The sequence below is a fragment of the Cavia porcellus genome, unplaced genomic scaffold (genome assembly GCF_034190915.1).
Source record: "Cavia porcellus strain 051 isolate PalLab524CR breed Dunkin Hartley unplaced genomic scaffold, mCavPor4.1 scaffold_34, whole genome shotgun sequence".
Taxonomy (NCBI): domain Eukaryota; kingdom Metazoa; phylum Chordata; class Mammalia; order Rodentia; family Caviidae; genus Cavia; species Cavia porcellus.
The window spans coordinates 30,721,521-30,793,609 of record NW_026947517.1 but is presented as its reverse complement, the minus strand read 5'-3'; the positions used below and the strand labels follow the sequence as shown (position 1 = coordinate 30,793,609).

At 42.6% G+C, this 72,089-nt stretch overlaps 1 protein-coding gene across 1 annotated transcript; it reads right to left on the bottom strand.

Moving 5' to 3' along the window:
- Nucleotides 1-12,394: 12,394 nt before the first annotated feature.
- On the bottom strand, nt 12,395-17,542 carry LOC134474634 (uncharacterized). Its single transcript, XM_063243148.1, is given in 5 exon segments — nt 12,395-12,531; nt 12,655-12,889; nt 13,985-14,422; nt 15,509-17,057; nt 17,166-17,542. Coding segments are annotated over 5 exon segments (2,736 nt in total).
- Nucleotides 17,543-72,089: the final 54,547 nt, after the last annotated feature.

Genomic DNA, 72,089 nt, shown 5'->3' with positions numbered 1-72,089 from the left:
CTGTAGAAGTGAAGTGCTCATGTTGGTTGCCCTATGTGTGGCCTTCTGCATTGGGCAATGAATGCAGGACAGGAGATCTTCAAATAAATCTGGTGAAACACAAAATACTGAAATAAATCAGCCTAAATACTGTGTAATCCTTCCCTTTGAGAAAATATATGGATAATGTACGAAGTTTCAAAAGACAAAATGTCTATTGGGTCATGGTTTTACCAATGAAATGGTCACTTCACATAACATTTTGAATTTTGCTTTCACACTTGCTCCTGTACCGGGCCTGAGTAAAGCAGAACGCAGAGTAAGCCTGTTCAATAGATGTGCATTCCATAAGTGGTTTTAAAACCAGTGAAACCCTTTGGACTTAGTGTTTGTATTTTATTGGTTGATTTATTTTTCAAATTGTTTGTTTTACTCTTTTTAACTGTGAGTCAGGGAAGCCCTCACTCACAGTGATTTAGACCTCTCCAAAAGCTCTGAAAGTATTCATGTAACAGCTATTACATGTTATAAGTTTCTCCTATTAAAACGTGAAAGACTAACAGACTCTGCCACTTTTCATCTAAATTCAGTGTTGGGCTAAATTCAGTGATGGACTTTTTACAAGTCCTTTGAAATGTGTCCTCCTCTAGCCACTGGTCATGCTGGAATTTACTTTCTTGTGAAGACAGGATTTGAGCAAATTGACACAAGTACAGTTTGCCACTACTCTGCACACCTGGTTAAGTATCGAGTTCCCTAAATGGTGTGTGTTTTATTTTGATCTCTGCTCACACTTTGCTCATCCAGTTAGAACCACAGGGCTCCAGGCCATAGCGTTCCAGGCCTAAACAAGAAAATATCCATTCCGTTTTGGGAGTTCATTCGTCTCTCATAATTACTTTTTCCACAAATGTGTGCTTAAGGAGAGGCCCTGTCCAAATGTGGAGTGGCCCATTTTCATTCACTCACTTTCAGACTTTCTAAGATTTTCAGTTACTAGTGGTTTGCTCAGACTTGCCATTGTCAAGGGACAGTGCACTTCACTTGAAGTTGTGCAGTATTACTTTATGTGTCTCTATGGAAATTCCACCAATGGGAAACTCTTGCTGTAGTCATCTCCAAGTATTGCTGCATAAGAAAATATAACTAACAAAGAATGTGGTTTCAAGCAGAATGAGGAAAGGAGGGATTATCTTTATTTCAGTGCAGGTGGACCTTTCAAAGAAACAGTAATTCCTATCAAATAGGAGGTAAAATCTTTTGTAAAGAGACATGGACATGAAACGCTGAACTTTATGTCACTTTTTTAAAAATGCCAAGGGCACTTGAGAAATTCTTGGCTCTTGAATCGTACCTTTTTTTAAATTTCTCTTAGGTAAGACACTCCAGCTTCTTCAAACCATGGTACTGTTCCTTCCATGTAACAACCCAAAGGAAAAACAAATTAAATTAAAACAAAACCCATGAAATAACATTTGAGAGCACACAATTGCTCAGCAGGCCCATGTAAACACTATTCAAGAAGCTAGAGGTACAGAAGCCTCAACCTTCATCCCATGGCCTGAAGTTTTGTGTCTATCATGGTCCCTCAATTCCCTGGCATGTCCACATTAACTCATGAATCTTTATTCATTTCCTTTTGAAATGCACAGGATCCAATATATTTGAACCCTGTTCACCTGGGCAGTAATCATCCAAGGAAACACCAGAGGAAGGGCAGCCACCCCCTTGCCTGGGGCCTTGGAGCTTATCACAATAGAAATGGACACCTGAACAAGGGGAGCCAAAACAAAGAGAGGCATATTCCTAAAGCCTGAAGCACAGAAGCTACCTATAGACCAGTAGTGGGATTTCACAAATTATGTAAGAATCTCTTTGCACATGCTTGGCATGGTCGCTCGTGCCTATAATCCCAGCCATCTGGGGGCTGAGGTGGATGGATCCTTGGGAGTTCCACTCCATCTTGGGCTACGAATTTATCTCAAGGCCTCTTTCAACAACCACATAAGATGTTGTTTCCAAAAAGAGGACAACAGAAAACTAGACACACTTGGTCCAGGTCCCTGGGTTCACTACACGAGTTGTGGAGTCTAAATATTCCATGCCATGAGAAAATACCTGGGATTTTTAGGGAAAGGGGCATTTGCATCCCGTTTCGAAGGGTTTCCCTTTCACCATGTTACATTTGAATTCTTGTAAGACCTGCGTGTGATAAGCTATCTAGTATAATGTGGGATTAGGTATTGAGCTAGTACCTCATATTTAGTGTTCAGGGTTATGCTGGAATGGCTGTGGACCTCCTTGAAATAGTGACTGCAGACATGTGAACCCTGAGGAAGCTGGATAGTTGAAGCAGTCACTCCAAATATTCATGCACTGCAAGGATTCACTTTCATTTTGGGACTCATCTTCTGGTTGCTGGCTTTTAGTGCTAACTGATACTACCATGGTGGCAGTAATCCAGCAGAGATTGCATGTATGGTTTGCAGGTTTGCTTCCCAAGCCACCAGAAACTCAGCAGAACCCACATCATTGTGGCATTTTCTTTCCTCCACTGAAACATTTGGCTTTCTAAGTTTGAAAATTGAATAGACTGGGGTAGTCAAGTATGGACCCCATGTACCACAAACAGAGCTAAAGACAGAGCCAATTACTTCCCTCCACTTGTCAAAATATGTCAAATTTGCTTGATCACCACAACTTCAAAGAAAATTTGGGGGCAACTTAGAGAGGTGAATCAAATACTGCATGATTGGAATGGCTGTGGTTGTATGAGGTGGAGAGCTGCAGAGTTGGGCTGAAACTGTTCACAGAAATCCACAGGCTTGTGGTTGTCAGGCAACCACGCTGGGCTGAGATTGGCTGAACATCACTGTGAGGTGGATTTTAGGCTCTAGGTGTAAAAATTTAAAAGACTGGTGTAGTCAAGTTTGGAACCCATAGACCTCAGACATACCAAAAGGTTTTCCAATTACTTCCCTCCACTTCTCAAAATATGTCAAATTTTGTTGATCACTACAACTATAAAAAAATTTCTGAGGCAACATAGAGAGACTAATCAAATACTGCATGATTGGAATTGCTGTGGTTGTATGAGGTGGAAAGCTGCAGATTTGGGCTGAAACAGTTCACAGAAATCCACAAGCTTGTGGTTGCCAGACAACCACAATGGGCTGTGATTGGCTGAGAACCATTGTGAGCTGGACTTTAGGCTCTAGGATACAAATGTTCAGTAGGAGACCTGAGTCACAATGCTGGGCGTTTCCATGGAGACCTCAGTGGCACAGAGGACGTTGTAGGGCAAGATTTAAATAGGATGAATATTCTTTGCCTGGTATGCCACAATATTCTCTCTGAGGTCTTCACTGCTCAGAATTTGTGGATGGAAATGCTTGCCAATCTACACATGGATGTACTTTCAATGGGATATGAAATAATCCAGGGCCTGGCAGATGATCTCTGACATGTCCTATCATTGAGCATACCCTTTTCCCTTGTCATGTCTGTCATTTGCCTGAGTCCTGTTCCCTAAGCTATTCAGTCAAGACTTGCTGGCATCATTCACCTGCAGTATAAGAGCTTTCTGTGAAATTTCTCAGCAGATATCCTCTGCAAGCACATAGCTTTGAATATGAGAGACAGTGGTTGAAGTTGAATTTCAAGGGCAGATATTTGAAAACAATGAAACAAGCCCCAAATAAGATCTTTACATGTTTCCCAGATGAATATGTCTGGAAATATTGGGGAAGATGGAGATCAAGACTGAGAAGAGTCCACACCCATTTCAACCTACAAAAACCAGGGAAAAACATGGGAAAGCAAGAGAGCTGGTTAATCTGATGTAAAAATCTTTGATGATGAAAGGAAAAGTATATTCTCATGATGATTTAATCAGGCTGTAGAAGTGAAGTTCTCATGTTGGTTGTCCTATGTGTGGCCTTCTGCATTGGGCAGTGGGTGCAGGACAGGAGATCTTCAAATAAATCTGGTGGAACACAAAATACTGAAAAAAAGTCATCCTAAATCCTGTGTATTCCTTCCCTTTGAGAACATATATGGAGAATGTACAAAGTTTCAAAAGAGAAAATGTCTATTGGGTCATGGTTTCACCAATGAATTGGTCACTTCACATAACATTTTGAATTTTGCTTTCACACTTGCTCATGTACCGGGCCTGAGTAAAGCAGAATGCAGAGTAAGCCTGTTCAATAGATGTGCATTCCATAAGTGGTTTTAAAACCAGTGAAACCCTTTGGACTTAGTGTTTGTATTTTATTGGTTGATTTATTTTTCAAATTGTTTGTTTTACTCTTTTAAACTGTGAGTCAGGGAAGCCCTCACTCATAGTGATTTAGACCTCTCCAAAAGCTCTGAAAGTATTCATGTAACAGCTATTACATGTAATAAGTTTCTCCTATTAAAACGTCAAAGACTAACAGACTCTGCCATTTTTCATCTAAATTCAGTGTTGGGCTAAATTCAGTGATAGACTTTTTACAAGTCCTTTGAAATGTGTCCTCCTCTAGTCACTGGTCGTGCTGGAATCTACTTTCTTGTGAAGACAGGATTTGAGCAAATTGACACAAGTACAGTTTGCCACTACTCTGCACACCTGGATAAGTATCGAGTTCCCTAAATGGTGTGTGTTTTATGTTGATCTCTGCTCACACTTTGCTCATCCAGTTAGAACCACAGGGCTCCAGGCCATAGCGTTCCAGGTCTAAACAAGAAAATTTCCATTCCGTTTTGGTAGTTCATTCATCTCTCATAATTACTTTTTAGACAAATGTGTGCTTAAGGAGAGGCCCTGTCCAAATGTGGAGAGGCCCATTTTCATTCACTCACTTTCAGACTTTCTAAAATTTTCAGTTACTAGAGGTTTGTCCAGACTTGCCATTGCCAAGGGACAGTGCACTTCACTTGAAGTTGTGCAGTATTACTTCATGTGTCTCCATGGAAATTCCAATAATGGGAAACTCTTGCTGTAGTCATCTCCAAGTGTTGCTGCGTAAGAAAATATAACTAACAAAGAATGTGGTTTCAAGCAGAATGAGGTAAGGAGGGATTATCTTAATTTCAGTGTAGGTTGACCTTTCAAAGAAACAGTAATTCCTATCAAATAGGAGGTAAAATCTTTTGTAAAGAGACATGGACATGACACGCTCAGCTTTATGTCACGTTTTTAAAAATGCCAAGGGCACTTGAGAAATTCTTGGCTGCTGAATCATACCTTTTTTCAACTTTCTCTTAGGTAAGACACTCCAGCTTCTTCAAACCATGGTACTGTTCCTTCCATGTAACAAACCAAAGTAAAAAACAAATTAAATTAAAACAAAACCCATGAAATAACATTTGAGAGCACACAATTGCTCAGCAGGCCCATGTAAACACTATTCAAGAAGCTAGAGGTACAGAAGCCTCAACCTTCAGCCCATGGCCTGAAGTTTTGTCTCTATCATGGCCCCTCAATTCTCTGGCATGTCCACATTAACTCATGAATCTTTACTCATTTCCTTTTCAAATGCACAGGATCCAATATATTTGAACCCTGTTCACCTGGGCAGTAATCATCCAAGGACACACCAGAGGAAGGGCAGCCACCCCTTTGCCTGGGGCCTTGGAGCTTATCACAATAGAAATGGACACCTGAACAAGGGGAGCCAAAACAAAGAGAGGCATATTCCTAAAGCCTGAAGCACAGAAGCTACCTATAGACCAGTAGTGGGATTTCACAAATTATGTAAGAATCTCTGTGCACATGCTTAGCATGGTTGCTCATGCCTATAATCCCAGCCATCTGGGGGCTGAGGTGGATGGATCCTTGGGAGTTCCACTCCATCATGGGCTACGAATTTATCTCAAGGCCACTTTCAACAACTACATAAGATGTTGTTTCCAAAAAGAGGACAACAGAAAACTAGACACACTTGGTCCAGGTCCCTGGCTTAACTACACGAGTTGTGGAGTCTAAATATTCCATGCCATGAGAAAATACCTGGGATTTTTAGGGAAAGGGGCATTTGCATCCCGTTTCGAAGGGTTTCCCTTTCACCATGTTACATTTGAATTTGGAAGACCTGCTGGTGATAAGCTATCTAGTATAATGTTGGATTAGGTATTGAGCTAGTTCCTCATATTTAGTGTTCAGGGTTATGCTGGAATGGCTGCGGACCTCCTTGAAATAGCGATTGCAAACATGTGAACCCCGAGGAAGCTGGATAGTTGAAGCAGGCACTCCAAATATTCATGCACTGCAAGGATTCACTTTCATTTTGGGACTCATCTTCTGGTTGCTTGCTTTTAGTGCTAACTGATACTACCATGGTGGCAGTAATCCAGCAGAGATTGCATGTATGGTTTGCAGGTTTGCTTCCCAAGCCACCAGAAACTCAGCAGAACCCACATCATTGTGGCATTTTCTTTCCTCCCCTGAAACATTTGGCTTTCTAAGTTTGAAAATTGAATAGACTGGGGTAGTCAAGTTTGGACACCATGTACCACAAACAGAGCTAAAGACAGAGCCAATTACTTCCCTCCACTTGTCAAAATATGTCAAATTTGCTTGATCACCACAACTTCAAATAAAATTCGGGAGCAACTTAGAGAGGTGAATCAAATACTGCATGATTGGAATGGCTGTGGTTGTATGAGGTGGAGAGCTGCAGAGTTGGGCTGAAACTGTTCACAGAAATCCACAGGCTTGTGGTTGTCAGGCAACCACGCTGGGCTGAGATTGGCTGAACTACACTGTGAGGTGGATTTTAGGCTCTAGGTGTAAAAATTTAAAAGACTGGTGTAGTCAAGTTTGGAACTCATAGACCTCAGACATACCAAAAGGTTTTCCAATTACTTCCCTCCACTTCTCAAAATATGTCAAATTTTGTTGATCACTACAACTATAAAAAAATTTCTGAGGCAACATAGAGAGGCTAATCAAATACTGCATGATTGGAATTGCTGTGGTTGTATGAGGTGGAAAGCTGCAGATTTGGGCTGAAACAGTTCACAGAAATCCACAAGCTTGTGGTTGCCAGACAACCACACTGGGCTGTGATTGGCTGAGCACCATTGTGAGCTGGACTTTCGGCTCTAGGATACAAATGTTCAGTAGGAGACCTGAGTCACAATGCTGGGCGTTTCCATGGTGACCTCAGTGGCACAGAGGACCTTGTAGGGCAAGATTTAAATAGGAGGAATATTCTTGGCCTGGTATGCCACAATATTCTCTCTGAAGGCTTCACTGCTCAGAATTTGTGGATGGAAATGCTTGCCAATCTACACATGAATGTACTTTCAATGGGATATGAAATACTCCAGGGCCTGGCAGATGATCTCTGACATGTCCTATCATTGAGCATACCCTTTTCCCTTGTCATGTGTGTCATTTGGCTGAGTCCTGTTCCCTAAGCTATTCAGTCAAGACTTGCTGGCATCATTCACCTGCAGTATAAGAGCTTTCTGTGAAATTTATCAGCAGAAATCCTCTGCAAGCACATAGCTTTGGATATGAGAGTCAGTGGTTGAAGTTGAATTTCAAGGGCAGATATTTGAAAACAATGAAAGAAGCCCCAAATAAGATCTTTACATGTTTCCCAGATGAATATGTTTGGAAATATTGGGGAAGATGGAGATCAAGACTGAGAAGAGTGCACACCCATTTCAAGGTACAAAAACCAGGGAAAAACATGGGAAAGCAAGAGAGCTGGTTAATCTGATGTAAAAATCTTTGATGATGAAAGGAAAAGTATATTCTCATGGTGATTTAATCAGGCTGTAGAAGTGAAGTTCTCATGTTGGTTGTCCTATGTGTGGCCTTCTGCATTGGGAAGTGGGTGCAGGACAGGAGATCTTCAAATAAATCTGGTGGAACACAAAATACTGAAAAAAAATCAGCCTAAATCCTGTGTATTCCTTCCCTTTGAGAACATATATGGAGAATGTACAAAGTTTCAAAAGAGAAAATGTCTATTGGGTCATGGTTTCACCAATGAAATGGTCACTTCACATAACATTTTGAATTTTGCTTTCACACTTGCTCCTGTACCGGGCCTGAGTAAAGCAGAATGCAGAGTAAGCCTGTTCAATAGATGTGCATTCCATAAGTGGTTTTAAAACCAGTGAAACCCTTTGGACTTAGTGTTTGTATTTTATTGGTTGATTTATTTTTCAAATTGTTTGTTTTACTCTTTTAAACTGTGAGTCAGGGAAGCCCTCATTCATAGTGATTTAGACCTCTCCAAAAGCTCTGAAAGTATTCATGTAACAGCTATTACATGTTATAAGTTTCTGCTATTAAAACGTCAAAGACTAACAGACTCTGCCATTTTTCATCTAAATTCAGTGTTGGGCTAAATTCAGTGATGGACTTTTTACACGTCCTTTTTAATGTGTCCTCCTCTAGTCACTGGTCGTGCTGGAATTTACTTTCTTGTGAAGACAGGATTTGAGCAAATTGACACAAGTACAGTTTGCCACTACTCTGCACACCTGGATAAGTATCGAGTTCCCTAAATGGTGTTTGTTTTATTTTGATTTCTGCTCACACTTTGCTCATCCAGTTAGAACCGCAGTGCTCCAGGCCATGGCGTTCCAGGCCTAAACAAGAAAATTTCCATTCCGTTTGGTAGTTCATTCATCTCTCATAATTACTTTTTCCACAAATGTGTGCTTAAGGAGAGGCCCTGTCCAAATGTGGAGAGGCCCATTTTCATTCACTCACTTTCAGACTTTCTAAAATTTTCAGTTACTAGAGGTTTGTCCAGACTTGCCATTGTCAAGGGACAGTGCACTTCACTTGAAGTTGTGCAGTATTACTTCATGTGTCTCCATGGAAATTCCACCAATGGGAAACTCTTGCTGTAGTCATCTCCAAGTGTTGCTGTGTAAGAAAATATAACTAACAAAGAATGTGGTTTCAAGCAGAATGAGGTAAGGAGGGATTATCTTTATTTCAGTGCAGGTTGACCTTTCAAAGAAACAGTAATTCCTATCAAATAGGAGGTAAAATCTTTTGTAAAGAGACATGGACATGACACGCTCAGCTTTATGTCACTTTTTTAAAAATGCCAAGGGCACTTGAGAAATTCTTGGCTGCTGAATCATACCTTTTTTCAAATTTCTCTTAGGTAAGACACTCCAGCTTCTTCAAACCTTGGTACTGTTCCTTCCATGTAACAAACCAAAGGAAAAAACAAATTAAATTAAAACAAAACCCATGAAATAACATTTGAGACCACACAATTGCTCAGCAGGCCCATGTAAACACTATTCAAGAAGCTAGAGGTACAGAAGCCTCAACCTTCAGCCCATGGCCTGAAGTTTTGTCTCTATCATGGCCCCTCAATTCCCTGGCATGTCCACATTAACTCATGAATCTTTACTCATTTCCTTTTCAAATGCACAGGATCCAATATATTTGAATCCTGTTCACCTGGGCAGTAATCATCCAAGGACACACCAGAGGAAGGGCAGCCACCCCCTTGCCTGGGGCCTTGGAGCTTATCACAATAGAAATGGACACCTGAACAAGGGGAACCAAAACAAAGAGAGGCATATTCCTAAAGCCTGAAGCACAGAAGCTACATATAGACCAGTAGTGGGATTTCACAAATTACGTAAGAATCTCTGTGCACATGCTTGGCATGGTTGCTCATGCCTATAATCCCAGCCCTCTGGGGGCTGAGGTGGATGTATCCTTGGGAGTTCCACTCCATCATGGGCTACGAATTTATCTCAAGGCCTCTTTTAACAACTACATAAGATGTTGTTTCCAAAAAGAGGACAACAGAAAACTAGACACACTTGGTCCAGGTCCCTGGGTTCACTACACGAGTTGTGGAGTCTAAATATTCCATGCCATGAGAAAATACCTGGGATTTTTAGGGAAAGGGGCATTTGCATCCCGTTTCGAAGGGTTTCCCTTTCACCATGTTACATTTGAATTCTGGGAAGACCTGCTGGTGATAAGCTATCTAGTATAATGTTGGATTAGGTATTGAGCTAGTACTGTTAGGGCTGACACCGCAGGGAAAGAGACCCCAAGGACTCAGCTCGTAGTGAGGAGTAAAAAGTTTATTTCCATGCGCATGGGGTCCCCCAGGCAAACAAGTGCAGAGGGGCCCCGAGGGGAATTTGTGTAGGGTTTTTAAGGGTACAAGCGGGAGGCAAGCAAGTTTACAGAAGCAAATCGCATTGTTTAATTTTGAGCAGCATAGGATTTGGCAGAAATTGATTGGAGGGGTTTGGGGTTGAGTAACCATGGAGACTGGGGGTCCTAGCCCAGTCACTATGTGCCCAGAACAGAACAGTTACTTGTCTTACTTATCTTGTTGAGACAGAATGACTTTGCAGGTGCATTCTTTCTTTTTTTTCTCTGCTCTGATAGCTCTGGGGAGTTAGGCATTTCTTTCTGCTCTGCTCTGATAGTTCTGGGGAGTTAGAGAGTTAACCCTTTTATTCCCCGCTCTGGGGAGTTAGGGAGTTAACCCTTTTATTCCCCCGCTCTGGATAGTTAGGGAGTTAACCCTTTCATTTCTGCTTTCTATAACTCGGGCAGGGGGTTATAGCAGGGGGGTCAACTCTCACATTCTCCCCTTTTCTTTTTTGATGACTTTTAATCTTAAAGGTCCTGTATTGGTAAGGGGTCATACTGTTGACGTAGCACCATAACCTTTACTTGAGAGATCTGAGCCCTCACAAACTGGGTTACTCGGTTAATGAGGTAAGGGGCTATAGCCATGACTATAATGAATCCAGCCAGGGGTCCCAGTAGAGGGAGAATATAGGGCAGGATTGATTCCCAGAAGGAGAACATTTTGGCTTCACTTGAAGGGGGCTCTCGAGATTTAATTCTCTTTCTTAGCTTTTCCATTGCATCTTTTACAATCCCAGTATGATCAGTGTAGAAGCAACATTCTTCCCTAAGTGCAGCACAGAGACCGCCTTCTTTTAAAAACAAAAGATCTAAGCCTCTTCTGTTTTGTAACACTACTTCAGATAGAGACGAGAGAGATTGTTGTAATGCAGTTATAGAAGTCTCTAAGGCCTGTAAATCCTGGTTTACTACTGCAAGAAGCTGTTGGCAAGACTGGTGTCCAGTAATGAGGGCTGCTGTACAAGTTCCTATCCCCCCTGCCACACCTATCCCTAATAAGACTGCCAGAGTCAGGGAGACAGGTTCCCGTTTATATCGACCTTTTATGAGGGGGAGCATGTCAGGAGGGAGATACTTAATGCGTGGCATAAGGTCTATGAGGATGCAGGAGCTGTCCCCTGCAAGGAGTACATTTGTGGAAACACAAGGGCTGAGCCCCGTAGTACATAACCAGAATGCCCCAGTGGGAGGGATGAGGTACTGGTTTTTGGGGAAGGAGCGGGTATATGTGAGGCAGCGATGGCGTAGATCTGCAGGCCAATTATCAAGTGTCCCTATACAGGTTCCTCGGCTAGTGAGGCCAGGTAAAGGAAGGGTGTGGAACACGTGATCCCAATCGCACTGGTCGGAATTGGGGGTCAGCGTATAGGAATCATTTAGAGCAGTCCCCTCATAATATGGAGGGTTAGCACTTAAACATAACCAACAAGCTTGGGCCAGGTCTGGATGGGTAAGATTAAGGGCTCTATGAGCCCCAAGTATAAGGTTAAGGAGAGAGTTCACAGTTGGAGGGACGAGTCCCGACTCAGGAGGATTAGTTAAATCCCCGGAGGGGGTGCGAGGTGAGGTCATGTGTTCTCGATTTTGGGTAGCCTTGGGCCCCAGGGATAAAAATCTTTTAGCAGTTGTTGGGGCCAGTGGTGGCGGGGACAGCCTTGTTTCCGGTTTTAATTCTTTTTTGATAAACAAATATCCCCCTGAGTCTTTTCCACTTTGATAATATCTAAACCCCCAAGTTTTTCCGGTGATCCATGAAGGCTCTTGGGGGGTAAGGACCGTGAGTTGTAGGTTTAGGCAGGGTCCAGGTCCCTGGCTTGACTCGGCATCCCAAGCCCCACCATAACAAGTGGGGGGCTTTGGGCGAGCTCCAGTCGACCTTGAAAGACTAATGTGTTGGTCCCTTATGGTGGGTGTCCACGCAGTGGCCACCGTCTCACATCCCCAATAAGCACAGTAATATTCTCCTGGGGAGTTACAATAGGTTCTTCCCTCCACTGAAGTTGGGCATAGGTAAACACCCTGAGATGGATCCATACAGGGGGCTTGAGGGACAATATCGCAGGAAAAGAAGGCAAAAGTGGGATTACCTGATCCTTCCCATTTGTCTACCACCTCTTGGTTGTCCCACTTAATCAATGACCAGATCCAAGGGCGGTGGGGGTTAGCTATTGCAGGGGTGACTAGCATTAACATGAGTAATCCCATTATAGTCCAGGGGGTTACAATCTGGGGTCTTTGTTGGATCATCTTGCAGAAACAGCATTAAAGAGTCTTTCGGCTCAGTTTAAGTTTCAAGGGGTTATCAGACCGCTTGAGTTCCCAGGAGCTGTCCTCTGGTACTGAAGCAGGCTTTAGATGCGACGCGTGGATCCAAGAGGCGACTCCGTCAACCTTTACCGCTGTAGGAGTAGTCAATAGGACCTGGTATGGTCCTTTCCAGCGAGGCTGTAGAGTCTCTTGTTGGTGGCGCCGGACGAACACAAAGTCTCCCACTTGGTATGGATGTGGCGCGGGGAACTCACTGGGGGCGTAGGCTGAGGCCAGCTGCGTCCACACGTCCCTCTGTAGATTGTCGAGGGCGATGAGCCTGTCAGACAGGGAGGTTGGCAACAAGGCAGCATGTTCGGTTAAGGGAGTGAGGTCTCGAATGGGGGGTGGAGTGCCAAAGAGGATTTCGAAGGGAGTAAGGTTAGGGGTTTTGGCAGACGGGGTGTTTCGCGTGCGAAAAAGGGCATAAGGCAGGAGCATCGTCCAATCCTTTAAGCCAGTCTCATGAGCCAATTTAGTGAGGGTCTCCTTAATAGTTCTATTCATTCTCTCTACCTGTCCTGAGCTTTGGGGTCTATAAGCACAATGTGATTTCCAATCAATCCCCAATATGTTGGCCAGTCCCTGACTTACCTTAGCCACAAACGCCGGCCCATTATCGGACCCTATTACCTTTGGCAATCCGAACCGGGGAAATATTTCTTCCATCAACTTTTTTGTTACCATGGCAGCAGTTTCCTTTTTGGTAGGAAAAGCCTCAGTCCATCCAGAGAAGGTGTCTACAAAAACTAGCAGATATTTTAGTACGCATCGGGCAGGCTTAACTTCTGTAAAGTCCACTTCCCAGTATTGTCCAGGTCTGGTACCACGTAGCCTTTTGCCGGGGGCCAGCTTGGCAGGGTAGGCATTGGTCAATTGACATGCCTCACAATTAGCCACAACCCGAGTGGCGACCTGACGTATGGCAGTGGGGGATGCCCCCGGGAAGTCTTGGCGGTGGGCCAGTAGGCTCAGTTTTTTAGCTCCCAAATGGGTGAGCCGGTGGGCCTGTTGTATGTAAGCAGTCAGATCAGATGTTTCAGGGGTTTGGTTAATCTGAGCTTTCTCCTTTGGAGGAGTATCTTTGACATCAGTCACCAACATCTGTGAGTCTCCCATGGCTGCAGATTTTGCTGCCTGATCGGCCAGGTTGTTTCCCCTTGTGATGGGATCAGTCCCTTTCTGGTGGCTGTTACAGTGTATTATCGCCACCTTCTGGGGCAACATAACTGCAGCGAGCAATTGAAGGATTTCCTGTTTGTGTTTTATTTCTTTTCCTGCGGAGGTCAGAAGCCCCCGCTGGCAGTATATGGCCCCGTGGATATGGGCCGTTGCAAAGGCATATCGGCTATCCGTGTAAATGTTTGCTCGCTTTCCTTTGGCAAGCTCTAGAGCCTTAGTCAAAGCAATCAGTTCGGCTTTTTGGGCCGAGGACCCGTCCTCTAGTCTGGCTGTCCAGATAACATTGGAATAGTCAGTCACAGCCGCCCCCGCATACCGCTTACCTTGAATCAAAAAGCTACTCCCATCAGTGAAGTAGGTCACCTCTGCGTCGGGTAGAGGGCAATCCAATAAGTCCGGTCGTACTCCGGCCTCTTCTGCCAAGACGTCCTGGCAGGTATGGAGGACGGGTTCCGGAGCTTCTTCCGGCAGCAGGGTCGCCGGGTTGAGGGTCACCGGGGGTCCAAAAGTTATCTTGTCTTTGTTGAGCAAGAGACTCTGATAATGAGTAACTCTGGCATTTGAGAGCCACCTGTCTGGAGGCTGGTGGATGATGTTTTCTAACGTATGCGGGGCAATGATTGTTATTTTTTGTCCTAAAGTCAATTTGTCAGCATCTTTGACGAGCAAGGCAGCCACTGCGATGGCCTTTAAGCAGGGCAGCCACCCGCTCGCCACAGTGTCCAGTCTTTTCGAGAGGTAGGCCACCGGACGCCTCCATGGCCCAAAAGCTTGGGTCAGTACTCCTCTCGCTACTCCTCTCTTCTCTTCAATGAAGAGAGTAAAGGGTTTATCCACATTAGGAAGGGCCAGGGCCAGAGCGGACAGGAGAGCCCGCTTGATGGCATCAAAGGCCTGTTGGTGATCCTTTTCCCAGACAAAGGGAGATCCCCCCTTCAGTAACGGGTACAGGGGAGCTGCCAAAGTTGCGAATCCGGGGATCCACATCCGGCAAAACCCCACGGTGCCCAGGAACTCTCGTAATTGTTTTTGACTTTTTGGAGGGGGAATCTGGACCACAGTCTGCTTTCTGGCCTCAGTGAGCCATCTTTTTCCCCCTTTCAAGGAGTAGCCTAGAAAAATTACCTCTCGCTTACAAATTTGAGCCTTTTTTGCCGATGCCCTATACCCCAGGATAGCCAACTCACGTAAAAGGTCCTGAGTTCCGCTTGTGCAGTCACCCTCAGAGTCCGCAGCCAGCAGCAAGTCATCTACATATTGAAGAAGGGTGAGGTTCGGGTGTTGAGCCCGAAAGGGGGCTAAATCCTTATGTAGGGCTTCATCAAAGATGGTTGGGCTGTTTTTGAAGCCCTGTGGGAGGCGCGTCCAGGTCAGTTGTCCGGTGGACCCAGTCTCGGGGTCCGTCCATTCAAACGCAAACAAGGGCTGGCTATCTTTGTGCAAAGGCAAACAGAAAAAGGCATCCTTTAAATCCAGAACAGTGTACCAAGTCCTTGATGGATTCAACCCGCTGAGGAGATTATAGGGATTGGGTACGGTTGGGTGAATGTCCTCCACCCTGCTATTGACCTCTCTTAAGTCCTGTACCGGTCTGTAGTCATTTGTCCCGAGCTTTCTGACCGGGAGTAACGGAGTATTCCATGCAGACCGACAAGGAGTTAATACCCCTTGGTTTAAAAGTCTCTGTATGTGCACCTTAATCCCTAGGTGAGCTTCTCTATTAATGGGATATTGTTTAACTCGAATAGGGGAGGCGGTGGCTTTTAAAGTAACCACTACAGGCGGTTGCTGGCTTGCCAGCCCGAGTCCAGCCGTCTCGGCCCAGGATTCTTTAAAATCAGTTAGCCAGGCTGGGGCGATAGGCTGGGGATCCTGGTGGTCATAGAGCCTATATTCATCTTCCAGTTTTAGAGATAATACCGTAACCATAGGTTGCCCAACCTTTGGGTTACGGAATGTCACTTGAGGTCCTTGGTGCTCAAAGGAAATCTTTGCCCCCAGTTTGGTTAATAAGTCTCGTCCCAGGAGGGGAGCAGGGCATTCAGGAATAACTAGGAAGGAGTGTTTTACTTTTCCTTTGCCTAGGTCAACTGTGCGCTCAGTGGTCCATGAGCGATATTTGCTCCCGTTAGCCCCTTGAACTAACGATTTCTTAGTTGAAAGGGCCCCTAAGGGGGCCTGAAGGGCCGAATAAACAGCTCCCGTATCGACCTCGAATTCCACGGGAGTCCCCTCCACTTTAAACATTACCCTGAGCTCGGGGAGGGGGTCCGAGCCCCGAAGTCCCTAGTCTTCTTCATCTAGGGCGAGCATGGGGGCTCGGGATCGCTGCGAGGGCTGCTTTTCTCATTCCTCTTTGGCCCGTTTCTTTTTTAACTTTTCACAGTCTTTGATCAGGTGTCCTTTCTCCTTACAATATGCACATTGGTCAGGGTCTAATGGAGGGCGAATGGGCTTTCCCTTTCCTGGCTCAGGTTTTCCCTGAATAACTGTGGCCAACACCTTAGCTAATTCCTTGTTTCGTCTTTTGTCCCTAGCTAACTCTTTTTCTTCCTCTGTCTCCCGTTTATAGTAGACTTTTTCAGCTTCCTTAACAAGATCCCTCAGAGTTAGGTCTTGGAGACCATCTAGCCTTTGGAGCTTACGTCTTATATTGGGGGCCGATTGCCCTATGAAGGCCATAGCTATCGAGCCTTGTCGGCCTTCCTCCTCAGGGTTAAAAGGCGTATATCGCCGGTAAGCTTCCATCAGGCGTTCTAGAAAAACTGAGGGAGTCTCAGTAGGTCCTTGGGTAACTTCTCTTACCTTGGCCAGATTAGTGGGGCGCCTTGCGGCCGCCCGGAGACCTGCCAGTAGAGTCTGGCGATAGGTAGAAAGACGCTGCCTACCGTTAGGTGAGTTGGGATCCCAGTTGGGGCGCTTTAGGGGGAAGGAGTCATCAATCAGGTCTGGTCTCTGGGTGGGTCTGCCATCTTCTCCAAGAACAGCTTTCCGGGCTTCCAGGAGGATGCGGTCTCTTTCCTCGGTGGTGAACAGAACCCCTAGGAGTTGTTGACAGTCGTCCCATGTGGGTTGGTGGGAGAACATAACAGAATCCATTAGACCTGTTAGCTTAGAAGGATCATCAGAAAAAGGAGGGTTATTGTTTTTCCAGTTATAAAGATCTGAGGTAGAAAAAGGCCAGTACTGTAGAGCGGGCATCTGCCCTCCATCTGTCCCATCATCTATCATGGGCCCATAGGGGCGGAGAGGGAGGGCAACGACTGGATCCTCCGGCCGCAGCTTACTCCGGGTGTTCTGGGCTGGGCCTGTGGGCCCCGGAGGCGCGGGCTCGGGGCAAGCCATTGTAGGGAGAGGGGGATATAGAGGGGACGGGGGTATCGGAGGAGAAGAGGGATTCGGTTCAGGTGAAGAGGGGGCTGACGGAGAAGCAGCACTTGATCCAGACGAGGAGGCTGGAGGAGAGAGTGGGTATGGAGGAGGTTGAGTCAGCTGGGAAGGAGGAGGCCGGTCATAGTCAAGTAAAGGTAGATCAGGCTGAGACTCGGGCAGGACCGGAGCCGGGGTGGGAGGTCCTTTCAGAGCTAAAAGCTTTGGTACAGATGAGTCAGAAGGGGGAAGAAAGGGTTTTACCCATAGTGGGGGTTCCTCCCTGAGGTCCTGCCATACCAAGATGTAAGCGACCTGATCAGGGTGCCCCCTTTGCCCGGGGCGGAAGATGACGTCCTTAACTGCTAGGATGAGGGGCAGATGAAAAGTCCCCTCTGGTGGGCATCCCACAGAGAAAGTAGGCCACTCAGTCGAGCAGAAATCCTGCCACTTATTCTTCTTGACCTGCAAGGAGAGATTGTGAGCCCTCTTCCGCACCTCCGATCAATGGTCGAGGGTGAGGGACAATGGGGATGAGGTCGATTGTCCCATGATGTTCTATTGTCACAGGGCGGTTAACGCAAGCGCGGTACAAGAAATAACCAATCACGACACCCACGACACACAAGACAATCAGGCCGGCCACTTCATTCACATGCATACGCATCAGTTTCACTCCAAATGAGACACATTATAGCTTAGTGTCTTAGTGTCTATAGCACAGTGTCTCCAGATTAGCCCGGACGGACCACAGACTGGGAATCGAAATCCCCCAGATGAGTCACCTCAAAGGGTGTCTCCAAATTGGCCCAGACGGACCACATATTGGGAATCGAAATTCCCCAGATCGATAGGGAGGCCCTATCGCAGACGGTGAGCCACGGAAACCATGTGGGGCGTCCCCCAGTCACCTGGGAACAGAGTGCAAAACAGATAACAAAAATTGCCCCTAGGTCGGAGCCATTTGGCTTGGGGCGTAAACACCGGTGGATCGATCTTCAAAATGAGAAGCGATCAGTCCTACTCACCCGCAGAGCCGTTGGGGTCACCTCCCGTGAGACGTGCTTATCTCGCCAGGGCCTCCATGATGTTAGGGCTGACGCCGCAGGGAAAGAGACCCCAAGGACTCAGCTCGTAGTGAGGAGTAAAAAGTTTATTTCCATGCGCATGGGGTCCCCCAGGCAAACAAGTGCAGAGGGGCCCCGAGGGGAATTTGTGTAGGGTTTTTAAGGGTACAAGCGGGAGGCAAGCAAGTTTACAGAAGCAAATCGCATTGGTTAATATTGAGCAGCATAGGATTTGGCAGAAATTGATTGGAGGGGTTTGGGGTTGAGTAACCATGGAGACTGGGGGTCCTAGCCCAGTCACTATGTGCCCATAACAGAACAGTTACTTGTCTTACTTATCTTGTTGAGACAGAACGACCTTGCAGGTGCATTCTTTCTTTTTTTTCTCCACTCTGATAGCTCTGGGGAGTTAGGCATTTCTTTCTGCTCTGCTCTGATAGCTCTGGGGAGTTAGAGAGTTAACCCTTTTATTCCCCACTCTGGGGAGTTAGGGAGTTAACCCTTTTATTCCCCCGCTCTGGGGAGTTAGGGAGTTAACCCTTTCATTGCTGCTTTCTATAACTCGGGGAGGGGGTTATAGCAGGGGGGTCAACTCTCACAGTACCTCATATTTAGTGTTCAGGGTTATGCTGGAATGGCTGCGGACCTCCTTGAAATAGCAATTGCAGACATGTGAACCCCGAAGAAGCTGGATAGTTGAAGCAGGCACTCCAAATATTCATGCACTGCAAGGATTCACTTTCATTTTGGGACTCATCTTCTGGTTGCTGGCTTTTAGTGCTAACTGATACTACCATGGTGGCAGTAATCCAGCAGAGATTGCATGTATGGTTTGCAGGTTTGCTTCCCAAGCCACCAGAAACTCAGCAGAACCCACATCATTGTGGCATTTTCTTTCCTCCCCTGAAACATTTGGCTTTCTAAGTTTGAAAATTGAATAGACTGGGGTAGTCAAGTTTGGACCCCATGTACCACAAACAGAGCTAAAGACAGAGCCAATTACTTCCCTCCACTTGTCAAAATATGTCAAATTTGCTTGATCACCACAACTTCAAAGAAAATTCGGGGCAACTTAGAGAGGTGAATCAAATACTGCATGATTGGAATGGCTGTGGTTGTATGAGGTGGAGAGCTGCAGAGTTGGGCTGAAACTGTTCACAGAAATCCACAGGCTTGTGGTTGTCAGGCAACCACACTGGGCGGAGATTGGCTGAACATCACTGTGAGGTGGATTTTAGGCTCTAGGTGTGAAAATGTAAAAGACTGGTGTAGTCATTTTGGAACCCATAGACCTCAGACATACCAAAAGGTTTTCCAATTACTTCCCTCCACTTCTCAAAATATGTCAAATTTTGTTGATCACTACAACTGTAAAAAAAATTCTGAGGCAACATAGAGAGGCTAATCAAATACTGCATGATTGGAATTGCTGTGGTTGTATGAGGTGGAAAGCTGCAGATTTGGGCTGAAACAGTTCACAGAAATCCACAAGCTTGTGGTTGCCAGACAACCACACTGGGCTGTGATTGGCTGAGCACCATTGTGAGCTGGACTTTAGGCTCTAGGATACAAGTGTGCAGTAGGAGACCTGAGTCACAATGCTGGGCGTTTCCATGGAGACCTCAGTGGCACAGAGGACCTTGTAGGGCAAGATTTAAATAGGATGAATATTCTTGGCCTGGTATGCCACAATATTCTCTCTGAAGGCTTCACTGCTCAGAATTTGTGGATGGAAATGCTTGCCAATCTACACATAGATGTACTTTCAATGGGATATGAAATATTCCAGGGCCTGGCAGATGATCTCTGACATGTCCTATCATTGAGCATACCCTTTTCCCTTGTCATGTGTGTCATTTGGCTGAGTCCTATTCCCTAAGCTATTCAGTCAAAACTTACTGGCATCATTCACCTGCAGTATAAGAGCTTTCTGTGAAATTTCTCAGCAGAAATCCTCTGCAAGCACATAGCTTTGGATATGAGAGATAGTGGTGGAAGTTGAATTTCAAGGGCAGATATTTGAAAACAATGAAACAAGCCCCAAATAAGATCTTTACATGTTTCCCAGATGAATATGTTTGGAAATATTGGGGAAGATGGAGATCAAGACTGAGAAGAGTGCACACCCATTTCAAGGTACAAAAACCAGGGAAAAACATGGGAAAGCAAGAGAGCTGGTTAATCTGATGTAAAAATCTTTGATGATGAAAGGAAAAGTATATTCTCATGATGATTTAATCAGGCTTTAGAAGTGAAGTTCTCATGTTGGTTGTCCTATGTGTGGCCTTCTGCATTGGGCAGTGGATGCAGGACAGGAGATCTTCAAATAAATCTGGTGGAACACAAAATACTGAAAAAAATCAGCCTAAATCCTGTGTATTCCTTCCCTTTGAGAACATATATGGAGAATGTACAAAGTTTCAAAAGAGAAAATGTCTATTGGGTCATGGTTTCACCAATGAAATGGTCACATCGCATAACATTTTGAATTTTGCTTTCACACTTGCTCCTGTACCGGGCCTGAGTAAAGCAGAATGCAGAGTAAGCCTGTTCAATAGATGTGCATTCCATAAGTGGTTTTAAAACCAGTGAAACCCTTTGGACTTAGTGTTTGTATTTTATTTGTTGATTTATTTTTCAAATTGTTTGTTTTACTCTTTTTAACTATGAGTCAGGGAAGCCCTCACTCATAGTGATTTAGACCTCTCCAAAATCTCTGAAAGTATTCATGTAACAGCTATTACATGTTATAAGTTTCTCCTATTAAAACGTGAAAGACTAACAGACTCTGCCACTTTTCATCTAAATTCAGTGTTGGGCTAAATTCAGTGATGGACTTTTTACCAATCCTTTGAAATGTGTCCTCCTCTAGCCACTGGTCGTGCTCGAATTTACTTTCTTGTGAAGACAGGATTTGAGCAAATTGACACAAGTACAGTTTGCCACTACTCTGCACACCTGGATAAGTATCGAGTTCCCTAAATGGTGTGTGTTTTATTTTGATCTCTTCTCACACTTTGCTCATCCAGTTAGAACCACAGGGCTCCAGGCCATAGCGTTCCAGGCCTAAACAAGAAAATTTCCATTCCGTTTTGGGAGTTCATTCGTCTCTCATAATTACTTTTTCCACAAATGTGTGCTTAAGGAGACGCCCTGTCCAAATGTGGAGAGGCTCATTTTCATTCACTCACTTTCAGACTTTCTAAAATTTTCAGTTACTAGAGGTTTGCCCAGACTTGCCATTGTCAAGGGACAGTGCACTTCACTTGAAGTTGTGCAGTATTACTTCATGTGTCTCCATGGAAATTCCACCAATGGGAAACTCTTGCTGTAGTCATCTCCAAGTGTTGCTGCGTAAGAAAATATAACTAACAAAGAATGTGGTTTCAAGCAGAATGAGGAAAGGAGGGATTATCTTTATTTCAGTGCAGGTTGACCTTTCAAAGAAACAGTAATTCCTATCAAATAGGAGGTAAAATCTTTTGTAAAGAGACATGGACATGACACGCTCAGCTTTATGTCACTTTTTTAAAAATGCCAAGAGCACTAGAGAAATTCTTGGCTGCTGAATCGTACCTTTTTTCAAATTTCTCTTAGGTAAGACACTCCAGCTTCTTCAAACCATGGTACTGTTCCTTCCATGTAACAAACCAAAGGAAAAAACAAAATAAATTAAAACAAAACCCATGAAATAACATTTGAGAGCACACAATTGCTCAGCAGGCCCATGTAAACACTATTCAAGAAGCTAGAGGTACAGAAGCCTCAACTTCAGCCCATGGCCTGAAGTTTTGTCTCTATCATGGCTCCTCAATTCCCTGGCATGTGCACATTAACTCATGAATCTTTACACATTTCCTTTTCAAATGCACATTTTCCAATATATTTGAACCCTGTTCACCTAGGCAGTAATCATCCAAGGACACACCAGAGGAAGGGCAGCCACCCCCTTGCCTGGGGCCTTGGAGCTTATCACAATAGAAATGGACACCTGAACAAGGGGAGCCAAAACAAAGAGAGGCATATTCCTAAAGCCTGAAGCACAGAAGCTACCTATAGACCAGTAGTGGGATTTCACAAATTATGTAAGAATCTCTGTGCACATGCTTGGCATGGTCGCTCATGCCTATAATCCCAGCCATCTGGGGGCTGAGGTTGATGGATGCTTGGGAGTTCCACTCCATCTTGGGCTAAGAATTTATCTCAAGGCCTCTTTCAACAACTACATAACATGTTGTTTCCAAAAAGAGGACAACAGAAACCTAGACACACTTGGTCCAGGTCCCTGGGTTCACTACACGAGTTGTGGAGTTTAAATATTCCATGCCATGAGAAAATACCTGGGATTTTTAGGGAAAGGGGCATTTGCATCCCGTTTCGAAGGGTTTCCCTTTCACCATGTTACATTTGAATTCTGGGAAGACCTGCTGGTGGTAAGCTATCTAGTATAATGTTGGATTAGGTATTGAGCTATTACCTCATATTTAGTGTTCAGAGTTATGCTGGAATGGCTGCGGACCTCCTTGAAATAGCGATTGCAGACATGTGAACCCTGAGTAAGCTGGATAGTTCAAGCCGGCACTCCAAATATTCATGCACTGCAAGGATTCACTTTCATTTTGGGACTCATCTTCTGGTTGCTGGCTTTTAGTGCTAACTGATACTACCATGGTGGCAGTAATCCAGCAGAGATTGCATGTATGGTTTGCAGGTTTGCTTCCCAAGCCACCAGAAACTCAGCAGAACCCACATCATTGTGGCATTTTCTTTCCTCCCCTGAAACATTTGACTTTCTAAGTTTGAAAATTGAATAGACTGGGATAGTCAAGTTTGGACCCCATTTACCACAAACAGAGCTAAAGACAGAGCCAATTACTTCCCTCCACTTGTCAAAATATGTCAAATTTGCTTGATCACCACAACTTCAAAGAAAATTTGGGGGCAACTTAGAGAGGTGAATCAAATACTGCATGAATGGAATGGCTGTGGTTGTATGAGGTGGAGAGCTGCAGAGTTGGGCTGAAACTGTTCACAGAAATCCACAGGCTTGTGGTTGTCAGGCAACCACACTGTGCGGAGATTGGCTGAATATCACTATGAGGTGGATTTTAGGCTCTAGGTGTGAAAATGTAAAAGACTGGTGTAGTCAAGTTTGGAACCCATAGACCTCAGACATACCAAATGATTTTCCAATTACTTCCCTCCACTTCTCAAAATATGTCAAATTTTGTTGATCACTACAACTTTAAAAAAAATTCTGAGGCAACATATAGAGGCTAATCAAATACTGCATGATTGGAATGGCTGTGGTTGTATGAGGTGGAAAGCTGCAGATTTGGGCTGAAACAGTTCACAGAAATCCACAAGCTTGTGGTTGCCAGACAACCACACTGGGCTGTGATTGGCTGAGCATCATTGTGAGCTGGACTTTAGGCTCTAGGATAGAAGTGTGCAGTAGGAGACCTGAGTCACAATGCTGGGCATTGCCATGGAGACCTCAGTGGCACAGAGGACCTTGTAGGGCAAGATTTAAATAGGTTGAATATTCTTGGCCTGGTATGCCACAATATTCTCTCTGAAGGCTTCACTGCTCAGAATTTGTGGATGGAAATGCTTGCCAATCTACACATGGATGTACTTTCAATGGGAAATGAAATATTCCAGGGCCTGGCAGATGATCTCTGACATGTCCTATCATTGAGCATACCGTTTTCCCTTGTCATGTCTTCATTTGGTTGAGTCCTGTTCCCTAAGCTATTCAGTCAAGACTTGCTGGCATCATTCACCTGCAGTATAAGAGCTTTCTGTGAAATTTCTCAGCAGAAATCCTCTGCAAGCACATAGCTTTGGATATGAGAGACAGTGGTGGAAGTTGAATTTCAAGGGCAGATATTTGAAAACAATGAAACAAGCCCCAAATAAGATCTTTACATGTTTCCCAGATGAATATGTTTGGAAATATTGGGGAAGATGGAGATCAAGACTGAGAAGAGTGCACACTCATTTCAAGGTACAAAAACCAGGGAAAAACATGGGAAAGCAAGAGAGCTGGTTAATCTGATGTAAAAATCTTTGATGCTGAAAGGAAAAGTATATTCTCATGATGATTTAATCAGGCTGTAGAAGTGAAGTTCTCATGTTGGTTGTCCTATGTGTGGCCTTCTGCATTGGGCAGTGGATGCAGGACAGGAGATCTTCAAATAAATCTGGTGGAACACAAAATACTGAAAAAAATCAGCCTAAATCCTGTGTATTCCTTCCCTTTGAGAACATATATGGAGAATGTACAAAGTTTCAAAAGAGAAAATGTCTATTGGGTCATGGTTTCACCAATGAAATGGTCACATCGCATAACATTTTGAATTTTGCTTTCACACTTGCTCCTGTACCGGGCCTGAGTAAAGCAGAATGCAGAGTAAGCCTGTTCAATAGATGTGCATTCCATAAGTGGTTTTAAAACCAGTGAAACCCTTTGGACTTAGTGTTTGTATTTTATTGGTTGATTGATTTTTCAAATTGTTTGTTTTACTCTTTTTAACTATGAGTCAGGGAAGCCCTCACTCATAGTGATTTAGACCTCTCCAAAATCTCTGAAAGTATTCATGTAACAGCTATTACATGTTATAAGTTTCTCCTATTAAAACGTGAAAGACTAACAGACTCTGCCACTTTTCATCTAAATTCAGTGTTGGGCTAAATTCAGTGATGGACTTTTTACCAATCCTTTGAAATGTGTCCTCCTCTAGCCACTGGTCGTGCTCGAATTTACTTTCTTGTGAAGACAGGATTTGAGCAAATTGACACAAGTACAGTTTGCCACTACTCTGCACACCTGGATAAGTATCGAGTTCCCTAAATGGTGTGTGTTTTATTTTGATCTCTTCTCACACTTTGCTCATCCAGTTAGAACCACAGGGCTCCAGGCCATAGCGTTCCAGGCCTAAACAAGAAAATTTGCATTCCGTTTTGGGAGTTCATTCGTCTCTCATAATTACTTTTTCCACAAATGTGTGCTTAAGGAGAGGCCCTGTCCAAATGTGGAGAGGCCCATTTTCATTCACTCACTTTCAGACTTTCTAAAATTTTCAGTTACTAGAGGTTTGCCCAGACTTGCCATTGTCAAGGGACAGTGCACTTCACTTGAAGTTGTGCAGTATTACTTCATGTGTCTCCATGGAAATTGCACCAATGGGAAACTCTTGCTGTAGTCATCTCCAAGTGTTGCTGCGTAAGAAAATATAACTAACAAAGAATGTGGTTTCAAGCAGAATGAGGAAAGGAGGGATTATCTTTATTTCAGTGCAGGTTGACCTTTCAAAGAAACAGTAATTCCTATCAAAAAGAGGTAAAATCTTTTGTAAAGAGACATGGACATGACACGCTCAGCTTTATGTCACTTTTTTAAAAATGCCAAGGGCACTTGAGAAATTCTTGGCTGCTGAATCGTTCCTTTTTTCAAATTTCTCTTAGGTAACACACTCCAGCTTCTTCAAACCATGGTACTGTTCCTTCCATGTAACAAACCAAAGGAAAAAAACAAATTAAATTAAAACAAAACCCATGAAATAACATTTGAGAGCACACAATTGCTCAGCAGGCCCATGTAAACACTATTCAAGAAGCTAGAGGTACAGAAGCCTCAACATTCAGCCCATGGCCTGAAGTTTTTTTTTTTTTTTTTTTTTTTTTTTGTCTTTTTCCTTTTTATCGGTACCAGGGATCGAACTCACGACTGCCTGCTTGCAAGGCAGGTGCTTATGCCGCTGAGCTAAATCCCCAGCCCCCGCTGAGCTAAATCCCCAGCCCGGCATGAAGTTTTGTCTCTATCATGGCTCCTCAATTCCCTGGCATGTCCACATTAACTCATGAATCTTTACACATTTCCTTTTCAAATGCACAGGATACAATATATTTGAACCCTGTTCACCTGGGCAGTAATCATCCAAGGACACACCAGAGGAAGGGCAGCCACCCCCTTGCCTGGGGCCTTGGAGCTTATCACAATAGAAATGGACACCTGAACAAGGGGAGCCAAAACAAAGAGAGGCATATTCCTAAAGCCTGAAGCACAGAAGCTACCTATAGACCAGTAGTGGGATTTCACAAATTATGTAAGAATCTCTGTGCACATGCTTGGCATGGTCGCTCATGCCTATAATCCCAGCCATCTGGGGGCTGAGGTGGATGGATCCTTGGGAGTTTCACTCCATCTTGGGCTACGAATTTATCTCAAGGCCTCTTTCAACAACTACATAAGATGTTGTTTCCAAAAGAGGACAACAGAAAACTAGACACACTTGGTCCAGGTCCCTGGGTTCACTACACGAGTTGTGGAGTCTAAATATTCCATGCCATGAGAAAATACCTGGGATTTTTAGGGAAAGGGGCATTTGCATCCCGTTTCGAAGGGTTTCGCTTTCACCATGTTACATTTGAATTCTGGGAAAACCTGCTGGTGATAAGCTATCTAGTATAATGTTGGATTAGGTATTGAGCTAGTACCTCATATGTAGTGTTCAGGGTTATGCTGGAATGGCTGCGGACCTCCTTGAAATAGCGATTGCAGACATGTGAACCCCGAGGAAGCTGGATAGTTCAAGCAGGCACTCCAAATATTCATGCACTGCAAGGATTCACTTTCATTTTGGGACTCATCTTCTGGTTGCTGGCTTTTAGTGCTAACTGATACTACCATGGTGGCAGTAATCCAGCAGAGATTGCATGTATGGTTTGCAGGTTTGTTTCCCAAGCCACCAGAAACTCAGCAGAACCCACATCATTGTGGCATTTTCTTTCCTCCCCTGAAACATTTGGCTATCTAAGTTTGAATATTGAATAGACTGGGATAGTCAAGTTTGGAGCCCCTGTACCACAAACAGAGCTAAAGACAGAGCGAATTACTTCCCTCCACTTGTCAAAATATGTCAAATTTGCTTGATCACCACAACTTCAAAGAAAATTCGGGGGCAACTTAGAGAGGTGAATCAAATACTGCATGAATGGAATGGCTGTGGTTGTATGAGGTGGAGAGCTGCAGATTTGGGCTGAAACTGTTCACAGAAATCCTCAGGCTTGTGGTTGCCAGGCAACCACACTGGGCTAAAATTGGTTGAACATCACTGTGAGGTGGATTTTAGGCTCTAGGTGTGAAAATGTAAAAGACTGGTGTAATCAAGTTTGGAACCCATAGACCTCAGACATACCAAAAGATTTTCCAATTACTTCCCTCCACTTCTCAAAATATGTCAAATTTTGTTGATCACTACAACTTTAAAAAAAATTCTGAGGCAACATATAGAGGCTAATCAAATACTGCATGATTGGAATGGCTGTGGTTGTATGAGGTGGAAAGCTGCAGATTTGGGCTGAAACAGTTCACAGAAATCCACAAGCTTGTGGTTGCCAGACAACCACACTGGGCTGTGATTGGCTGAGCATCATTGTGAGCTGGACTTTAGGCTCTAGGATAGAAGTGTGCAGTAGGAGACCTGAGTCACAATGCTGGGTGTTGCCATGGAGACCTCAGTGGCACAGAGGACCTTGTAGGGCAAGATTTAAATAGGTTGAATATTCTTGGCCTGGTATGCCACAATATTCTCTCTGAAGGCTTCACTGCTCAGAATTTGTGGATGGAAATGCTTGCCAATCTACACATGGATGTACTTTCAATGGGAAATGAAATATTCCAGGGCCTGGCAGATGATCTCTGACATGTCCTATCATTGAGCATACCGTTTTCCCTTGTCATGTCTTCATTTGGTTGAGTCCTGTTCCCTAAGCTATTCAGTCAAGACTTGCTGGCATCATTCACCTGCAGTATAAGAGCTTTCTGTGAAATTTCTCAGCAGAAATCCTCTGCAAGCACATAGCTTTGGATATGAGAGACAGTGGTGGAAGTTGAATTTCAAGGGCAGATATTTGAAAACAATGAAACAAGCCCCAAATAAGATCTTTACATGTTTCCCAGATGAATATGTTTGGAAATATTGGGGAAGATGGAGATCAAGACTGAGAAGAGTGCACACTCATTTCAAGGTACAAAAACCAGGGAAAAACATGGGAAAGCAAGAGAGCTGGTTAATCTGATGTAAAAATCTTTGATGATGAAAGGAAAAGTATATTCTCATGATGATTTAATCAGGCTGTAGAAGTGAAGTTCTCATGTTGGTTGTCCTATGTGTGGCCTTCTGCATTGGGCAGTGGATGCAGGACAGGAGATCTTCAAATAAATCTGGTGGAACACAAAATACTGAAAAAAATCAGCCTAAATCCTGTGTATTCCTTCCCTTTGAGAACATATATGGAGAATGTACAAAGTTTCAAAAGAGAAAATGTCTATTGGGTCATGGTTTCACCAATGAAATGGTCACATCGCATAACATTTTGAATTTTGCTTTCACACTTGTTCCTGTACCGGGCCTGAGTAAAGCAGAATGCAGAGTAAGCCTGTTCAATAGATGTGCATTCCATAAGTGGTTTTAAAACCAGTGAAACACTTTGGACTTAGTGTTTGTATTTTATTGGTTGATTGATTTTTCAAATTGTTTGTTTTACTCTTTTTAACTATGAGTCAGGGAAGCCCTCACTCATAGTGATTTAGACCTCTCCAAAATCTCTGAAAGTATTCATGTAACAGCTATTACATGTTATAAGTTTCTCCTATTAAAACGTGAAAGACTAACAGACTCTGCCACTTTTCATCTAAATTCAGTGTTGGGCTAAATTCAGTGATGGACTTTTTACCAATCCTTTGAAATGTGTCCTCCTCTAGCCACTGGTCGTGCTCGAATTTACTTTCTTGTGAAGACAGGATTTGAGCAAATTGACACAAGTACAGTTTGCCACTACTCTGCACACCTGGATAAGTATCGAGTTCCCTAAATGGTGTGTGTTTTATTTTGATCTCTTCTCACACTTTGCTCATCCAGTTAGAACCACAGGGCTCCAGGCCATAGCGTTCCAGGCCTAAACAAGAAAATTTGCATTCCGTTTTGGGAGTTCATTCGTCTCTCATAATTACTTTTTCCACAAATGTGTGCTTAAGGAGAGGCCCTGTCCAAATGTGGAGAGGCCCATTTTCATTCACTCACTTTCAGACTTTCTAAGATTTTCAGTTACTAGAGGTTTGCCCAGACTTGCCATTGTCAAGGGACAGTGCACTTCACTTGAAGTTGTGCAGTATTACTTCATGTGTCTCCATGGAAATTCCACCAATGGGAAACTCTTGCTGTAGTCATCTCCTAGTGTTGCTGCGTAAGAAAATATAACTAACAAAGAATGTGGTTTCAAGCAGAATGAGGAAAGGAGGGATTATCTTAATTTCAGTGCAGGTTGACCTTTCAAAGAAACAGTAATTCCTATCAAAAAGAGGTAAAATCTTTTATAAAGAGACATGGACATGACACGCTCAGCTTTATGTCACTTTTTTAAAAATGCCAAGGGCACTTGAGAAATTCTTGGCTGCTGAATCGTTCCTTTTTTCAAATTTCTCTTAGGTAAGACACTCCAGCTTCTTCAAACCATGGTACTGTTCCTTCCATGTAACAAACCAAAGGAAAAAAACAAATTAAATTAAAACAAAACCCATGAAATAACATTTGAGAGCACACAATTGCTCAGCAGGCCCATGTAAACACTATTCAAGAAGCTAGAGGTACAGAAGCCTCAACCTTCAGCCCATGGCCTGAAGTTTTTTTTTTTTTTTTTTTTTGTCTTTTTCCTTTTTATCGGTACCAGGGATCAAACTCACGACTGCCTGCTTGCAAGGCAGGTGCTTATGCCGCTGAGCTAAATCCCCATCCCCACGCTGAGCTAAATCCCCAGCCCGGCCTGAAGTTTTGTCTCTATCATGGCTCCTCAATTCCCTGGCATGTCCACATTAACTCATGAATCTTTACACATTTCCTTTTCAAATGCACAGGATACAATATATTTGAACCCTGTTCACCTGGGCAGTAATCATCCAAGGACACACCAGAGGAAGGGCAGCCACCCCCTTGCCTGGGGCCTTGGAGCTTATCACAATAGAAATGGACACCTGAACAAGGGGAGCCAAAACAAAGAGAGGCATATTCCTAAAGCCTGAAGCACAGAAGCTACCTATAGACCAGTAGTGGGATTTCACAAATTATGTAAGAATCTCTGTGCACATGCTTGGCATGGTCGCTCATGCCTATAATCCCAGCCATCTGGGGGCTGAGGTGGATGGATCCTTGGGAGTTTCACTCCATCTTGGGCTACGAATTTATCTCAAGGCCTCTTTCAACAACTACATAAGATGTTGTTTCCAAAAGAGGACAACAGAAAACTAGACACACTTGGTCCAGGTCCCTGGGTTCACTACACAAGTTGTGGAGTCTAAATATTCCATGCCATGAGAAAACACCTGGGATTTTTAGGGAAAGGGGCATTTGCATCCCGTTTCGAAGGGTTTCCCTTTCACCATGTTACATTTGAATTCTGGGAAAACCTGCTGGTGATAAGCTATCTAGTATAATGTTGGATTAGGTATTGAGCTAGTACCTCATATTAAGTGTTCAGGGTTATGCTGGAATGGCTGCGGACCTCCTTGAAATAGCGATTGCAGACATGTGAACCCCGAGGAAGCTGGATAGTTCAAGCAGGCACTCCAAATATTCATGCACTGCAAGGATTCACTTTCATTTTGGGACTCATCTTCTGGTTGCTGGCTTTTAGTGCTAACTGATACTACCATGGTGGCAGTAATCCAGCAGAGATTGCATGTATGGTTTGCAGGTTTGTTTCCCAAGCCACCAGAAACTCAGCAGAACCCACATCATTGTGGCATTTTCTTTCCTCCCCTGAAACATTTGGCTATCTAAGTTTGAATATTGAATAGACTGGGATAGTCAAGTTTGGAGCCCCTGTACCACAAACAGAGCTAAAGACAGAGCCAATTACTTCCCTCCACTTGTCAAAATATGTCAAATTTGCTTGATCACCACAACTTCAAAGAAAATTCGGGGGCAACTTACAGAGGTGAATCAAATACTGCATGAATGGAATGGCTGTGGTTGTATGAGGTGGAGAGCTGCAGATTTGGGCTGAAACTGTTCACAGAAATCCTCAGGCTTGTGGTTGCCAGGCAACCACACTGGGCTAAAATTGGTTGAACATCACTGTGAGGTGGATTTTAGGCTCTAGGTGTGAAAATGTAAAAGACTGGTGTAGTCAAGTTTGGAACCCATACACCTCAGACATACCAAATTCTTTTCCAATTACTTCCCTCCACTTCTCAAAATATGTCAAATTTTGTTGATCACTACAACTGTAAAAAAAATTCTGAGGCAACATAGAGAGGCTAACCAAATACTGCATGATTGGAATTGCTGTGGTTGAATGAGGTGGAAAGCTGCAGATTTGGGCTGAAACAGTTCACAGAAATCCACAAGCTTGTGGTTGCCAGACAACCACACTGGGCTGTGATTGGCTGAGCACCATTGTGAGCTGGACTTTAGGCTCTAGGATACAAGTGTGCAGTAGGAGACCTGAGTCACAATGCTGGACGTTTCCATGGAGACCTCAGTGGCACAGAGGACGTTGTAGGGCAAGATTTAAATAGGATGAATATTCTTGGCCTGGTATGCCACAATATTCTCTCTGAAGGCTTCACTGCTCAGAATTTGTGGATGGAAATGCTTGCCAATCTACACATGGATGTACTTTCAATGGGATATGAAATATTCCAGGGCCTGGCAGATGATCTCTGACATGTCCGATCATTGAGCATACCCTTTTCGCTTGTCATGTCTGTCATTTGGCTGAGTCCTGTTCCCTAAGCTATTCAGTCTAGACTTGCTGGCATCATTCACCTGCAGTATAAGAGCTTTCTGTGAAATTTCTCTGCAGAAATCCTCTGCAAGCACATAGCTTTGGATATGAGAAACAGTGGTGGAAGTTGAATTTCAAGGGCAGATATTTGAAAACAATGAAACAAGCCCCAAATAAAATCTTTACATGTTTCCCAGATGAATATGTTTGGAAATATTGGGGAAGATGGAGATCAAGACTGAGAAGAGTGCACACACATTTCAAGATACAAAAACCAGGGAAAAACATGGGAAAGCAAGAGAGCTGGTTAATCTGATGTAAAAATCTTTGATGATTAAAGGAAAAGTATATTCTCATGATGATTTAATCAGGCTGTAGAAGTGAAGTTCTCATGTTGGTTGTCCTATGTGTGGCATTCTGCATTGGGCAGTGGATGCAGGACAGGAGATCTTCAAATAAATCTGGTGGAACACAAAATACTGAAAAAAAATCAGCCTAAACCCTGTGTATTCCTTCCCTTTGAGAACATATATGGAGAATGTACAAAGTTTCAAAAGAGAAAATGTCTATTGGGTCATGGTTTCACCAATGAAAGGGTCACATCACATAACATTTTGAATTTTGCTTTCACACTTGCTCCTGTACCGGGCCTGAGTAAAGCAGAATGCAGAGTAAGCCTGTTCAATAGATGTGCATTCCATAAGTGGTTTTAAAACCAGTGAAACCCTTTGGACTTAGTGTTTGTATTTTATTGGTTGATTTATTTTTCAAATTGTTTGTTTTACTCTTTTTAACTGTGAGTCAGGGAAGCCCTCACTCATAGTGATTTAGACCTCTCCAAAAGCTCTGAAAGTATTCATGTAACAGCTATTACATGTTATAAGTTTCTCCTATTAAAACGTGAAAGACTAACAGACTCTGCAACTTTTCATCTCAATTCAGTGTTGGGCTAAATTCAGTGATGGACTTTTTACAAGTCCTTTGAAATGTGTCCTCCTCTAGTCACTGGTCGTGCTGGAATTTACTTTCTTGTGAAGACAGGATTTGAGCAAATTGACACAAGTACAGTTTGCCACTACTCTGCACACCTGGTTAAGTATCGAGTTCCCTAAATGGTGTGTGTTTTATTTTGATCTCTCCTCACACTTTGCTCATCCAGTTAGAACCACAGGGCTCCAGGCCATAGCGTTCCAGGCCTAAACAAGAAAATTTCCATTCCGTTTTGGGAGTTCATTCGTCTCTCATAATTACTTTTTCCACAAATGTGTGCTTAAGGAGAGGCCCTGTCCAAATGTGGAGAGGCCCATTTTCATTCACTCACTTTCAGACTTTCTAAGATTTTCAGTTAATAGAGGTTGCCCAGACTTGCCATTGTCAAGGGACAGTGCACATCACATGAAGGTGTGCAGTATTACTTCATGTGTCTCCATGGAAATTCCACCAATGGGAAACTCTTGCTGTAGTCATCTCCAAGTGTTGCTGCGTAAGAAAATATAACTAACAAAGAATGTATTTTCAAGCAGAAGGAGGAAAGGAGGGATTATCTTAATTTCAGTGCAGGTTGACCTTTCAAAGAAACAGTAATTCCTATCAAATAGGAGGTAAAATCTTTTGTAAAGAGACATGCACATGACACGCTCCGCTTTATGTCACTTTTTTAAAAATGCCAAGGGCACTTGAGAAATTCTTGGCTGCTGAATTGTACCTTTTTTCAAATTTCTCTTAGGTAAGACACTCCAGCTTCTTCAAACCATGGTACTGTTCCTTCCATGTAACAAACCAAAGGAAAAAACAAAATAAATTAAAACAAAACCCATGAAATAACATTTGAGAGGACACAATTGCTCAGCAGGCCCATGTAAACACTATTCAAGAAGCTAGAGGTACAGAAGCCTCAACCTTTAGCCCATGGCCAGAAGTTTTGTCTCTATCATGGCCCCACAATTCCCTGGCATGTCCACATTAACTCATGAATCTTTACTCATTTCCTTTTCAAATGCACAGGATCTAATATATTTGAACCCTGTTCACCTGGGCAGTAATCATCCAAGGACACACCAGAGGAAGGGCAGCCACCCCCTTGCCTGGGGCCTTGGAGCTTATCACAATAGAAATGGACACCTGAACAGGGAGAGCCAAAACAAAGAGAGGCATATTCCTAAAGCCTGAACCACAGAAGCTACCTATAGACCAGTAGTGGGATTTCACAAATTATGTAAGAATTTCTGTGCACATGCTTGGCATGGTCGCTCATGCCTATAATCCCAGCCATCTGGAGGCTGAGGTGGATGGATCCTTGGGAGTTCCACTCCATCATGGGCTACGAATTTATCTCAAGGCCTCTTTCAACAACTACATAAGATGTTGTTTCCAAAAAGAGGACAACAGAAAACTAGACACACTTGGTCCAGGTCCCTGGGTTCACTACACAAGTTGTGGAGTCTAAATATTCCATGCCATGAGAAAACACCTGGGATTTTTAGGGAAACTGGCATTTGCATCCCGTTTCGAAGGGTTTCCCTTTCACCATGTTACATTTGAATTCTGGGAAAACCTGCTGGTGATAAGCTAACTAGTATAACGTTGGATTACGTATTGAGCTAGTACCTCATATTTAGTGTTCAGGGTTATGCTGGAATGGCTGCGGACCTCCTTGAAATAGTGATTGCAGACATGTGAACCCCGAGGAAGCTGGATAGTTGAAGCAGGCACTCCAAATATTCATGCACTGCAGGGATTCACTTTCATTTTGGGACTCATCTTCTGGTTGCTGGCTTTTAGGGCTAACTGATACTACCATGGTGGCAGTAATCCAACAGAGATTGCATGTATGGTTTGCATGTTTGCTTCCCAAGCCACCAGAAACTCAGCAGAACCCACATCATTGTGGCATTTTCTTTCCTCCCCTGAAACATTTGGCTTTCTAAGTTTGAAAATTGAATAGACTGGGCTAGTCAAGTTTGGACCCCATGTACCACAAACAGAGCTAAAGACAGAGCCAATTACTTCCCTCCACTTGTCAAAATAGGTCAAATTTGCTTGATCACCACAACTTCAAATAAAATTCGGGGGCAACTTAGAAAGGTGAATCAAATACTGCATGATTGGAATGGCTGTGGTTGTATGAGGTGGAGAGCTGCAGAGTTGGGCTGAAACTGTTCACAGAAATCCACAGGCTTGTGGTTGTCAGGCAACCACGCTGGGCTGAGATTGGCTGAACATCACTGTGAGGTGGATTTTAGGCTCTAGGTGTGAAAATTTAAAAGACTGGTGTAGTAAAGTTTGGAACCCATAGACCTCAGACATACCAAAAGGTTTTCCAATTACTTCCCTCCACTTCTCAAAATATGTCAAATTTTGTTGATCACTACAACTGTAAAAAAAATTCTGAGGCAACATAGAGAGACTAATCAAATACTGCATGATTGGAATTGCTGTGGTTGAATGAGGTGGAAAGCTGCAGATTTGGGCTGAAACAGTTCACAGAAATCCACAAGCTTGTGGTTGCCAGACAACCACACTGGGCTGTGATTGGCTGAGCACCATTGTGAGCTGGACTTTAGGCTCTAGGATACAAGTGTGCAGTAGGAGACCTGAGTCACAATGCTGGGCGTTTCCATGGAGACCTCAGTGGCACAGAGGAACTTGTAGGGCAAGATTTAAATAGGATGAATGTTCTTGGCATGGTATGCCACAATATTCTCTCTGAAGACTTCAATGCTCAGAATTTGTGGATGGAAATGCTTGCCAATCTACACATGGATGTACTTTCAATGGGATATGAAATATTCCAGGGCCTGGCAGATGATCTCTGACATGTCCTATCATTGAGCATACCCTTTTCCCTTGTCATGTCTGTCATTTGGCTGAGTCCTGTTCCCTAAGCTATTCAGTCAAGACTTGCTGGCATCATTCACCTGCAGTATAAGAGCTTTCTGTGAAATTTCTCTGCAGAAATCCTCTGCAAGCACATAGCTTTGGATATGAGAAACAGTGGTGGAAGTTGAATTTCAAGGGCAGATATTTGAAAACAATGAAACAAGCCCCAAATAAGATCTTTACATGTTTCCCAGATGAATATGTTTGGAAATATTGGGGAAGATGGAGATCAAGACTGAGAAGAGTGCACACACATTTCAAGATACAAAAACCAGGGAAAAACATGGGAAAGCAAGAGAGCTGGTTAATCTGATTTAAAAATCTTTGATGATTAAAGGAAAAGTATATTCTCATGATGATTTAATCAGGCTGTAGAAGTGAAGTTCTCATGTTGGTTGTCCTATGTGTGGCATTCTGCATTGGGCAGTGGATGCAGGACAGGAGATCTTCAAATAAATCTGGTGGAACACAAAATACTGAAAAAAAATCAGCCTAAACCCTGTGTATTCCTTCCCTTTGAGAACATATATGGAGAATGTACAAAGTTTCAAAAGAGAAAATGTCTATTGGGTCATGGTTTCACCAATGAAATGGTCACATCACATAACATTTTGAATTTTGCTTTCACACTTGCTCCTGTACCGGGCCTGAGTAAAGCAGAATGCAGAGTAAGCCTGTTCAATAGATGTGCATTCCATAAGTGGTTTTAAAACCAGTGAAACCCTTTGGACTTAGTGTTTGTATTTTATTGGTTGATTTATTTTTCAAATTGTTTGTTTTACTCTTTTTAACTGTGAGTCAGGGAAGCCCTCACTCATAGTGATTTAGACCTCTCCAAAAGCTCTGAAAGTATTCATGTAACAGCTATTACATGTTATAAGTTTCTCCTATTAAAACGTGAAAGACTAACAGACTCTGCAACTTTTCATCTCAATTCAGTGTTGGGCTAAATTCAGTGATGGACTTTTTACAAGTCCTTTGAAATGTGTCCTCCTCTAGTCACTGGTCGTGCTGGAATTTACTTTCTTGTGAAGACAGGATTTGAGCAAATTGACACAAGTACAGTTTGCCACTACTCTGCACACCTGGTTAAGTATCGAGTTCCCTAAATGGTGTGTGTTTTATTTTGATCTCTGCTCACACTTTGCTCATCCAGTTAGAACCACAGGGCTCCAGGCCATAGCGTTCCAGGCCTAAACAAGAAAATTTCCATTCCGTTTTGGGAGTTCATTCGTCTCTCATAATTACTTTTTCCACAAATGTGTGCTTAAGGAGAGGCCCTGTCCAAATGTGGAGAGGCCCATTTTCATTCACTCACTTTCAGACTTTCTAAGATTTTCAGTTAATAGAGGTTGCCCAGACTTGCCATTGTCAAGGGACAGTGCACATCACATGAAGGTGTGCAGTATTACTTCATGTGTCTCCATGGAAATTCCACCAATGGGAAACTCTTGCTGTAGTCATCTCCAAGTGTTGCTGCGTAAGAAAATATAACTAACAAAGAATGTATTTTCAAGCAGAAGGAGGAAAGGAGGGATTATCTTAATTTCAGTGCAGGTTGACCTTTCAAAGAAACAGTAATTCCTATCAAATAGGAGGTAAAATCTTTTGTAAAGAGACATGCACATGACACGCTCCGCTTTATGTCACTTTTTTAAAAATGCCAAGGGCACTTGAGAAATTCTTGGCTGCTGAATTGTACCTTTTTTCAAATTTCTCTTAGGTAAGACACTCCAGCTTCTTCAAACCATGGTACTGTTCCTTCCATGTAACAAACCAAAGGAAAAAACAAAATAAATTAAAACAAAACCCATGAAATAACATTTGAGAGGACACAATTGCTCAGCAGGCCCATGTAAACACTATTCAAGAAGCTAGAGGTACAGAAGCCTCAACCTTTAGACCATGGCCTGAAGTTTTGTCTCTATCATGGCCCCACAATTCCCTGGCATGTCCACATTAACTCATGAATCTTTACTCATTTCCTTTTCAAATGCACAGGATCCAATATATTTGAACCCTGTTCACCTGGGCAGTAATCATCCAAGGACACACCAGAGGAAGGGCAGCCACCCCCTTGCCTGGGGCCTTGGAGCTTATCACAATAGAAATGGACACCTGAACAGGGAGAGCCAAAACAAAGAGAGGCATATTCCTAAAGCCTGAACCACAGAAGCTACCTATAGACCAGTAGTGGGATTTCACAAATTATGTAAGAATTTCTGTGCACATGCTTGGCATGGTCGCTCATGCCTATAATCCCAGCCATCTGGAGGCTGAGGTGGATGGATCCTTGGGAGTTCCACTCCATCATGGGCTACGAATTTATCTCAAGGCCTCTTTCAACAACTACATAAGATGTTGTTTCCAAAAAGAGGACAACAGAAAACTAGACACACTTGGTCCAGGTCCCTGGGTTCACTACACAAGTTGTGGAGTCTAAATATTCCATGCCATGAGAAAACACCTGGAATTTTTAGGGAAACTGGCATTTGCATCCCGTTTCGAAGGGTTTCCCTTTCACCATGTTACATTTGAATTCTGGGAAAACCTGCTGGTGATAAGCTAACTAGTATAACGTTGGATTACGTATTGAGCTAGTACCTCATATTTAGTGTTCAGGGTTATGCTGGAATGGCTGCGGACCTCCTTGAAATAGTGATTGCAGACATGTGAAACCCGAGGAAGCTGGATAGTTGAAGCAGGCACTCCAAATATTCATGCACTGCAGGGATTCACTTTCATTTTGGGACTCATCTTCTGGTTGCTGGCTTTTAGGGCTAACTGATACTACCATGGTGGCAGTAATCCAACAGAGATTGCATGTATGGTTTGCAGGTTTGCTTCCCAAGCCACCAGAAACTCAGCAGAACCCACATCATTGTGGCATTTTCTTTCCTCCCCTGAAACATTTGGCTTTCTAAGTTTGAAAATTGAATAGACTGGGCTAGTCAAGTTTGGACCCCATGTACCACAAACAGAGCTAAAGACAGAGCCAATTACTTCCCTCCACTTGTCAAAATAGGTCAAATTTGCTTGATCACCACAACTTCAAATAAAATTCGGGGGCAACTTAGAAAGGTGAATCAAATACTGCATGATTGGAATGGCTGTGGTTGTATGAGGTGGAGAGCTGCAGAGTTGGGCTGAAACTGTTCACAGAAATCCACAGGCTTGTGGTTGTCAGGCAACCACGCTGGGCTGAGATTGGCTGAACATCACTGTGAGGTGGATTTTAGGCTCTAGGTGTGAAAATTTAAAAGACTGGTGTAGTAAAGTTTGGAACCCATAGACCTCAGACATACCAAAAGGTTTTCCAATTACTTCCCTCCACTTCTCAAAATATGTCAAATTTTGTTGATCACTACAACTGTAAAAAAAATTCTGAGGCAACATAGAGAGACTAATCAAATACTGCATGATTGGAATTGCTGTGGTTGAATGAGGTGGAAAGCTGCAGATTTGGGCTGAAACAGTTCACAGAAATCCACAAGCTTGTGGTTGCCAGACAACCACACTGGGCTGTGATTGGCTGAGCACCATTGTGAGCTGGACTTTAGGCTCTAGGATACAAGTGTGCAGTAGGAGACCTGAGTCACAATGCTGGGCGTTTCCATGGAGACCTCAGTGGCACAGAGGAACTTGTAGGGCAAGATTTAAATAGGATGAATGTTCTTGGCATGGTATGCCACAATATTCTCTCTGAAGACTTCAATGCTCAGAATTTGTGGATGGAAATGCTTGCCAATCTACACATGGATGTACTTTCAATGGGATATGAAATATTCCAGGGCCTGGCAGATGATCTCTGACATGTCCTATCATTGAGCATACCCTTTTCCCTTGTCATGTCTGTCATTTGGCTGAGTCCTGTTCCCTAAGCTATTCAGTCAAGACTTGCTGGCATCATTCACCTGCAGTATAAGAGCTTTCTGTGAAATTTCTCTGCAGAAATCCTCTGCAAGCACATAGCTTTGGATATGAGAAACAGTGGTGGAAGTTGAATTTCAAGGGCAGATATTTGAAAACAATGAAACAAGCCCCAAATAAGATCTTTACATGTTTCCCAGATGAATATGTTTGGAAATATTGGGGAAGATGGAGATCAAGACTGAGAAGAGTGCACACACATTTCAAGATACAAAAACCAGGGAAAAACATGGGAAAGCAAGAGAGCTGGTTAATCTGATGTAAAAATCTTTGATGATTAAAGGAAAAGTATATTCTCATGATGATTTAATCAGGCTGTAGAAGTGAAGTTCTCATGTTGGTTGTCCTATGTGTGGCATTCTGCATTGGGCAGTGGATGCAGGACAGGAGATCTTCAAATAAATCTGGTGGAACACAAAATACTGAAAAAAAATCAGCCTAAACCCTGTGTATTCCTTCCCTTTGAGAACATATATGGAGAATGTACAAAGTTTCAAAAGAGAAAATGTCTATTGGGTCATGGTTTCACCAATGAAATGGTCACATCACATAACATTTTGAATTTTGCTTTCACACTTGCTCCTGTACCGGGCCTGAGTAAAGCAGAATGCAGAGTAAGCCTGTTCAATAGATGTGCATTCCATAAGTGGTTTTAAAACCAGTGAAACCCTTTGGACTTAGTGTTTGTATTTTATTGGTTGATTTATTTTTCAAATTGTTTGTTTTACTCTTTTTAACTGTGAGTCAGGGAAGCCCTCACTCATAGTGATTTAGACCTCTCCAAAAGCTCTGAAAGTATTCATGTAACAGCTATTACATGTTATAAGTTTCTCCTATTAAAACGTGAAAGACTAACAGACTCTGCAACTTTTCATCTCAATTCAGTGTTGGGCTAAATTCAGTGATGGACTTTTTACAAGTCCTTTGAAATGTGTCCTCCTCTAGTCACTGGTCGTGCTGGAATTTACTTTCTTGTGAAGACAGGATTTGAGCAAATTGACACAAGTACAGTTTGCCACTACTCTGCACACCTGGTTAAGTATCGAGTTCCCTAAATGGTGTGTGTTTTATTTTGATCTCTGCTCACACTTTGCTCATCCAGTTAGAACCACAGGGCTCCAGGCCATAGCGTTCCAGGCCTAAACAAGAAAATTTCCATTCCGTTTTGGGAGTTCATTCGTCTCTCATAATTACTTTTTCCACAAATGTGTGCTTAAGGAGAGGCCCTGTCCAAATGTGGAGAGGCCCATTTTCATTCACTCACTTTCAGACTTTCTAAGATTTTCAGTTAATAGAGGTTGCCCAGACTTGCCATTGTCAAGGGACAGTGCACATCACATGAAGGTGTGCAGTATTACTTCATGTGTCTCCATGGAAATTCCACCAATGGGAAACTCTTGCTGTAGTCATCTCCAAGTGTTGCTGCGTAAGAAAATATAACTAACAAAGAATGTATTTTCAAGCAGAAGGAGGAAAGGAGGGATTATCTTAATTTCAGTGCAGGTTGACCTTTCAAAGAAACAGTAATTCCTATCAAATAGGAGGTAAAATCTTTTGTAAAGAGACATGCACATGACACGCTCCGCTTTATGTCACTTTTTTAAAAATGCCAAGGGCACTTGAGAAATTCTTGGCTGCTGAATTGTACCTTTTTTCAAATTTCTCTTAGGTAAGACACTCCAGCTTCTTCAAACCATGGTACTGTTCCTTCCATGTAACAAACCAAAGGAAAAAACAAAATAAATTAAAACAAAACCCATGAAATAACATTTGAGAGGACACAATTGCTCAGCAGGCCCATGTAAACACTATTCAAGAAGCTAGAGGTACAGAAGCCTCAACCTTTAGCCCATGGCCTGAAGTTTTGTCTCTATCATGGCCCCACAATTCCCTGGCATGTCCACATTAACTCATGAATCTTTACTCATTTCCTTTTCAAATGCACAGGATCCAATATATTTGAACCCTGTTCACCTGGGCAGTAATCATCCAAGGACACACCAGAGGAAGGGCAGCCACCCCCTTGCCTGGGGCCTTGGAGCTTATCACAATAGAAATGGACACCTGAACAGGGAGAGCCAAAACAAAGAGAGGCATATTCCTAAAGCCTGAACCACAGAAGCTACCTATAGACCAGTAGTGGGATTTCACAAATTATGTAAGAATTTCTGTGCACATGCTTGGCATGGTCGCTCATGCCTATAATCCCAGCCATCTGGAGGCTGAGGTGGATGGATCCTTGGGAGTTCCACTCCATCATGGGCTACGAATTTATCTCAAGGCCTCTTTCAACAACTACATAAGATGTTGTTTCCAAAAAGAGGACAACAGAAAACTAGACACACTTGGTCCAGGTCCCTGGGTTCACTACACAAGTTGTGGAGTCTAAATATTCCATGCCATGAGAAAACACCTGGGATTTTTAGGGAAACTGGCATTTGCATCCCGTTTCGAAGGGTTTCCCTTTCACCATGTTACATTTGAATTCTGGGAAAACCTGCTGGTGATAAGCTAACTAGTATAACGTTGGATTACGTATTGAGCTAGTACCTCATATTTAGTGTTCAGGGTTATGCTGGAATGGCTGCGGACCTCCTTGAAATAGTGATTGCAGACATGTGAAACCCGAGGAAGCTGGATAGTTGAAGCAGGCACTCCAAATATTCATGCACTGCAGGGATTCACTTTCATTTTGGGACTCATCTTCTGGTTGCTGGCTTTTAGGGCTAACTGATACTACCATGGTGGCAGTAATCCAACAGAGATTGCATGTATGGTTTGCATGTTTGCTTCCCAAGCCACCAGAAACTCAGCAGAACCCACATCATTGTGGCATTTTCTTTCCTCCCCTGAAACATTTGGCTTTCTAAGTTTGAAAATTGAATAGACTGGGCTAGTCAAGTTTGGACCCCATGTACCACAAACAGAGCTAAAGACAGAGCCAATTACTTCCCTCCACTTGTCAAAATAGGTCAAATTTGCTTGATCACCACAACTTCAAATAAAATTCGGGGGCAACTTAGAAAGGTGAATCAAATACTGCATGATTGGAATGGCTGTGGTTGTATGAGGTGGAGAGCTGCAGAGTTGGGCTGAAACTGTTCACAGAAATCCACAGGCTTGTGGTTGTCAGGCAACCACGCTGGGCTGAGATTGGCTGAACATCACTGTGAGGTGGATTTTAGGCTCTAGGTGTGAAAATTTAAAAGACTGGTGTAGTAAAGTTTGGAACCCATAGACCTCAGACATACCAAAAGGTTTTCCAATTACTTCCCTCCACTTCTCAAAATATGTCAAATTTTGTTGATCACTACAACTGTAAAAAAAATTCTGAGGCAACATAGAGAGACTAATCAAATACTGCATGATTGGAATTGCTGTGGTTGAATGAGGTGGAAAGCTGCAGATTTGGGCTGAAACAGTTCACAGAAATCCACAAGCTTGTGGTTGCCAGACAACCACACTGGGCTGTGATTGGCTGAGCACCATTGTGAGCTGGACTTTAGGCTCTAGGATACAAGTGTGCAGTAGGAGACCTGAGTCACAATGCTGGGCGTTTCCATGGAGACCTCAGTGGCACAGAGGAACTTGTAGGGCAAGATTTAAATAGGATGAATGTTCTTGGCATGGTATGCCACAATATTCTCTCTGAAGACTTCAATGCTCAGAATTTGTGGATGGAAATGCTTGCCAATCTACACATGGATGTACTTTCAATGGGATATGAAATATTCCAGGGCCTGGCAGATGATCTCTGACATGTCCTATCATTGAGCATACCCTTTTCCCTTGTCATGTCTGTCATTTGGCTGAGTCCTGTTCCCTAAGCTATTCAGTCAAGACTTGCTGGCATCATTCACCTGCAGTATAAGAGCTTTCTGTGAAATTTCTCTGCAGAAATCCTCTGCAAGCACATAGCTTTGGATATGAGAAACAGTGGTGGAAGTTGAATTTCAAGGGCAGATATTTGAAAACAATGAAACAAGCCCCAAATAAGATCTTTACATGTTTCCCAGATGAATATGTTTGGAAATATTGGGGAAGATGGAGATCAAGACTGAGAAGAGTGCACACACATTTCAAGATACAAAAACCAGGGAAAAACATGGGAAAGCAAGAGAGCTGGTTAATCTGATGTAAAAATCTTTGATGATTAAAGGAAAAGTATATTCTCATGATGATTTAATCAGGCTGTAGAAGTGAAGTTCTCATGTTGGTTGTCCTATGTGTGGCATTCTGCATTGGGCAGTGGATGCAGGACAGGAGATCTTCAAATAAATCTGGTGGAACACAAAATACTGAAAAAAAATCAGCCTAAACCCTGTGTATTCCTTCCCTTTGAGAACATATATGGAGAATGTACAAAGTTTCAAAAGAGAAAATGTCTATTGGGTCATGGTTTCACCAATGAAATGGTCACATCACATAACATTTTGAATTTTGCTTTCACACTTGCTCCTGTACCGGGCCTGAGTAAAGCAGAATGCAGAGTAAGCCTGTTCAATAGATGTGCATTCCATAAGTGGTTTTAAAACCAGTGAAACCCTTTGGACTTAGTGTTTGTATTTTATTGGTTGATTTATTTTTCAAATTGTTTGTTTTACTCTTTTTAACTGTGAGTCAGGGAAGCCCTCACTCATAGTGATTTAGACCTCTCCAAAAGCTCTGAAAGTATTCATGTAACAGCTATTACATGTTATAAGTTTCTCCTATTAAAACGTGAAAGACTAACAGACTCTGCAACTTTTCATCTCAATTCAGTGTTGGGCTAAATTCAGTGATGGACTTTTTACAAGTCCTTTGAAATGTGTCCTCCTCTAGTCACTGGTCGTGCTGGAATTTACTTTCTTGTGAAGACAGGATTTGAGCAAATTGACACAAGTACAGTTTGCCACTACTCTGCACACCTGGTTAAGTATCGAGTTCCCTAAATGGTGTGTGTTTTATTTTGATCTCTGCTCACACTTTGCTCATCCAGTTAGAACCACAGGGCTCCAGGCCATAGCGTTCCAGGCCTAAACAAGAAAATTTCCATTCCGTTTTGGGAGTTCATTCGTCTCTCATAATTACTTTTTCCACAAATGTGTGCTTAAGGAGAGGCCCTGTCCAAATGTGGAGAGGCCCATTTTCATTCACTCACTTTCAGACTTTCTAAGATTTTCAGTTAATAGAGGTTGCCCAGACTTGCCATTGTCAAGGGACAGTGCACATCACATGAAGGTGTGCAGTATTACTTCATGTGTCTCCATGGAAATTCCACCAATGGGAAACTCTTGCTGTAGTCATCTCCAAGTGTTGCTGCGTAAGAAAATATAACTAACAAAGAATGTATTTTCAAGCAGAAGGAGGAAAGGAGGGATTATCTTAATTTCAGTGCAGGTTGACCTTTCAAAGAAACAGTAATTCCTATCAAATAGGAGGTAAAATCTTTTGTAAAGAGACATGCACATGACACGCTCCGCTTTATGTCACTTTTTTAAAAATGCCAAGGGCACTTGAGAAATTCTTGGCTGCTGAATTGTACCTTTTTTCAAATTTCTCTTAGGTAAGACACTCCAGCTTCTTCAAACCATGGTACTGTTCCTTCCATGTAACAAACCAAACGAAAAAACAAAATAAATTAAAACAAAACCCAGGAAATAACATTTGAGAAGACACAATTGCTCAGCAGGCCCATGTAAACACTATTCAAGAAGCTAGAGGTACAGAAGCCTCAACCTTTAGCCCATGGCCTGAAGTTTTGTCTCTATCATGGCCCCACAATTCCCTGGCATGTCCACATTAACTCATGAATCTTTACTCATTTCCTTTTCAAATGCACAGGATCCAATATATTTGAACCCTGTTCACCTGGGCAGTAATCATCCAAGGACACACCAGAGGAAGGGCAGCCACCCCCTTGCCTGGGGCCTTGGAGCTTATCACAATAGAAATGGACACCTGAACAGGGAGAGCCAAAACAAAGAGAGGCATATTCCTAAAGCCTGAACCACAGAAGCTACCTATAGACCAGTAGTGGGATTTCACAAATTATGTAAGAATTTCTGTGCACATGCTTGGCATGGTCGCTCATGCCTATAATCCCAGCCATCTGGAGGCTGAGGTGGATGGATCCTTGGGAGTTCCACTCCATCATGGGCTACGAATTTATCTCAAGGCCTCTTTCAACAACTACATAAGATGTTGTTTCCAAAAAGAGGACAACAGAAAACTAGACACACTTGGTCCAGGTCCCTGGGTTCACTACACAAGTTGTGGAGTCTAAATATTCCATGCCATGAGAAAACACCTGGGATTTTTAGGGAAACTGGCATTTGCATCCCGTTTCGAAGGGTTTCCCTTTCACCATGTTACATTTGAATTCTGGGAAAACCTGCTGGTGATAAGCTAACTAGTATAACGTTGGATTACGTATTGAGCTAGTACCTCATATTTAGTGTTCAGGGTTATGCTGGAATGGCTGCGGACCTCCTTGAAATAGTGATTGCAGACATGTGAACCCCGAGGAAGCTGGATAGTTGAAGCAGGCACTCCAAATATTCATGCACTGCAGGGATTCACTTTCATTTTGGGACTCATCTTCTGGTTGCTGGCTTTTAGGGCTAACTGATACTACCATGGTGGCAGTAATCCAACAGAGATTGCATGTATGGTTTGCAGGTTTGCTTCCCAAGCCACCAGAAACTCAGCAGAACCCACATCATTGTGGCATTTTCTTTCCTCCCCTGAAACATTTGGCTTTCTAAGTTTGAAAATTGAATAGACTGGGCTAGTGAAGTTTGGACCCCATGTACCACAAACAGAGCTAAAGACAGAGCCAATTACTTCCCTCCACTTGTCAAAATAGGTCAAATTTGCTTGATCACCACAACTTCAAATAAAATTCGGGGGCAACTTAGAAAGGTGAATCAAATACTGCATGATTGGAATGGCTGTGGTTGTATGAGGTGGAGAGCTGCAGAGTTGGGCTGAAACTGTTCACAGAAATCCACAGGCTTGTGGTTGTCAGGCAACCACGCTGGGCTGAGATTGGCTGAACATCACTGTGAGGTGGATTTTAGGCTCTAGGTGTGAAAATTTAAAAGACTGGTGTAGTAAAGTTTGGAACCCATAGACCTCAGACATACCAAAAGGTTTTCCAATTACTTCCCTCCACTTCTCAAAATATGTCAAATTTTGTTGATCACTACAACTGTAAAAAAAATTCTGAGGCAACATAGAGAGACTAATCAAATACTGCATGATTGGAATTGCTGTGGTTGAATGAGGTGGAAAGCTGCAGATTTGGGCTGAAACAGTTCACAGAAATCCACAAGCTTGTGGTTGCCAGACAACCACACTGGGCTGTGATTGGCTGAGCACCATTGTGAGCTGGACTTTAGGCTCTAGGATACAAGTGTGCAGTAGGAGACCTGAGTCACAATGCTGGGCGTTTCCATGGAGACCTCAGTGGCACAGAGGAACTTGTAGGGCAAGATTTAAATAGGATGAATGTTCTTGGCATGGTATGCCACAATATTCTCTCTGAAGACTTCAATGCTCAGAATTTGTGGATGGAAATGCTTGCCAATCTACACATGGATGTACTTTCAATGGGATATGAAATATTCCAGGGCCTGGCAGATGATCTCTGACATATCCTATCATTGAGCATACACTTTTCCCTTGTCATGTCTGTCATTTGGCTGAGTCCTGTTCCCTAAGCTATTCAGTCAAGACTTGCTGGCATCATTCACCTGCAGTATAAGAGCTTTCTGTGAAATTTCTCTGCAGAAATCCTCTGCAAGCACATAGCTTTGGATATGAGAAACAGTGGTGGAAGTTGAATTTCAAGGGCAGATATTTGAAAACAATGAAACAAGCCCCAAATAAGATCTTTACATGTTTCCCAGATGAATATGTTTGGAAATATTGGGGAAGATGGAGATCAAGACTGAGAAGAGTGCACACACATTTCAAGATACAAAAACCAGGGAAAAACATGGGAAAGCAAGAGAGCTGGTTAATCTGATGTAAAAATCTTTGATGATTAAAGGAAAAGTATATTCTCATGATGATTTAATCAGGCTGTAGAAGTGAAGTTCTCATGTTGGTTGTCCTATGTGTGGCATTCTGCATTGGGCAGTGGATGCAGGACAGGAGATCTTCAAATAAATCTGGTGGAACACAAAATACTGAAAAAAAATCAGCCTAAACCCTGTGTATTCCTTCCCTTTGAGAACATATATGGAGAATGTACAAAGTTTCAAAAGAGAAAATGTCTATTGGGTCATGGTTTCACCAATGAAATGGTCACATCACATAACATTTTGAATTTTGCTTTCACACTTGCTCCTGTACCGGGCCTGAGTAAAGCAGAATGCAGAGTAAGCCTGTTCAATAGATGTGCATTCCATAAGTGGTTTTAAAACCAGTGAAACCCTTTGGACTTAGTGTTTGTATTTTATTGGTTGATTGATTTTTCAAATTGTTTGTTTTACTCTTTTTAACTGTGAGTCAGGGAAGCCCTCACTCATAGTGATTTAGACCTCTCCAAAAGCTCTGAAAGTATTCATGTAACAGCTATTACATGTTATAAGTTTCTCCTATTAAAACGTGAAAGACTAACAGACTCTGCAACTTTTCATCTCAATTCAGTGTTGGGCTAAATTCAGTGATGGACTTTTTACAAGTCCTTTGAAATGTGTCCTCCTCTAGTCACTGGTCGTGCTGGAATTTACTTTCTTGTGAAGACAGGATTTGAGCAAATTGACACAAGTACAGTTTGCCACTACTCTGCACACCTGGTTAAGTATCGAGTTCCCTAAATGGTGTGTGTTTTATTTTGATCTCTGCTCACACTTTGCTCATCCAGTTAGAACCACAGGGCTCCAGGCCATAGCGTTCCAGGCCTAAACAAGAAAATTTCCATTCCGTTTTGGGAGTTCATTCGTCTCTCATAATTACTTTTTCCACAAATGTGTGCTTAAGGAGAGGCCCTGTCCAAATGTGGAGAGGCCCATTTTCATTCACTCACTTTCAGACTTTCTAAGATTTTCAGTTAATAGAGGTTGCCCAGACTTGCCATTGTCAAGGGACAGTGCACATCACATGAAGGTGTGCAGTATTACTTCATGTGTCTCCATGGAAATTCCACCAATGGGAAACTCTTGCTGTAGTCATCTCCAAGTGTTGCTGCGTAAGAAAATATAACTAACAAAGAATGTGGTTTCAAGCAGAATGAGGAAAGGAGGGATTATCTTTATTTCAGTGCAGGTTGACCTTTCAAAGAAACAGTAATTCCTATCAAATAGGAGGTAAAACCTTTTGTAAAGAGACATGGACATGACACGCTCAGCTTTATGTCACTTTTTAAAAAATGCCAAGGGCACTTGAGAAATTCTTGGCTGCTGAATCGTACCTTTTTTTCAAATTTCTCTTAGGTAAGACACTGCAGATTCTTCAAACCATGGTACTGTTCCTTCCATGTAACAAACCAAAGACAAAAACAAATTAAATTAAAACAAAACCCATGAAATAACATTTGAGAGCACACAATTGCTCAGCAGGCCCATGTAAACACTATTCAAGAAGCTAGAGGTACAGAAGCCTCAAACTTCAGCCCATGGCCTGAAGTTTTGTCTCTATCATGGCTCCTCAATTCCCTGGCATGTCCACATTAACTCATGAATCTTTACACATTTCCTTTTCAAATGCACAGGATCCAATATATTTGAACCCTGTTCACCTGGGCAGTAATCATCCAAGGACACACCAGAGGAAGGGCAGCCACCCCCTTGCCTGGGGCCTTGGAGCTTATCACAATAGAAATGGACACCTGAATTAGGGGAGCCAAAACAAAGAGAGGCATATTCCTAAAGCCTGAAGCACTGAAGCTACCTATAGACCAGTAGTGGGATTTCACAAATTATGTAAGAATCTCTGTGCACATGCTTGGCATGGTCGCTCATGCCTATAATCCCAGCCATCTGGGGGCTGAGGTGGATGGATCCTTGGAAGTTCCACTCCATCTTGGGCTACGAATTTATCTCAAGGCCTCTTTCAACAACTACATAAGATGCTGTTTCCAAAAAGAGGACAACAGAAAACTAGACACACTTGGTCCAGGTCCCTGGGTTCACTACACGAGTTGTGGAGTCTAAATATTCCATGCCATGAGAAAATACCTGGGATTTTTAGGGAAAGGGGCATTTGCATCCCGTTTCGAAGGGTTTCCCTTTCACCATGTTACATTTGAATTCTGGGAAGACCTGCTGGTGATAAGCTATCTAGTATAATGTTGGATTAGGTATTGAGCTAGTACCTCATATTTAGTGTTCAGGGTTATGCTGGAATGGCTGCGGACCTCCTTGAAATAGCGATTGCAGACATGTGAACCCCGAGTAAGCTGGATAGTTCAAACAGGCACTCCGAATATTCATGCACTGCAAGGATTCACTTTCATTTTGGGACTCATCTTCTGTTTGCTGGCTTTTAGTGCTAACTGATACTACCATGGTGGCAGTAATCCAGCAGAGATTGCATGTATGGTTTGCAGGTTTGCTTCCCAAGCCACCAGAAACTCAGCAGAACCCACATCATTGTGGCATTTTCTTTCCTCCCCTGAAACATTTGGCTTTCTAAGTTTGAAAATTGAATAGACTGGGCTAGTCAAGTTTGGACCCCATGTACCACAAACAGAGCTAAAGACAGAGCCAATTACTTCCCTCCACTTGTCAAAATAGGTCAAATTTGCTTGATCACCACAACTTCAAAGAAAATTCGGGGGCAACTTAGAGAGGTGAATCAAATACTGCATGATTGGAATGGCTGTGGTTGTATGAGGTGGAGAGCTGCAGAGTTGGGCTGAAACTGTTCACAGAAATCCACAGGCTTGTGGTTGTCAGGCAACCTCCCTGGGCGGAGATTGGCTGAACATCACTGTGAGGTGGATTTTAGGCTCTAGGTGTGAAAATTTAAAAGACTGGTGTAGTCAAGTTTGGAACCCATAGACCTCAGACATACCAAAAGGTTTTCCAATTACTTCCCTCCACTTCTCAAAATATGTCAAATTTTGTTGATCACTACAACTGTAAAAAAAATTCTGAGGCAACATAGAGAGGCTAATCAAATACTGCATGATTGGAATTGCTGTGGTTGTATGAGGTGGAAAGCTGCAGATTTGGGATGAAACAGTTCACAGAAATCCACAAGCTTGTGGTTGCCAGACAACCACACTGGGCTGTGATTGGCTGAGCACCACTGTGAGCTGGACTTTAGGCTCTAGGATACAAGTGTGCTGTAGGATACCTGAATCACATTGCTGGGCGTTGCCATGGAGTCCTCAGTGGCACAGAGGACCTTGTAGGGCAAGATTTAAATAGGATGAATATTCTTGGCCTGGTATGCCACAATATTCTCTCTGAAGGCTTCACTGCTCAGAATTTGTGGATGGAAATGCTTCCCAATCTACACATGGATGTACTTTCAATGGGATATGAAATATTCCAGGGCCTGTCAGATGATCTCTGACATGTCCTATCATTGAGCATACCCTTTTCCCTTGTCATGTCTGTCATTTGGCTGAGTCCTGTTCCCTAAGCTATTCAGTCAAGACTTGCTGGCATCATTCACCTGCAGTATAAGAGCTTCCTGTGAAATTTCTCAGCAGAAATCCTCTGCAAGCACATAGCTTTGGATATGAGAGACAGTGGTGGAAGTTGAATTTCAAGGGCAGAAATTTGAAAACAATGAAACAAGCCCCAAATAAGATCTTTACATGTTTCCAGATGAATATGTTTGGAAATATTGGGGAAGATGGAGATCAAGACTGAGAAGAGTGCACACCCATTTCAAGGTACAAAAACCAGGGAAAAACATGGGAAAGCAAGAGAGCTGGTTAATCTGATGTAAAAATCTTTGATGATGAAAGGAAAAGTATATTCTCATGATGATTTAATCAGGCTGTAGAAGTGAAGTTCTCATGTTGGTTGTCCTATGTGTGGCCTTCTGCATTGGGCAGTGGATGCAGGACAGGAGATCTTCAAATAAATCTGGTGGAACACAAAATACTGAAAAAAATCAGCCTAAATCCTGTGTATTCCTTCCCTTTGAGAACATATATGGAGAATGTACAAAGTTTCAAAAGAGAAAATGTCTATTGGGTAATGGTTTCACCAATGAAATGGTCACATCACATAACATTTTGAATTTTGCTTTCACACTTGCTCCTGTATCGGGCCTGAGTAAAGCAGAATGCAGAGTAAGCCTGTTCAATAGATGTGCATTCCATAAGTGGTTTTAAAACCAGTGAAACCCTTTGGACTTAGTGTTTGTATTTTATTGGTTGATTGATTTTTCAAATTGTTTGTTTTACTCTTTTTAACTGTGAGTCAGGGAAGCCCTCACTCATCATGATTTAGACCTCTCCAAAAGCTCTGAAAGTATTCATGTAACAGCTATTACATGTCATAAGTTTCTCCTATTAAAACGTGAAAGACTAACAGACTGTGCCACTTTTCATCTAAATTCAGTGTTGGGCTAAATTCAGTGATGGACTTTTTACAAGTCCTTTGAAATGTGTCCTCCTCTAGCCACTGGTCGTGCTGGAATTTACTTTCTTGTGAAGACAGTATTTGAGCAAATTGACACAAGTACAGTTTGCCACTACTCTGCACACCTGGATAAGTATCGAGTTCCCTAAATGGTGTGTGTTTTATTTTGATCTCTTCTCACACTTTGCTCATCCAGTTAGAACCACAGGGCTCCAGGCCATAGCGTTCCAGGCCTAAACAAGAAAATTTCCATTCCGTTTTGGGAGTTCATTCGTCTCTCATAATTACTTTTTCCACAAATGTGTGCTTAAGGAGAGGCCCTGTCCAAATGTGGAGAGGCCCATTTTCATTCACTCACTTTCAGACTTTCTAAAATTTTCAGTTACTAGAGGTTTGCCCAGACTTGCCATTGTCAAGGGACAGTGCACTTCACTTGAAGTTGTGCAGTATTACTTCATGTGTCTCCATGGAAATTCCACCAATGGGAAACTCTTGCTGTAGTCATCTCCAAGTGTTGCTGCATAAGAAAATATAACTAACAAAGAATGTGGTTTCAAGCAGAATGAGGAAAGGAGGGATTATCTTTATTTCAGTGCAGGTTGACCTTTCAAAGAAACAGTAATTCCTATCAAATAGGAGGTAAAATCTTTTGTAAAGAGACATGGACATGACACGCTCAGGTTTATGTCACTTTTTTAAAAATGCCAAGGGCACTTGAGAAAATCTTGGCTGCTGAATCGTACCTTTTTTCAAATTTCTCTTAGGTAAGACACTCCAGCTTCTTCAAACCATGGTACTGTTCCTTCCATGTAACAAACCAAAGGAAAAAACAAATTAAATTAAAACAAAACCCATGAAATAACATTTGAGAGCACACAATTGCTCAGCAGGCCCATGTAAACACCATTCAAGAAGCTAGAGGTACAGAAGCCTCAACCTTCAGCCCATGGCCTGAAGTTTTGTCTCTATCATGGCTCCTCAATTCCCTGGCATGTCCACATTAACTCATGAATCTTTACACATTTCCTTTTCAAATGCACAGGATCCAATATATTTGAACCCTGTTCACCTGGGCAGTAATCATCCAAGGACACACCAGAGGAAGGGCAGCCACCCCCTTGCCTGGGGCCTTGGAGCTTATCACAATAGAAATGGACACCTGAACAAGGGGAGCCAAAACAATGAGAGGCATATTCCTAAAGCCTGAAGCACAGAAGCTACCTATAGACCAGTAGTGGGATTTCACAAATTATGTAAGAATCTCTGTGCACATGCTTGGCATGGTCGCTCATGCCTATAATCCCAGCCATCTGGGGGCTGAGGTGGATGGATCCTTGGGAGTTCCACTCCATCTTGGGCTACGAATTTATCTCAAGGCCTCTTTCAACAACTACATAAGATGTTGTTTCCAAAAAGAGGACAACAGAAAGCTAGACACACTTGGTCCAGGTCCCTGGGTTCACTACACGAGTTGTGGAGTCTAAATATTCCATGCCATGAGAAAATACCTGGGATTTTTAGGGAAAGGGGCATTTGCATCCCGTTTCGAAGGGTTTCCCTTTCACCATGTTACATTTGAATTCTGGGAAGACCTGCTGGTGATAAGCTATCTAGTATAATGTTGGATTAGGTATTGATCTAGTACCTCATATTTAGTGTTCAGGGTTATGCTGGAATGGCTGCGGACCTCCTTGAAATAGTGATTGCAGACATGTGAACCCCGAGGAAGCTGGATATTTGAAGCAGGCACTCGAAATATTCATGCACTGCAAGGATTCACTTTCATTTTGGGACTCATCTTCTGGTTGCTGGCTTTTAGAGCTAACTGATACTACCATGGTGGCAGTAATCCAGCAGAGATTGCATGTATGGTTTGCAGGTTTGCTTCCCAAGCCACCAGAAACTCAGCAGAACCCACATCATTGTGGCATTTTCTTTCCTCCCCTGAAACATTTGGCTTTCTAAGTTTGAAAATTGAATAGACTGGGGTAGACAATTTTGGACCCCATGTACCACAAACAGAGCTAAAGACAGAGCCAATTACTTCCCTCCACTTGTCAAAATATGTCAAATTTGCTTGATCACCACAACTTCAAAGAAAATTCGGGGGCAACTTAGAGAGGTGAATCAAATACTGCATGATTGGAATGGCTGTTGTTGTATGAGGGGGAGAGCTGCAGAGTTGGGCTGAAACTATTCACAGAAATCCACAGGCTTGTGGTTGTCAGGCAACCATGCTGGGCTGAGATTGGCTGAACATCACTGTGAGGTGGATTTTAGGCTCTAGGTGTGAAAATGTAAAAGACTGGTGTAGTCAAGTTTGGAACCCATACACCTCAGACATACCAAAAGGTTTTCCAATTACTTCCCTCCACTTCTCAAAATATGTCAAATTTTGTTGATCACTACAACTTTAAAAAAAATTCTGAGGCAACATAGAGAGGCTAATCAAATACTGCATGATTGGAATGGCTGTGGTTGTATGAGGTGGAAAGCTGCAGATTTGGGCTGAAACAGTTCACAGAAATCCACAAGCTTGTGGTTGCCAGACAACCACACTGGGCTGTGATTGGCTGAGCATCATTGTGAGCTGGACTTTAGGCTCTAGGATAGAAGTGTGCAGTAGGAGACCTGAGTCACAATGCTGGGCGTTGCCATGGAGACCTCAGTGGCACAGAGGACCTTGTAGGGCAAGATTTAAATAGGATGAATATTCTTGGCCTGGTATGCCACAATATTCTCTCTGAAGGCTTCACTGCTCAGAATTTGTGGATGGAAATGCTTCCCAATCTACACATGGATGTACTTTCAATGGGATATGAAATATTCCAGGGCCTGTCAGATGATCTCTGACATGTCCTATCATTGAGCATACCCTTTTCCCTTGTCATGTCTGTCATTTGGCTGAGTCCTGTTCCCTAAGCTATTCAGTCAAGACTTGCTGGCATCATTCACCTGCAGTATAAGAGCTTCCTGTGAAATTTCTCAGCAGAAATCCTCTGCAAGTACATAGCTTTGGATATGAGAGACAGTGGTGGAAGTTGAATTTCAAGGGTAGAAATTTGAAAACAATGAAACAAGCCCCAAATAAGATCTTTACATGTTTCCAGATGAATATGTTTGGAAATATTGGGGAAGATGGAGATCAAGACTGAGAAGAGTGCACACCCATTTCAAGGTACAAAAACCAGGGAAAAACATGGGAAAGCAAGAGAGCTGGTTAATCTGATGTAAAAATCTTTGATGATGAAAGGAAAAGTATATTCTCATGATGATTTAATCAGGCTGTAGAAGTGAAGTTCTCATGTTGGTTGTCCTATGTGTGGCCTTCTGCATTGGGCAGTGGATGCAGGACAGGAGATCTTCAAATAAATCTGGTGGAACACAAAATACTGAAAAAAATCAGCTTAAATCCTGTGTATTCCTTCCCTTTGAGAACGTATATGGAGAATGTACAAAGTTTCAAAAGAGAAAATGTCTATTGGGTCATGGTTTCACCAATGAAATGGTCACATCACATAACATTTTGAATTTTGCTTTCACACTTGCTCCTGTACCGGGCCTGAGTAAAGCAGAATGCAGAGTAAGCCTGTTCAATAGATGTGCATTCCATAAGTGGTTTTAAAACCAGTGAAACCCTTTGGACTTAGTGTTTGTATTTTATTGGTTGATTGATTTTTCAAATTGTTTGTTTTACTCTTTTTAACTGTGAGTCAGGGAAGCCCTCACTCATCGTGATTTAGACCTCTCCAAAAGCTCTGAAAGTATTCATGTAACAGCTATTACATGTCATAAGTTTCTCCTATTAAAACGTGAAAGACTAACAGACTCTGCCACTTTTCATCTAAATTCAGTGTTGGGCTAAATTCAGTGATGGACTTTTTACAAGTCCTTTGAAATGTGTCCTCCTCTAGCCACTGGTCGTGCTGGAATTTACTTTCTTGTGAAGACAGGATTTGAGCAAATTGACACAAGTACAGTTTGCCACTACTCTGCACACCTGGATAAGTATCGAGTTCCCTAAATGGTGTGTGTTTTATTTTGATCTCTTCTCACACTTTGCTCATCCAGTTAGAACCACAGGGCTCCAGGCCATAGCGTTCCAGGCCTAAACAAGAAAATTTCCATTCCGTTTTGGGAGTTCATTCGTCTCTCATAATTACTTTTTCCACAAATGTGTGCTTAAGGAGAGGCCCTGTCCAAATGTGGAGAGGCCCATTTTCATTCACTCACTTTCAGACTTTCTAAAATTTTCAGTTACTAGAGGTTTGCCCAGACTTGCCATTGTCAAGGGACAGTGCACTTCACTTGAAGTTGTGCAGTATTACTTCATGTGTCTCCATGGAAATTCCACCAATGGGAAACTCTTGCTGTAGTCATCTCCAAGTGTTGCTGCGTAAGAAAATATAACTAACAAAGAATGTGGTTTCAAGCAGAATGAGGAAAGGAGGGATTATCTTTATTTCAGTGCAGGTTGACCTTTCAAAGAAACAGTAATTCCTATCAAATAGGAGGTAAAATCTTTTGTAAAGAGACATGGACATGACACGCTCAGGTTTATGTCACTTTTTTAAAAATGCCAAGGGCACTTGAGAAAATCTTGGCTGCTGAATCGTACCTTTTTTCAAATTTCTCTTAGGTAAGACACTCCAGCTTCTTCAAACCATGGTACTGTTCCTTCCATGTAACAAACCAAAGGAAAAAACAAATTAAATTAAAACAAAACCCATGAAATAACATTTGAGAGCACACAATTGCTCAGCAGGCCCATGTAAACACCATTCAAGAAGCTAGAGGTACAGAAGCCTCAACCTTCAGCCCATGGCCTGAAGTTTTGTCTCTATCATGGCTCCTCAATTCCCTGGCATGTCCACATTAACTCATGAATCTTTACACATTTCCTTTTCAAATGCACAGGATCCGATATATTTGAACCCTGTTCACCTGGGCAGTAATCATCCAAGGACACACCAGAGGAAGGGCAGCCACCCCCTTGCCTGGGGCCTTGGAGCTTATCACAATAGAAATGGACACCTGAACAAGGGGAGCCAAAACAAAGAGAGGCATATTCCTAAAGCCTGAAGCACAGAAGCTACCTATAGACCAGTAGTGGGATTTCACAAATTATGTAAGAATCTCTGTGCACATGCTTGGCATGGTCGCTCATGCCTATAATCCCAGCCATCAGGGAGCTGAGGTGGATGGATCCTTGGGAGTTCCACTCCATCATGGGCTACAAATTTATCTCAAGGCCTCTTTCAACAATTACATAACATGTTGTTTCCAAAAAGAGGACAACAGAAAACTAGACACACTTGGTCCAGGTCCCTGGGTTCACTACACGAGTTGTGGAGTCTAAATATTCCATGCCATGAGAAAATACCTGGGATTTTTAGGGAAAGGGGCATTTGCATCCCGTTTCGAAGGGTTTCCCTTTCACCATGTTACATTTGAATTCTGGGAAGACCTGCTGGTGATAAGCTATCTAGTATAATGTTGGATTAGGTATTGAGCTAGTACCTCATATTTAGTGTTCAGGGTTATGCTGGAATGGCTGCGGACCTCCTTGAAATAGTGATTGCAGACATGTGAACCCCGAGTAAGCTGGATAGTTCAAACAGGCACTCCGAATATTCATGCACTGCAAGGATTCACTTTCATTTTGGGACTCATCTTCTGGTTGCTGGCTTTTAGTGCTAACTGATACTACCATGGTGGCAGTAATCCAACAGAGATTGCATGTATGGTTTGCAGGTTTGCTTCCCAAGCCACCAGAAACTCAGCAGAACCCACATCATTGTGGCATTTTCTTTCCTCCCCTGAAACATTTGGCTTTCTAAGTTTGAAAATTGAATAGACTGGGATAGTCAAGTTTGGACCCCATGTACCACAAACAGAGCTAAAGACAGAGCGAATTACTTCCCTCCACTTGTCAAAATATGTCAAATTTGCTTGATCACCACAACTTCAAAGAAAATTCGGGGGCAACTTAGAGAGGTGAATCAAATACTGCATGATTGGAATGGCTGTGGTTGTATGAGGTGGAGAGCTGCAGAGTTGGGCTGAAACTGTTCACAGAAATCCACAGGCTTGTGGTTGTCAGGCAACCTCACTGGGCGGAGATTGGCTGAACATCACTGTGAGGTGGATTTTAGGCTCTAGGTGTGAAAATTTAAAAGACTGGTGTAGTCAAGTTTGGAACCCATAGACCTCAGACATACCAAAAGGTTTTCCAATTACTTCCCTCCACTTCTCAAAATATGTCAAATTTTGTTGATCACTACAACTGTAAAAAAAATTCTGAGGCAACATAGAGAGGCTAATCAAATACTGCATGATTGGAATTGCTGTGGTTGTATGAGGTGGAAAGCTGCAGATTTGGGCTGAAACAGTTCACAGAAATCCACAAGCTTGTGGTTGCCAGACAACCACACTGGGCTGTGATTGGCTGAGCACCACTATGAGCTGGACTTTAGGCTCTAGGATACAAGTGTGCTGTAGGATACCTGAGTCACATTGCTGGGCGTTGCCATGGAGTCCTCAGTGGCACAGAGGACGTTGAAGGGCAAGATTTAAATAGGATGAATATTCTTGGCCTGATATGCCACAATATTCTCTCTGAAGGCTTCACTGCTCAGAATTTGTGGATGGAAATGCTTGCCAATCTACACATGGATGTACTTTCAATGGGATATGAAATATTCCAGGGCCTGTCAGATGATCTCTGACATGTCCTATCATTGAGCATACCCTTTTCCCTTGTCATGTTTGTCATTTGGCTGAGTCCTGTTCCCTAAGCTATTCAGTCAAGACTTGCTGGCATCATTCACCTGCAGTATAAGAGCTTCCTGTGAAATTTCTCAGCAGAAATCCTCTGCAAGCACATAGCTTTGGATATGAGAGACAGTGGTGGAAGTTGAATTTCAAGGGCAGAAATTTGAAAACAATGAAACAAGCCCCAAATAAGATCTTTACATGTTTCCAGATGAATATGTTTGGAAATATTGGGGAAGATGGAGATCAAGACTGAGAAGAGTGCACACCCATTTCAAGGTACAAAAACCAGGGAAAAACATGGGAAAGCAAGAGAGCTGGTTAATCTGATGTAAAAATCTTTGATGATGAAAGGAAAAGTATATTCTCATGATGATTTAATCAGGCTGTAGAAGTGAAGTTCTCATGTTGGTTGTCCTATGTGTGGCCTTCTGCATTGGGCAGTGGATGCAGGACAGGAGATCTTCAAATAAATCTGGTGGAACACAAAATACTGAAAAAAATCAGCCTAAATCCTGTGTATTCCTTCCCTTTGAGAACATATATGGAGAATGTACAAAGTTTCAAAAGAGAAAATGTCTATTGGGTCATGGTTTCACCAATGAAATGGTCACATCACATAACATTTTGAATTTTGCTTTCACACTTGCTCCTGTACCGGGCCTGAGTAAAGCAGAATGCAGAGTAAGCCTGTTCAATAGATGTGCATTCCATAAGTGGTTTTAAAACCAGTGAAACCCTTTGGACTTAGTGTTTGTATTTTATTGGTTGATTTATTTTTCAAATTGTTTGTTTTACTCTTTTTAACTGTGAGTCAGGGAAGCCCTCACTCATCGTGATTTAGACCTCTCCAAAAGCTCTGAAAGTATTCATGTAACAGCTATTACATGTCATAAGTTTCTCCTATTAAAACGTGAAAGACTAACAGACTCTGCCACTTTTCATCTAAATTCAGTGTTGGGCTAAATTCAGTGATGGACTTTTTACAAGTCCTTTGAAATGTGTCCTCCTCTAGCCACTGGTCGTGCTGGAATTTACTTTCTTGTGAAGACAGGATTTGAGCAAATTGACACAAGTACAGTTTGACACTACTCTGCACACCTGGATAAGTATCGAGTTCCCTAAATGGTGTGTGTTTTATTTTGATCTCTTCTCACACTTTGCTCATCCAGTTAGAACCACAGGGCTCCAGGCCATAGCGTTCCAGGCCTAAACAAGAAAATTTCCATTCCGTTTTGGGAGTTCATTCGTCTCTCATAATTACTTTTTCCACAAATGTGTGCTTAAGGAGAGGCCCTGTCCAAATGTGGAGAGGCCCATTTTCATTCACTCACTTTCAGACTTTCTAAAATTTTCAGTTACTAGAGGTTTGCCCAGACTTGCCATTGTCAAGTGACAGTGCACTTCACTTGAAGTTGTGCAGTATTACTTCATGTGTCTCCATGGAAATTCCACCAATGGGAAACTCTTGCTGTAGTCATCTCCAAGTGTTGCTGCGTAAGAAAATATAACTAACAAAGAATGTGGTTTCAAGCAGAATGAGGAAAGGAGGGATTATCTTTATTTCAGTGCAGGTTGACCTTTCAAAGAAACAGTAATTCCTATCAAATAGGAGGTAAAATCTTTTGTAAAGAGACATGGACATGACACGCTCAGGTTTATGTCACTTTTTTAAAAATGCCAAGGGCACTTGAGAAAATCTTGGCTGCTGAATCGTACCTTTTTTCAAATTTCTCTTAGGTAAGACACTCCAGCTTCTTCAAACCATGGTACTGTTCCTTCCATGTAACAAACCAAAGGAAAAAACAAATTAAATTAAAACAAAACCCATGAAATAACATTTGAGAGCACACAATTGCTCAGCAGGCCCATGTAAACACCATTCAAGAAGCTAGAGGTACAGAAGCCTCAACCTTCAGCCCATGGCCTGAAGTTTTGTCTCTATCATGGCTCCTCAATTCCCTGGCATGTCCACATTAACTCATGAATCTTTACTCATTTCCTTTTCAAATGCACAGGATCCAATATATTTGAACCCTGTTCACCTGGGCAGTAATCATCCAAGGACACACCAGAGGAAGGGCAGCCACCCCCTTGCCTGGGGCCTTGGAGCTTATCACAATAGAAATGGACACCTGAACAAGGGGAGCCAAAACAAAGAGAGGCATATTCCTAAAGCCTGAAGCACAGAAGCTACCTATAGACCAGTAGTGGGATTTCACAAATTATGTATGAATCTCTGTGCACATGCTTGGCATGGTCGCTCATGCCTATAATCCCAGCCATCTGGGGGCTGAGGTGGATGGATCCTTGGGAGTTCCACTCCATCATGGGCTACAAATTTATCTCAAGGCCTCTTTCAACAACTACATAACATGTTGTTTCCAAAAAGAGGACAACAGAAAACTAGACACACTTGGTCCAGGTCCCTGGGTTCACTACACGAGTTGTGGAGTCTAAATATTCCATGCCATGAGAAAATACCTGGGATTTTTAGGGAAAGGGGCATTTGCATCCCGTTTCGAAGGGTTTCCCTTTCACCATGTTACATTTGAATTCTGGGAAGACCTGCTGGTGATAAGCTATCTAGTATAATGTTGGATTAGGTATTGAGCTAGTACCTCATATTTAGTGTTCAGGGTTATGCTGGAATGGCTGCGGACCTCCTTGAAATAGTGATTGCAGACATGTGAACCCCGAGTAAGCTGGATAGTTCAAACAGGCACTCCGAATATTCATGCACTGCAAGGATTCACTTTCATTTTGGGACTCATCTTCTGGTTGCTGGCTTTTAGTGCTAACTGATACTACCATGGTGGCAGTAATCCAACAGAGATTGCATGTATGGTTTGCAGGTTTGCTTCCCAAGCCACCAGAAACTCAGCAGAACCCACATCATTGTGGCATTTTCTTTCCTCCCCTGAAACATTTGGCTTTCTAAGTTTGAAAATTGAATAGACTGGGATAGTCAAGTTTGGACCCCATGTACCACAAACAGAGCTAAAGACAGAGCGAATTACTTCCCTCCACTTGTCAAAATATGTCAAATTTGCTTGATCACCACAACTTCAAAGAAAATTCGGGGGCAACTTAGAGAGGTGAATCAAATACTGCATGATTGGAATGGCTGTGGTTGTATGAGGTGGAGAGCTGCAGAGTTGGGCTGAAACTGTTCACAGAAATCCACAGGCTTGTGGTTGTCAGGCAACCTCACTGGGCGGAGATTGGCTGAACATCACTGTGAGGTGGATTTTAGGCTCTAGGTGTGAAAATTTAAAAGACTGGTGTAGTCAAGTTTGGAACCCATAGACCTCAGACATACCAAAAGGTTTTCCAATTACTTCCCTCCACTTCTCAAAATATGTCAAATTTTGTTGATCACTACAACTGTAAAAAAAATTCTGAGGCAACATAGAGAGGCTAATCAAATACTGCATGATTGGAATTGCTGTGGTTGTATGAGGTGGAAAGCTGCAGATTTGGGCTGAAACAGTTCACAGAAATCCACAAGCTTGTGGTTGCCAGACAACCACACTGGGCTGTGATTGGCTGAGCACCACTGTGAGCTGGACTTTAGGCTCTAGGATACAAGTGTGCTGTAGGATACCTGAGTCACATTGCTGGGCGTTGCCATGGAGTCCTCAGTGGCACAGAGGACGTTGAAGGGCAAGATTTAAATAGGATGAATATTCTTGGCCTGATATGCCACAATATTCTCTCTGAAGGCTTCACTGCTCAGAATTTGTGGATGGAAATGCTTGCCAATCTACACATGGATGTACTTTCAATGGGATATGAAATATTCCAGGGCCTGTCAGATGATCTCTGACATGTCCTATCATTGAGCATACCCTTTTCCCTTGTCATGTTTGTCATTTGGCTGAGTCCTGTTCCCTAAGCTATTCAGTCAAGACTTGCTGGCATCATTCACCTGCAGTATAAGAGCTTCCTGTGAAATTTCTCAGCAGAAATCCTCTGCAAGCACATAGCTTTGGATATGAGAGACAGTGGTGGAAGTTGAATTTCAAGGGCAGAAATTTGAAAACAATGAAACAAGCCCCAAATAAGATCTTTACATGTTTCCAGATGAATATGTTTGGAAATATTGGGGAAGATGGAGATCAAGACTGAGAAGAGTGCACACCCATTTCAAGGTACAAAAACCAGGGAAAAACATGGGAAAGCAAGAGAGCTGGTTAATCTGATGTAAAAATCTTTGATGATGAAAGGAAAAGTATATTCTCATGATGATTTAATCAGGCTGTAGAAGTGAAGTTCTCATGTTGGTTGTCCTATGTGTGGCCTTCTGCATTGGGCAGTGGATGCAGGACAGGAGATCTTCAAATAAATCTGGTGGAACACAAAATACTGAAAAAAATCAGCCTAAATCCTGTGTATTCCTTCCCTTTGAGAACATATATGGAGAATGTACAAAGTTTCAAAAGAGAAAATGTCTATTGGGTCATGGTTTCACCAATGAAATGGTCACATCACATAACATTTTGAATTTTGCTTTCACACTTGCTCCTGTACCGGGCCTGAGTAAAGCAGAATGCAGAGTAAGCCTGTTCAATAGATGTGCATTCCATAAGTGGTTTTAAAACCAGTGAAACCCTTTGGACTTAGTGTTTGTATTTTATTGGTTGATTTATTTTTCAAATTGTTTGTTTTACTCTTTTTAACTGTGAGTCAGGGAAGCCCTCACTCATCGTGATTTAGACCTCTCCAAAAGCTCTGAAAGTATTCATGTAACAGCTATTACATGTCATAAGTTTCTCCTATTAAAACGTGAAAGACTAACAGACTCTGCCACTTTTCATCTAAATTCAGTGTTGGGCTAAATTCAGTGATGGACTTTTTACAAGTCCTTTGAAATGTGTCCTCCTCTAGCCACTGGTCGTGCTGGAATTTACTTTCTTGTGAAGACAGGATTTGAGCAAATTGACACAAGTACAGTTTGCCACTACTCTGCACACCTGGATAAGTATCGAGTTCCCTAAATGGTGTGTGTTTTATTTTGATCTCTTCTCACACTTTGCTCATCCAGTTAGAACCACAGGGCTCCAGGCCATAGCGTTCCAGGCCTAAACAAGAAAATTTCCATTCCGTTTTGGGAGTTCATTCGTCTCTCATAATTACTTTTTCCACAAATGTGTGCTTAAGGAGAGGCCCTGTCCAAATGTGGAGAGGCCCATTTTCATTCACTCACTTTCAGACTTTCTAAAATTTTCAGTTACTAGAGGTTTGCCCAGACTTGCCATTGTCAAGTGACAGTGCACTTCACTTGAAGTTGTGCAGTATTACTTCATGTGTCTCCATGGAAATTCCACCAATGGGAAACTCTTGCTGTAGTCATCTCCAAGTGTTGCTGCGTAAGAAAATATAACTAACAAAGAATGTGGTTTCAAGCAGAATGAGGAAAGGAGGGATTATCTTTATTTCAGTGCAGGTTGACCTTTCAAAGAAACAGTAATTCCTATCAAATAGGAGGTAAAATCTTTTGTAAAGAGACATGGACATGACACGCTCAGGTTTATGTCACTTTTTTAAAAATGCCAAGGGCACTTGAGAAAATCTTGGCTGCTGAATCGTACCTTTTTTCAAATTTCTCTTAGGTAAGACACTCCAGCTTCTTCAAACCATGGTACTGTTCCTTCCATGTAACAAACCAAAGGAAAAAACAAATTAAATTAAAACAAAACCCATGAAATAACATTTGAGAGCACACAATTGCTCAGCAGGCCCATGTAAACACCATTCAAGAAGCTAGAGGTACAGAAGCCTCAACCTTCAGCCCATGGCCTGAAGTTTTGTCTCTATCATGGCTCCTCAATTCCCTGGCATGTCCACATTAACTCATGAATCTTTACACATTTCCTTTTCAAATGCACAGGATCCAATATATTTGAACCCTGTTCACCTGGGCAGTAATCATCCAAGGACACACCAGAGGAAGGGCAGCCACCCCCTTGCCTGGGGCCTTGGAGCTTATCACAATAGAAATGGACACCTGAACAAGGGGAGCCAAAACAAAGAGAGGCATATTCCTAAAGCCTGAAGCACAGAAGCTACCTATAGACCAGTAGTGGGATTTCACAAATTAAGTAAGAATCTCTGTGCACATGCTTGGCATGGTCGCTCATGCCTATAATCCCAGCCATCTGGGGGCTGAGGTGGATGGATCCTTGGGAGTTCCACTCCATCATGGGCTACGAATTTATCTCAAGGCCTCTTTCAACAACTACATAAGATGTTGTTTCCAAAAAGAGGACAACAGAAAACTAGACACACTTGGTCCAGGTCCCTGGGTTCACTACACGAGTTGTGGAGTCTAAATATTCCATGCCATGAGAAAATACCTGAGATTTTTAGGGAAAGGGGAATTTGCATCCCGTTTCGAAGGGTTTCCCTTTCACCATGTTACATTTGAATTCTGGGAAGACCTGCTGGTGATAAGCTATCTAGTATAATGTTGGATTAGGTATTGAGCTAGTACCTCTTATTTAGTGTTCAGGGTTATGCTGGAATGGCTGTGAACCTCCTTGAAATAGTGATTGCCGACATGTGAACCCCGAGTAAGCTGGATAGTTCAAGCAGGCACTCCAAATATTCATGCACTGCAAGGATTCACTTTCATTTTGGGACTCATCTTCTGGTTGCTGGCTTTTAGTGCTAACTGATACTACCATGGTGGCAGTAATCCAGCAGAGATTGCATGTATGGTTTGCAGGTTTGCTTCCCAAGCCACCAGAAACTCAGCAGAACCCACATAATTGTGGCATTTTCTTTCCTCCCCTGAAACATTTGGCTTTCTAAGTTTGAAAATTGAATAGACTGGGATAGTCAAGTTTGGACCCCATGTACCACAAACAGAGCTAAAGACAGAGCCAATTACTTCCCTCCACTTGTCAAAATATGTCAAATTTGCTTGATCACCACAACTTCAAAGAAAATTCGGGGGCAACTTAGAGAGGTGAATCAAATACTGCATGATTGGAATGGCTGTGGTTGTATGAGGGGGAGAGCTGCAGAGTTGGGCTGAAACTGTTCACAGAAATCCACAGGCTTGTGGTTGTCAGGCAACCACACTGGGCGGAGATTGGCTGAACTTCATTGTGAGGTGGATTTTAGGCTCTAGGTGTGAAAATTTAAAAGACTGGTGTAGTCAAGTTTGGAACCCATAGACCTCAGACATACCAAAAGGTTTTCCAATTACTTCCCTCCACTTCTTAAAATATGTCAAATTTTGTTGATCACTACAACTGTAAAAAAAATTCTGAGGCAACATAGAGAGGCTAATCAAATACTGCATGATTGGAATTGCTGTGGTTGTATGAGGTGGAAAGCTGCAGATTTGGGCTGAAACAGTTCACAGAAATCCACAAGCTTGTGGTTGCCAGACAACCACACTGGGCTGTGATTGGCTGAGCATCATTGTGAGCTGGACTTTAGGCTCTAGGATAGAAGTGTGCAGTAGGAGACCTGAGTCACAATGCTGGGCGTTGCCATGGAGACCTCAGTGGCACAGAGGACCTTGTAGGGCAAGATTTAAATAGGATGAATATTCTTGGCCTGGTATGCCACAATATTCTCTCTGAAGGCTTCACTGCTCAGAATTTGTGGATGGAAATGCTTCCCAATCTACACATGGATGTACTTTCAATGGGATATGAAATATTCCAGGGCCTGTCAGATGATCTCTGACATGTCCTATCATTGAGCATACCCTTTTCCCTTGTCATGTCTGTCATTTGGCTGAGTCCTGTTCCCTAAGCTATTCAGTCAAGACTTGCTGGCATCATTCACCTGCAGTATAAGAGCTTCCTGTGAAATTTCTCAGCAGAAATCCTCTGCAAGCACATAGCTTTGGATATGAGAGACAGTGGTGGAAGTTGAATTTCAAGGGCAGAAATTTGAAAACAATGAAACAAGCCCCAAATAAGATCTTTACATGTTTCCAGATGAATATGTTTGGAAATATTGGGGAAGATGGAGATCAAGACTGAGAAGAGTGCACACCCATTTCAAGGTACAAAAACCAGGGAAAAACATGGGAAAGCAAGAGAGCTGGTTAATCTGATGTAAAAATCTTTGATGATGAAAGGAAAAGTATATTCTCATGATGATTTAATCAGGCTGTAGAAGTGAAGTTCTCATGTTGGTTGTCCTATGTGTGGCCTTCTGCATTGGGCAGTGGATGCAGGACAGGAGATCTTCAAATAAATCTGGTGGAACACAAAATACTGAAAAAAATCAGCCTAAATCCTGTGTATTCCTTCCCTTTGAGAACATATATGGAGAATGTACAAAGTTTCAAAAGAGAAAATGTCTATTGGGTCATGGTTTCACCAATGAAATGGTCACATCACATAACATTTTGAATTTTGCTTTCACACTTGCTCCTGTACCGGGCCTGAGTAAAGCAGAATGCAGAGTAAGCCTGTTCAATAGATGTGCATTCCATAAGTGGTTTTAAAACCAGTGAAACCCTTTGGACTTAGTGTTTGTATTTTATTGGTTGATTGATTTTTCAAATTGTTTGTTTTACTCTTTTTAACTGTGAGTCAGGGAAGCCCTCACTCATAGTGATTTAGACCTCTCCAAAAGCTCTGAAAGTATTCATGTAACAGCTATTACATGTTATAAGTTTCTCCTATTAAAACGTGAAAGACTAACAGACTCTGCCACTTTTCATCTAAATTCAGTGTTGGGCTAAATTCAGTGATGGACTTTTTACAAGTCCTTTGAAATGTGTCCTCCTCTAGCCACTGGTCGTGCTGGAATTTACTTTCTTGTGAAGACAGGATTTGAGCAAATTGACACAAGTACAGTTTGACACTACTCTGCACACCTGGATAAGTATCGAGTTCCCTAAATGGTGTGTGTTTTATTTTGATCTCTTCTCACACTTTGCTCATCCAGTTAGAACCACAGGGCTCCAGGCCATAGCGTTCCAGGCCTAAACAAGAAAATTTCCATTCCGTTTTGGGAGTTCATTCGTCTCTCATAATTACTTTTTCCACAAATGTGTGCTTAAGGAGATGCCCTGTCCAAATGTGGAGAGGCCCATTTTCATTCACTCACTTTCAGACTTTCTAAAATTTTCAGTTACTAGAGGTTTGCCCAGACTTGCCATTGTCAAGGGACAGTGCACTTCACTTGAAGTTGTGCAGTATTACTTCATGTGTCTCCATGGAAATTCCACCAATGGGAAACTCTTGCTGTAGTCATCTCCAAGTGTTGCTGCATAAGAAAATATAACTAACAAGAATGTGGTTTCAAGCAGAATGAGGAAAGGAGGGATTATCTTTATTTCAGTGCAGGTTGACCTTTCAAAGAAACAGTAATTCCTATCAAATAGGAGGTAAAATCTTTTGTAAAGAGACATGGAAATGACACGCTCAGCTTTATGTCATTTTTTAAAAATGCCAAGGGCACTTGAGAAATTCTTGGCTGCTGAATCGTACCTTTTTTCAAAATTCTCTTAGGTAAGACACTCCAGCTTCTTCAAACCATTGTACTGTTCCTTCCATGTAACAAACCAAAGGAAAAAACAAAATAAATTAAAACAAAACCCATGAAATAACATTTGAGAGCACACAACTGCTCAGCAGGCCCATGTAAACACCATTCAAGAAGCTAGAGGTACAGAAGCCTCAACCTTCAGCCCATGGCCTGAAGTTTTGTCTCTATCATGGCCCCTCAATTCCCTGGCATGTCCACATTAACTCATGAATCTTTACTCATTTCCTTTTCAAATGCACAGGATCCAATATATTTGAACCCTGTTCACCTGGGCAGTAATCATCCAAGGACACACCAGAGGAAGGGCGGCCACCCCCTTGCCTGGGGCCTTGGAGCTTATCACAATAGAAATGGACACCTGAACAAGGGGAGCCAAAACAAAGAGAGGCATATTCCTAAAGCCTGAAGCACAGAAGCTACCTATAGACCAGTAGTGGGTTTTCACAAATTATGTAAGAATCTCTGTGCACATGCTTGGCATGGTCGCTCATGCCTATAATCCCAGCCATCTGGGGGCTGAGGTGGATGGATCCTTGGGAGTTCCACTCCATCTTGGGCTACGAATTTATCTCAAGGCCTCTTTCAAGAACTACATAAGATGTTGTTTCCAAAAAGAGGACAACAGAAAACTAGACACACTTGGTCCAGGTCCCTGGGTTCACTACACGAGTTGTGGAGTCTAAATATTCCATGCCATGAGAAAATACCTGGGATTTTTAGGGAAAGGGGCATTTGCATCCCGTTTCGAAGGGGTTCCCTTTCACCATGTTACATTTGAATTCTGGGAAGACCTGCTGGTGATAAGCTATCTAGTATAATGTTGGATTAGGTATTGATCTAGTACCTCATATTTAGTGTTCAGGGTTATGCTGGAATGGCTGCGGACCTCCTTGAAATAGTGATTGCAGACATGTGAACCCCGAGGAAGCTGGATATTTGAAGCAGGCACTCGAAATATTCATGCACTGCAAGGATTCACTTTCATTTTGGGACTCATCTTCTGGTTGCTGGCTTTTAGAGCTAACTGATACTACCATGGTGGCAGTAATCAAGCAGAGATTGCATGTATGGTTTGCAGGTTTGCTTCCCAAGCCACCAGAAACTCAGCAGAACCCACATCATTGTGGCATTTTCTTTCCTCCCCTGAAACATTTGGCTTTCTAAGTTTGAAAATTGAATAGACTGGGGTAGTCAAGTTTGGACCCCATGTACCACAAACAGAGCTAAAGACAGAGCCAATTACTTCCCTCCACTTGTCAAAATATGTCAAATTTGCTTGATCACCACAACTTCAAAGAAAATTCGGGGGCAACTTAGAGAGGTGAATCAAATACTGCATGATTGGAATGGCTGTTGTTGTATGAGGGGGAGAGCTGCAGAGTTGGGCTGAAACTATTCACAGAAATCCACAGGCTTGTGGTTGTCAGGCAACCATGCTGGGCTGAGATTGGCTGAACATCACTGTGAGGTGGATTTTAGGCTCTAGGTGTGAAAATGTAAAGACTGGTGTAGTCAAGTTTGGAACCCATACACCTCAGACATACCAAAAGGTTTTCCAATTACTTCCCTCCACTTCTCAAAATATGTCAAATTTTGTTGATCACTACAACTTTAAAAAAAATTCTGAGGCAACATAGAGAGGCTAATCAAATACTGCATGATTGGAATGGCTGTGGTTGTATGAGGTGGAAAGCTGCAGATTTGGGCTGAAACAGTTCACAGAAATCCACAAGCTTGTGGTTGCCAGACAACCACACTGGGCTGTGATTGGCTGAGCATCATTGTGAGCTGGACTTTAGGCTCTAGGATAGAAGTGTGCAGTAGGAGACCTGAGTCACAATGCTGGGCGTTGCCATGGAGACCTCAGTGGCACAGAGGACCTTGTAGGGCAAGATTTAAATAGGATGAATATTCTTGGCCTGGTATGCCACAATATTCTCTCTTAAATCTTCACTGCTCAGAATTTGTGGATGGAAATGCTTCCCAATCTACACATGGATGTACTTTCAATGGGATATGAAATATTCCAGGGCCTGTCAGATGATCTCTGACATGTCCTATCATTGAGCATACCCTTTTCCCTTGTCATGTCTGTCATTTGGCTGAGTCCTGTTCCCTAAGCTATTCAGTCAAGACTTGCTGGCATCATTCACCTGCAGTATAAGAGCTTCCTGTGAAATTTCTCAGCAGAAATCCTCTGCAAGCACATAGCTTTGGATATGAGAGACAGTGGTGGAAGTTGAATTTCAAGGGCAGAAATTTGAAAACAATGAAACAAGCCCCAAATAAGATCTTTACATGTTTCCAGATGAATATGTTTGGAAATATTGGGGAAGATGGAGATCAAGACTGAGAAGAGTGCACACCCATTTCAAGGTACAAAAACCAGGGAAAAACATGGGAAAGCAAGAGAGCTGGTTAATCTGATGTAAAAATCTTTGATGATGAAAGGAAAAGTATATTCTCATGATGATTTAATCAGGCTGTAGAAGTGAAGTTCTCATGTTGGTTGTCCTATGTGTGGCCTTCTGCATTGGGCAGTGGATGCAGGACAGGAGATCTTCAAATAAATCTGGTGGAACACAAAATACTGAAAAAAATCAGCCTAAATCCTGTGTATTCCTTCCCTTTGAGAACATATATGGAGAATGTACAAAGTTTCAAAAGAGAAAATGTCTATTGGGTCATGGTTTCACCAATGAAATGGTCACATCACATAACATTTTGAATTTTGCTTTCACACTTGCTCCTGTACCGGGCCTGAGTAAAGCAGAATGCAGAGTAAGCCTGTTCAATAGATGTGCATTCCATAAGTGGTTTTAAAACCAGTGAAACCCTTTGGACTTAGTGTTTGTATTTTATTGGTTGATTGATTTTTCAAATTGTTTGTTTTACTCTTTTTAACTGTGAGTCAGGGAAGCCCTCACTCATAGTGATTTAGACCTCTCCAAAAGCTCTGAAAGTATTCATGTAACAGCTATTACATGTTATAAGTTTCTCCTATTAAAACGTGAAAGACTAACAGACTCTGCCACTTTTCATCTAAATTCAGTGTTGGGCTAAATTCAGTGATGGACTTTTTACAAGTCCTTTGAAATGTGTCCTCCTCTAGCCACTGGTCGTGCTGGAATTTACTTTCTTGTGAAGACAGGATTTGAGCAAATTGACACAAGTACAGTTTGCCACTACTCTGCACACCTGGATAAGTATCGAGTTCCCTAAATGGTGTGTGTTTTATTTTGATCTCTTCTCACACTTTGCTCATCCAGTTAGAACCACAGGGCTCCAGGCCATAGCGTTCCAGGCCTAAACAAGAAAATTTCCATTCCGTTTTGGGAGTTCATTCGTCTCTCATAATTACTTTTTCCACAAATGTGTGCTTAAGGAGATGCCCTGTCCAAATGTGGAGAGGCCCATTTTCATTCACTCACTTTCAGACTTTCTAAAATTTTCAGTTACTAGAGGTTTGCCCAGACTTGCCATTGTCAAGGGACAGTGCACTTCACTTGAAGTTATGCAGTATTACTTCATGTGTCTCCATGGAAATTCCACCAATGGGAAACTCTTGCTGTAGTCATCTCCAAGTGTTGCTGCGTAAGA